General features: G+C 46.8%; 1 protein-coding gene across 1 annotated transcript; it reads right to left on the bottom strand.

Moving 5' to 3' along the window:
* Positions 1 to 22799: 22799 nt before the first annotated feature.
* MYLK4 (myosin light chain kinase family member 4) lies at positions 22800 to 53478 on the bottom strand. The gene is made up of 10 exons (XM_065886022.1): positions 53316 to 53478; positions 44473 to 44578; positions 40433 to 40526; positions 40249 to 40358; positions 39217 to 39358; positions 35866 to 35936; positions 34964 to 35092; positions 34165 to 34317; positions 31402 to 31480; positions 22800 to 23018 (listed from the first exon to the last, which is right to left on the bottom strand). The coding sequence occupies exons 1-10, from the start codon at positions 53476 to 53478 to the stop codon at positions 22800 to 22802; spliced, it is 1266 nt and encodes a 421-aa protein (XP_065742094.1).
* Positions 53479 to 72089: the final 18611 nt, after the last annotated feature.

Here is a 72089-nt window from a genome sequence, read left to right as displayed (position 1 = left end):
TGCTGCTTCCTTCTTTTTTTAATTGTGGTAAAATGCACCAAAGGATAATCTACCATCTTAACCACTTAAAGTGTACAGGTCAGTGGCGCTAAGGCCATCACCACCATCCACCACCGGAGCTCTTTTCTTCTTGCAAAACTGAGACTCCGCCCCCATTAAACGCTGACTCCCCTCCCCGTCCCGCCAGCTCCTGGAAAGCACCCTCCTACTTTCTGTCTCTGTGAACTCGAGTACTCCAGGGACCTCGTACAAGTGGGATCATCTAGTATCTGTCCTTTTGTGACTGGCTAATTTCACTGAGCATGTTTTCAAGGTAGAGCCTGTGTCAGAATTTCCTTCCTTTTTAAGGCCAAATACTATTCCATTGTGTGGATGGACCACGTTCCGTTTACCCATCATGCAGTAGCAGATGGGGACCACGTTCCGTTTACCCATCATGCAGTAGCAGATGGGGACCGCGTTCCGTTTACCCATCATGCAGTAGCAGATGGGGACCGCGTTCCGTTTACCCATCATGCAGTAGCAGATGGGGACCGCGTTCCCTTTACCCATCATGCAGTAGCAGATGGGGACCGCGTTCCGTTTACCCATCATGCAGTAGCAGATGGGGACCGCGTTCCGTTTACCCATCATGCAGTAGCAGATGGGGACCGCGTTCCGTTTACCCATCATGCAGTAGCAGATGGGGCGCTCCCACCTTTTGGCTACTGTGGATAATGCTGCCGTGAACACGGCACATTTTTGAGTCCTTGCTTTTTATCCTTTCGGGTGTATATTCAGAAGAACGAAATTGCTGGATCATATAGTAACTCTACGTTTAATTTTTTAGGAAATAACTGTACTGTTTTCCATTACAGCTACACATTTTAGATTCCCACCAACAGCGCACGAGGGCTCCAATACACCGGCTTTCTGTTTCTTAGATGGAGGCTCCAGATGGGTTTCAGGTGACAGGGCTGTCACCCTCTGATCAGTGAGACGCTCACAGCCCCTGCCTGGGAGTTTTACAGAAGGTGATTTCTTTTCACAGTGTCTCAGAAGAGAAAGTGGTTAGTGGGCTTCACTCACCACGGACTTGCGATGGCCCCTCTCGCCTCTGCCCCTCCACCCCCAACTTCTCCAGCCCTCCCCCCACAAAAGGACCTTGGGAGCTGGTGGAGGGAGGACCTCCAGGACTTGGGGACCCTGGAGCCCATGTGACCCAGTGCCTGGGGGGCACTTAGGGAGCAGCAGCCGCCAGGCTGGACCTCCCGCCGCCTCACAAGGCCCCGGCACCCTAAACGTACCAGCCTTGAGGTCCAGGGCCCGGTGGCCACCTGGTCGGGGGCCTGTGCTGATCTGGGTCCCAAGGGAACTTGGGAATGAGGAGAGACCCCAGATTATAAGGGAACAAGACCCTGATAGACAGAAATGACCCCTGGGAAGCTGCTGTGGCCCCAGCCAGGTCTGGGAGTGAGTGGGATGGAAAGTCACCCCGAAGAGCCTGTTTACGGCCAGCGCTGACCTCCTCAGGCACCATGTGTGTGAGACGGTGATTGCGGCCCAGCTGCTCTCAACTGGCCATTCTCATCACTGGCCTTTGATTTGCACTTGATTAATTTTATTGTACGGACAGAGAATTGTAACCCCAGACTACTGCTGTGGTTAGGAGATATGCACAGCTTCCCGTGAAAGCTGAATCTATCTGCCTGTTTTGGTGTTTGAATATTTAAAACAAGATAAAAATAATCGGAAGGGATCATCTCTTTTTTCACTTCTCAGCACTCATCTTTACTCCCTCAGTTTCCTACTGAAAAGTCTACGTTAACTCTGCAAAGTGTTGCAAATATAAACAAACCTCGGTTATGGACCCATTTCAAAGGGCGGCAAGTGGCGGCACTGGGGGAACCACGCATCCCACTGTCATGGGGACTGTTCTCTTAGGGACGGGATGGAATTCCATATGCGGTTAGAGCTTCCCCAAGTGAAGACCGTAAGAGTGGACTCAGTGAAACACACCTGAGAAATAAACGGAGTCACGTTACTCAGTAAAAACCCAAGTTGTCATCTTTCCTACAGTTAGACTCATTCCCCGGGTTTCACGGTCCTGCAGCTTCTGCTTTTACCCCCGTTCCTTCCGCAGTGAGTGGTCCCTGACCTTGATACACGTGAGGACCACCGGGGAGGTCTTGATGAGCTCAGGGCCCAGGCTGCCCAGAGGGAGGGATGGCAGTGGCCAGGGTAGGGCCGGGCAGCAGGTGTGAAGGGTCCCCAGCCCACTGGCAGATGCAGGCCGGGCTGCAGACCACCGCACGCAGAGGGAGTGCGCACGACACCTGAGAGCTGCGGGGGGAACTGCAGCAGCAGGACGCTTCCCAAGAGAGGACGTGTCGAAGATTCTTTGGTTCAGGTGGCCTCGGAGAGAAGCGTGGCTTTTTAGGCAATCTGAAAGTAAAGCAAAGCACAAAACAAACACATCAACACACGTGCGAAACCAAAGCTGAGAGTGGAGTCTTGTGAACCCCCTTTTCACCCAAAGACTTTCCTCCTCCAGCCTCACTAAAAATGCTCTCTAGGTGTGACTTTTCACTAATTCGCTACACAGAGTAAATGACCACAGAGAACCAGAGTGATGCCCTGGAGCTCTCGACCTTGATCCCTCCCCGCCGTGACCCCAGCACGCACATGCACACGCACCCATGCAATGCACACACGTGTATACATGTGTGCACACAGGTACCCAGACACACGCACACACTCTCACATACACACGCACTGATCACCAGAGTATGAATCTTCATGTTCCTTTCCAGCCTTAAGTTAGCTTTCTTTTTGCCTTTTAAAAACCTCCTCCTCTTTCCCTGAGAGTCGCTATTTCCCAGGGCCCTTCCACACTTCTAAAAAATAAATCTACAAGTTCTTTTGATTTTAGAGAATCTCGTTTTTAAAAAATACAGAGAAATAGATGAGGTCGTAGAAATAGCAAGCACAGGAGATAAAAATATAGAAAATTCTGGGACCATGGCTCCAACACTCCTAATTGCCTTTTCTAGGATGTTTGGAAACAGTCTCCAGGCTCTGGCTTCTGGCTGTGTTTCCCAGGAAGCTAGAGTGCCTCAGGGCTTTTTATTCCTGAGGGTGAAACCCACACTTTTCCCAAGGCCCCTGGCACTCACGTAAGTCCAGTGTCACGAGGCCCCTTTCTCAGCACCTCGCTGAGGGCTCTGAGCCTTAACTTCAAAGACCAACCCTACCAGGGCAGAAACGAACGGGGAGGGAGAATCGAGTGATGTGGGGTGTTTGCTGCCTGCTCCCCGCACACGGGGGACACAGGGAAGGCTTCCTTCCTGCAGACTCCAAGTGGGCTGAGCTGGTGGAGGGACAGACTTGAGCGCACAGGAACTTCCAGCCCTTGCCAGTTAAGCCAGTTATTAAGTCTGGTAGAGATGGTTAGAGGCTCATCAGCTTAAAAGAACAAAATATGGGGCCATGTTGAATAACCGACGAGTAATGTCAAAATGCGACAAAACACTAATGTCAAAATGTGCCACCAGCCTGTCAAAATTTCAGGTTGCTAACGTATCTTTCAGAGCAGGTGTTCCAAGCTCTTGGGAACACGTGGCCTGGGGGAGCACCCACTTTCTGGGAAGGCTCGCCCCAGCTCTGCCAGGAGTGGCTCGACTCGGTGATTTAGCGGCTAGGGCTTCAGATCTTCAGGGGTCAATTAGCGGTGGTAACATCTACCTAGGTCGATGCTTCCCCTAAGAATATTTTAGGACATTGCTCACCAGCAATCACATCTGGACAACCAACACCCGAAAAGGTGCTCAACATCGTTACTCGTCAGAGAGATGCAGACTTGAGCCACACTCAGATGGCACCAGTCTCCTCAAGGAATCAAGGCTGGCTCGACCCACAATCCTGAGGAAGGGGAGCAGCTGGGATTTGTCTCCTACGGGGGGGCACACAATGGTACAACCCCTTTGGAAAACCATGTGGTCGGACGGTACAATTGTGCGCACCTATGTCCCGGCATCCCACGCTTGGGTATTTACCCAAGGGAAAGAAACCATAAGTCCACGAGGAGACTCAACACCGACACTCAGAACTGGAAACACCTCGAACGCCCTTTGGCTGCTAAATGAGTGAACAGAGTCTGGAATACCCATGGGATGGGCCATCCTGCTCAGTGACGGGAAGGAACAAAAGATTAGCACAAGCAACGCAGAATGAAACACTGCTGGGAGAAGGAAACCGACTTCCTTCACAGAAAATGGCATCTTGCTTGATCCCATCCATATGGAAGTCCAGAAAAGGCGAGACTGCAATGACATAAAGGTAGTCAATAGTGGCCAGGGTTAGGGTCAGGAGAGGGGATGGCCTGCAGAGGTCAGGGACGCGTTTAGGGTGATCGTGGCAATGGCTGTGGAGAAAGCTAACAGAATTCATCACACCGCGCTCTGCAATGTGTGTGAGGTGCACCGTGTGTGCGTTTCAAATACCTGAATTTTATTATGTGTAAATAATGCCTCAGTAAGGCTAGAAAAAATTAAATCCCCCACCGACATCCTTTCCAGTACTGTCATGGCGACATTATCCTGGGGGCAGGCTAGGCGGGGTACCTGCTGGTTCCCACTCGCGGCCCACATCGCACACTCACGGGACAGGTGGCGAGTTTAGGACTCAGTCCCTGCTCTTTCTCGGGTGATAGCTGTTTTCCTTTGGGACAGAGGCTGGTGGCAGAGCGGCTCTCAGGTCCCCTTGCTGTCTCAGGGGGCCCTCCGTGGGGTGGCGGGGCCCTGCAGGGAGGGATGGTGCGGGCTGAGCAAAGGGGCCGGTCACAAATCCAGTGCGGGAACGTGCAGCGGGGAAACCATCGCAGGAAGGAGCCTTCGTGCTCCCGTTGCGTCAAAAATAAACACAAGGCCGTCTGTTCATTCAAGTGGCGGGTGGATGGTTGATTCAAGTCTATTGACCTTCTCTTGCACTTGATCGAGTGGTGGAAGTGACCTGGGCAGTGGTCGAAGTGACCTGGGCAGTGGTCGTTTTGCCTCGGGACGTGGGGAGGGTCTGTTTACTTTGAGTGATTTTGAAAGCAGGGCCTGAGGCGTGACTTTGGACGCAGTGGTTTACGGGGAAAGCCATCCCATGAAGGAGTGAGGGGAAGAGAGAGGAGGACCTAGAGGCAGCGGGGTCTATGGAGACCATGTTATTGGGAACGGGCTGTGCTCCCCTGGGGGCTCTGAGGATGGGGGAGGATGAAGCTCAGCCCCCGCCTCCCTGGCGGGCTTTGGGCATTTCTCTCTGATCCAGCTCCCATTGAGGGTCCCCTGGGGTTTTCGTCCAGGGCTGTGGACGAGGTCACTTTCTGTGGCTCAGGAAGAGGTCCTGCACCTGGAAAGCCAGGTGAGGGCTGGGACCCGCCCGTGCAGCTGCCCTGAGCCCAGGTGTGTGGCACCAGCTACAGGTCAGAGTTCAAAGAAGGGCACCGGCAGCAACAATCCTTCTGGCCAAAGAGAACCCAAGCCCCCCACCCTCTGCGACGCTACAGGGGCAGGGGGTTCATCCCGCGGGGCACTTTGGGTGCCCCTCCGTGCTGCGCCAAGTCGCCACTGGCCCTCTGGTCCTGTGTCCCTGTCACGGTGTGGGTCTCCCTGACTCTGGAAGAATCAGAGGTGTGAGACTGTTGTCGCGTGCCTCTCACCCTAAGACTTAGGCTAAACCATCGCACAGACAAACACGGGGAGAAGGTTTAACTGCTTCACTTTATTGGTGTCCAGTTCCTCCCAAGGAAGCCAGGGTCACACTTCCTGCCCTGGGCCCTGCACCTGCAGTGAAGGTCCCGCATCTAAAAGGTGCACTGGGGAGAACCTGACACCCCAGCCTCACTCCTGGGGCCGGTAGATGGAGTGTGCACGTCAGTAATAAGGGCTCCGGGCGGCCGGACGCTTTTGCCAAAGGCCTGACGGATCGTCTGGGCTTTTTGAACTTTTCTTTGGAGCCGGGGGATGACCAGCTGGTTTCTGCCATTTTTGAAGCATCAGCTGAATGCACCCGGCCTGCTCTGCAGAGGCCACTCCACCCTGGGGCTCTGAGGAAATGTGTCTGATTCTCCAAGAAGCTCACATCCTGGAACAAAACCCTTGTCCTCTTGAAGGAGGAGAGCCAAAGCCCCCGAGCAGCTCACAGAGGGGGAATCAGAGGCGAGAGGCGGAGTCCAGATAAGCTCTTAGTAACAAACACGTTTTGTTAACAATGGTGTTTCCCTGCATCACGACTTTCCAGGACCTGGCTGCACACTTTGGGTAACTGCGAGGCCAGCCTATCCCCAGAGCATACTTGACACGCAACAAAAACCACCTGCACTAGTGTAAAGCGTTCCAGAATGGCTGACGGATGCGAACAAAGCTGTACAGTGGGAGGAGGAGTGAGAACGTGACAGAGCATCTTCCTTTTGAATGACAGACAAATCCTAACACAGAGATGACAGGTAAGTGTGCCGCACAAGTCACAAGCTGAGAGGCACGTTTCCTGTGAACGATTACCTGGTAAACACTGGCCCGGCTGAGAAGGCTGGGGTATCAGGTGAGCCCCCAGGAACATCCACGTCTGCAACTTAGAGTTTTGGCCCTTCGGGGCAGGTGCTACAAGGCAGCACATACCCCACCTATGTGTGTGTGTGTGTGTGTGTATGTGTGTGTGTAACTTCACGCAGAATAGAAAACAATACCAGTGAACATGGGCATAAAGAGAGTTTCTTTATGGTGCCGTTGGTGCCATTGGGCCATCACGTGTGTCAAAGGAGCTTCTCCTCGGTAAACCCTCGGGAGAAGATGCATTTTTCACAATGGAGAGAATTTCAGAGTCTCTTGAATGGGCTCTTTGGCCTTGTTTCTTCCCTGCCCCATGATGTGGGGCCATCCTTACCAGACCAGCGCGCAGCCTGTAAACAGACAGTGGAGACAGGAGAGGGGGAGCGTGTCTCACTGTGGCTTTTCGGATGTAGAAGGGCCTTAGGGTAAACCCCGACCTGTCAACATTCAAAGCAAGTGACCTCACCGTTACCTCGCTGTAGAAGAATCAGCTCCCTGGTGTGGAGAGTGGCATTAGAGCCCAGACTCCTACAGAGAGGAAGCTAGAGAATGAGGGTAAGCCTCAGCACAGGATCACTCACAAATTATCTGCTTAGTTAATGGTGATAACTGTGGACGTGGTGTACCAGATGGCTTTGCACACACATAAGCACCAACATTTATGCCGACTGAAAAAAATGCACAACGTGAGAGCTGTGAGCTAAGTTTTATTTGGGGCAAAATGAGGACTATAGGCCAGGAGACAGCATCTCAGAGAGCTCTGGGGAGCTGCTCCCAAGAGGTAGGGGGGAAGGTCAGCATATATGTGACTTTGGTGAAGGGAGTACATGCAACCAAGCACACATTTTTGCACAAGTTTTCTGCTGGTCACGAGGAGCAGACGTCACCATGAAGGATTTTAGTGCTTTTCTAGATACGAGGAGACGCAAGAACGGGGCTCATAAAAGCTTCTCCGGAAAATATCTAACTACCTAAAGGCCTGCTCTGCCAGTTTTTCCCAGAGCACAGGGCGCCTCATTCCTGATCTCCACCCCGAACTCCTTTCAGGGTGTATTGAAGGTCAGTGGTCACAGCAGGTTGTGATTTAATCCTTATAGAGGCAGGTAGCAAGTGCCCACCTGTACTGGCACCTGGATGCCTCCTTGGGACCAGGCTGCTTCTTTGGGCAGCACATTAGAAAGTCATTTTTAAATGGTACATGAGAGCATAAAACTCAGTAACACTGATATTCCATGGGTTGTGTCCAAGGGTGTATAGCCATGAAGGGGTTAATCCAGTTTTGCCTGCCAAGACCCCCACTGAGTAGATCCCATATGCAGTGCCATTAGGAGACAGCTGGGTATTTTATTTCATGATGCAACCTTGATGGCCTCCCACTTGTATCACAGACTTCCTTGGGGTTACAAATAAAGCAGTACTTAGGGAAATTATTCACACTAAGTGCCTATAGTAGAAAAGAAGAAATAATTCAAATCAATGGGCTAAGCTTCCTCATCAAGAAATTCTTTTAAAAAAGAGAAAACTGAACCCAAACTAAAGGAAAAAAAAGAAATAATAAAGATAAGAACAGAAATCAATTAAATAGAAAAGAGAAAATTAATAGAGAAGACTGATGGGGGAAAAAAGCTGGTTCTTTGAGAAGATCAATAAAATTGATAAACTTCAAGTCAGATTGATCAGGAAAGAAGAGACAAGATACAAATCGGGAATGAAAGAGGTGGAATCATCACAGATTCTAAACATATTAAAAGGATTATATGGAAATATAACCAACATTATGCCAATAAACTTAGAAAATAGACAAGTTCTTTGAAAGGCACTAACTACCAACATTAACTCAAGAAGAAATAAATACTCTGACTATTTCTATATTTTTGAATGAAATGTGAAGTTATAAACCTTCCCATAAAGAAACTCCAGGTAAGATAGCTTCACTGGTGAATTCTACCAAACATTTAAGGAAGAAATAACATCAATCCCTCATAAATTCTTGCAGAAAATTGGGAGAAGGAAATACTACCCAGTTTATTCTATAAGACCAGCATTCCCATGAAACCAAAAGACGTTACAATAAAACTACAGAATATCTCTTATGAACATAGATGCAAGCATTCTCAATAAGGTTTTACCAAACTGATTCCAGGAATATACAAAAGTATAATAAATTATGACCAAGTTGGGTTTATCCGAGGAATGCATGGTTGGTTTAATATTTGCAAATAAATCACTGTAATTCACACATTAATAATCTAAAAAATTAGTTAATAATATAGAAAAGAAAAGCCATATGATCATATAAATACATTTTTTAAGTATTTTTAAAATAAATTTACTTATTTTGTTTAAATTTATTTATTTTGTTTATTTACTTTTGGCTGCATTGGATCCTCGTTTCTGCGCATGGGCTTTCTCTAGTTGCGGCAAGCGGGGGCTACTCTTCATTGCGGTGCATGGGCTCCTCATTGCAGTGGCTTCTCTTGTTGCAGAGCACAGGCCCTAGGCACACGGGCTTCAGTAGTTGTGGTACACAGGCTCAGTAGTTGTGGCGCATGGGCTTAGTTGCTCCGTGGCACATGGGATCTTCCCAGACCAGGGCTCGAACCTGTGTCCCCTGCATTGGCAGGTGGATTCTTAACCACTGTGCTACCAGGGAAGCCCTTTTAAAGTATTTTTAAAAGAAAACCCAATGTCCATTTCTGATGAAAACTCTCAGAAAACTAGGAATAGGAGGAAAGTCCCTCAACCTGATAAAAGCCATCTATGAAGACTGGAGAGCTAACATTATACTTAGTGTTGAAGGGTTGAATGCTTTGTTCCCTAAGATCAGGAGCAAGACAAGGTTGTCTGCTCTCACCATGCCTTTCAATATTGTACTTATTGCCAGTGAAATAAGATAAGAAAAGAAATAAAAGCCATCCAGATTGGAAAGGAAAAAAGTAAAATTGTCTTTATTTGCAGATGACATAAACATATATTCAGAAAATTCTGTGGAATACACAAAAATCTATGAATATTATTGAGCTCAGTAAAGTCAAAGGATATAAGATCAATCTGAAAAACTCAACTTTATTTTTATAATAGCCAATAAACAATCAGAAACTAAAACTTTAAAAATACATTTACCATAGTATCAAGGAACATGAAATACTTAGTGATAAAATCTGACAGAAAGAGTGAGAGACCGGAATACTGAAAACAATAAAACACTGATGAGAGTAATTAAAGAAGGTCTAATTAAATATATGAATATACTGTGTTTATGTGTCAGAAGACTCAGTATTTTTAAGACGTCAGTTCTCCTCACATTAATTTATAGGTTCAATGAAATCCCAGTCAAACTTCAAGCAGACTTTCTTTGAAGAAATTAACAAACTCATTCAAAAATTCATATGGAAATGTAAAAAATATAGAATAGCCAAAACAATTTGAATAATAAAAATGTTAGAGGACAAATAATACATAATTTTTAGACATTATAAAACTCTAGTAATCCAGACAGTGTGGTCTTAGCATCAAGATAGACAAATAGATCAATGAAACTAAATAGAGTCCACACTACACAAATATGTTCAGCTGATTTTAGAAAAAGTCAGTGCAATGCAAAAAGAATTTTTTTTAAGAAATAGCACCCAAACAATTGGATATCCATAAGCAAGCAAATAAACAAACATTTATCCACACCTTGTAGCACATGCAAAATTAACCCAAAAAGTATTATGAATCTAAATGAAAACTTTAAAATAATAAAAGTTCCAGAGGAAAACAGAAGAGAAAATTTTTGTGACTTTTGGTTAAACAAAGGTATCTTAGATATGGCATCAAAAGCATGATACATAAAAAAATAAGTTGATGAATTGAACTTCAAAATTTAAAACTTCTGCCATTTGAGGATTAAAGACCTAAATGTAAGGCCAGACACTATGAAACTCTTAGAGGAAAACACAGGCAGAACACTCTATGACATAAATCACAGCAAGATCCTTTTTGACCCACCTCCTAGAGAAATGGAAATAAAACCAAAAATAAACAAATGGGACCTAAGGAAACTTAAAAGCTTTTGCAGAGCAAAGGAAACCATAAACAAGACGAAAAGACAACCCTCAGAATGAGAGAAATTATTTGCAAATGAAGCAACTGACAAAGGATTAATCTCCAAAATATACAAGCAGCTCATGCAGCTCAATATCAAAAAAACAAACAACCCAATCCAAAAATGGGCAGAAGACCTAAACACACATTTCTCCAAAGAAGATATACAGATTGACAACAAACCCATGAAAGGATGCTCAACATCACTAATCATTAGAGAAATGTAAATGAAAACTACAATGAGATATCACCTTGTACCGTTCAGAAAGCCATCATCAAAAACTCTACAAACAATAAATGCTGGAGAGGGTATGGAGAAAAGGGAACCCTCTCGCACTGTTGGTGGGAATGTAAATTGATACAACCACTATGGAGAACACTATGGAGGATCCTTAAAAAACTGAAAATAGAACTACCATACGAGCCAGCAATCCCACTACTGGGCATATACCCTGAGAAAACCATAATTCAAAAAGATTCATTTACCACAATGTTCATTGCAGCTCTATTTACGATAGTCAGGACATGGAAGCAACCTAAGTGTCCATCACCAGATGAATGGATAAAGAAGATGTGGCACATATATACAATGGAATATTACTCAGCCATATAAAGAAACGAAATTGAGTTATTTGTAGTGAGGTGGATGGACCTAGAGTCTGTCATACAGAGTGAAGTAAGTCAGAAAGAGAAAAACAAATACCGTATGCTAACATATATATGGAATCTTAAAAAAAAAAAAAAAAAATGGTTCTGAAGAACCTAGGGCCAGGACAGGAATAAAGATGCAGATGTAGAGAATGGACTTGAGGACACGGGGAGGGGGAAGGGTAAGCTGGGACAAAGTGAGAGAGTGGCATGGACATATATACACTATCAAATGTAAAATATATAGCTAGTGGGAAGCAGCCGCATAGCACAGGGAGATCAGCTCGGTGCTTCGTGACCACCTAGAGGGGTGGGAAAGGGAGGGTGGGAGGGAGATGCAAGAGGGAGGAGATATGGGAACATATGTATATGTATAACTGATTCACTTTGTTATAAAGCAGAAATTAACACACCATTGTAAAGCAATTATACTCCTATAAAGGTGTTAAAAAAACAAGACAAAACAAACGTCTGCCATTTGAAAGACATTCGTCAAGAGAATAAAAAGATAAGCCAGGATGGACAGGGATAAAATATTTGCAAATTGTGTATCTAATAAAAGACCTGCCTCCAAAATATATTGATAACTCTCAAAACTCAATAATAAGAAAACAAACAACGAGTAAAAGGGGGGAAAATCTGATCAGTTACTTCACCAAAGAAGATATACAGATGGAACTTAAATTCACAAAAAGATACTCCATTAAATGGCCATTAGGAAATTGAAACTAAAAGCACAATGAGATACTGCTACCCATTTCTTAGAATGGCTAAAATGAAAAGTGCTGACTACACCAAGTGCTGACAAAGATGTGGAAGAACAGGTGAGGACGTCAAATGGCACAGTTAACGTGGAAAACAGCTTGGCACTTCCTTAAGAAGTTAAAATGTTCATCTACCGTATGATTCAGCCATTCCACTCTCAGGTATTTAAAGAAAACAAACAAACAAAAACACATATGTCCATACAAAGACTTGTATGTGAGTGTTCATAGCAGCTTTACTTGTGATGGCCCAAATTTGGACAAAACCCAAATGACCACCAACAGATGGATGCATAAAATGGGTTAATACTCAGTAATATAAGTAAAGGAACTATTGATATAACATGGATGGATCTACTGATATAACATGGGTGGATCTCAAAATAAGTGGGTTGCATGAGAAGAGCCAGACAAAAAATAAGTACACACTATATGAGTCTGTTTATACGAAATTCTAGAAAATGCAAACTGATATGTATCTGATCAGTTAGAAAACAGACCAATGTTTGTATCGGAAGGTAGGAGTGAGCTTCAAGGGACAGGAAGGAAGAAGTCTCACGAAGAAGCACAAAGAAATTTTGGAGGGCGATGGCTATGTTCATTACCTGGATCGTGAAGATAGTCTCACAGGTACATACACATGTCAAAACCTAAAGTGTACACTTTATAAAACAGAAGAGTGAGCAGTTCTTGGATAGGAATTCTAAACATGTGTGAAGCAAAGAAAACATGACTGGAATAAATGAACAGCTACAGAGGATGACTATTTTGAGTACAACAGTCATTCAAATGTATACGTCTTAGGTATATTTCTAAAGTCAGTACCCTCAGTATCTCATTAATTACTTTATGTATTCCGTTGTTTCCAGGTGATTATCGTTATATCTGCCTCTGTCACAATAAAGGAAAACTGGAAATGGTGAGTAGAATTGGCCTAGGAGTTTGATCTTTTAGGTCAAGTATATATTGATTAAATGAGTTTTTATTTACTCTTAATTTCTTTCCATTGTCTTAACAATAGGTAGTCTGTTCATGAGTCTAGGGATGTGTGTGTACGTGCATACATGAACATTCAGAAAAGACTATTTTTAAGGTCAGAAAGTCCATTGCCTCATACACCCATCTAAGCCTAACCTTTTTGTCCCCAGCTGCCTCTGTAATGTTACCACATAGTAATTATCAATAACTAATAAAAGTGGCTATTAAGTTACTATGCAAAAAAACTCCTGTTTAAAGGCTAAACAGTAAACACTGTTTACTGTGACAAAATGGAGCCCTTACTTTGCTGATACGGACAAAGCCTCTCTTACCCTCTACTTTAAAGAGCATTATTTTGAAGTTACAAGTCCCAGTAGATTGTCACAACAGGGACCATCATTATCCAGTTTGTTCCTTTTTGTGTTATTAGTAATGTCCACATGTGGCAAAGTACCCTAACCAAACAGTTTATGTTTTAAGAAACAGCTGGATGTTAGCCGAATTTGTAAGCTAGCACACCCGGGACCAAAAGAACTCCTGAGTGAGACAGAGGCAAAGTGCAAGTTGTTGCAGGAAAACGGACTAAAACTGTGGCATCTGACTCCCTAGGAGTGAGCAGAAGATGGGTTTGAGAGAGTAGTGAAAACCACGGATCACCTTGGAGAGCTGTGAGCTACTGCACACAAGAAAAGCTGCTAAGTGAATTATGGAATGATAAGATTTGGGACAAATAGGTAGATTTTCAAGGAAAGAGGTTTGTAAAAACGATTTTAAAAGCATTTATAAAAGCAGACCATACATTGTCTTTTGAAACCTTAGGAAAACTTCACAATGTTTTGAAATATAAAGTTCAATTTTATAAACATGTGGGTAAAGTTTGAAATTACTCAGAATATTAAAATTAATTTGAAAACAATTAAAATTCAGAAAAACCTCAGGTATGGGTCCAAGTTCTGGACAACATTAATATGGTATGAAAATTGCTAAGGAAATTTACAGTGAACAGGTGTGTGAAGTAATTGAGGGGAAAAGAAGTTCAGACATTAATTAGCAAGAATTATGAATATCCTTGTTAGGTTGTTTTCTCTCAAGTTGACATATTTTTTTTTTTTTTGGTGGTACGCCTCTCACTGCCGTGGGCTCTCCCGCTGCGGAGCACAGGCTCCGGACGCACAGGCTCAGCGGCCATGGCTCACGGGCCCAGCCGCTCCACGGCACGCGGGATCCCCCCAGATCGGGGCACGAACCCGCGCCCCCTGCATCGGCAGATGGACTCTCAACCACTGCGCCACCAGGGAAGCCCAAGTTGACATATTTTTAAGCATATGTAGAGAGGAAACATTTTTAAAATTATGAGTACACATGGAAAATAAAATCTTACTTATTCATAATATTCTGTACTTTTGCCATCAATCACTTAATGAGCCGTAGAAGGAAAAAAAAAGGGTCTAAACCAAAAGGAAACTATGATTCTAAATACTTTTGAAAATTTATTCAATAAGTGTGGCTAATAGTGTTGAAATGTTCTCATTCCAAATACAGCAAAATAAGGATTCATGTACTCAAAAATTAGCTCTCTTGAAACTTGGAGAGAAAAGTATAATTATGCCCCAAATCAGACCCCACGTCCTAGACTCAAGGAACTTACAGGAGGAGGGAAACCAGACCCCAAAAGCAGAAGCTAGAAAGTAATGTGACAACTGCTATGAGAAACATATAGAGGGTGTGACAAGGACATAAGGGCTTTGCCCTGGATTGGGAGACACAGTGGGATTTGGGCGCTTATCAGGTAGACAGACTAGTGGAAAACACTTCAGACAGAGAGATGAGGATGTACAAAGCTTCCGAATCATAAGCAGGTGTATTGTACTGGTGCTGTTAGCATGTAGAGCATCACCATAACGAAAACCCAAAAGATGGGAGAGGCTTTGGAAACAGGCCGTGTGAAGAACCTGGAGAGACTCTGGGGAGAGTGACCTTGGAAGCGTGAAGAGCCTTGAAGAGTGTTTCATGAAGTCCTGATGCCCTTGGAAGAGGCTGAGAGTGAGGGCTTGAACGAAAGCAAAGAAAATGTTATTTGAAACTGGAAGAAAATGATCTTTGCTATAGAGAGACAGAGAGTTTAGCAACACTGTTACCTGCAGTAATGGGGGAGGCGGAGGGGACTTCCCTGGCGGTCCAGAGGTTGAGACTTCGTCTTCCAATGCAGGGGGTGTGGGTCTGATCCCTGGTCAGGGAGCTAGGATCCCACGTGCCTTATGGCCTTAAAAACAAAAACAAAAACATAAAAATAAAGCAGAAGCAATACTGTAACAAATTCAATAAAGACTTAAAAGAAAATTTTTTTCAAGTGGGGGAGGTGGAAAACTTACCAAATGAGCTGTGTGGTCTAGCTAAGGAGACTTCCAGGGGCTGTTGAAAGTACTTCTTGGTTTCTTCTTGTAATTGCTGCTTGTAATAAAATGTGAGAAGAGACAGCTACACTACAGGAAGGACTTTTAAATAAAAAGAAATTTTAAAACTCAGCCTCTCCAGACAACAAACAATACTACGGTTAAGAAATGGCTTCCAAGTAAAGATCAAATCCAGGGCACTCTGAAGAAAACATGGTCTGACCACGAAGCCAAGAATTTAAAACCTTTGCTAAGACCTCAGATATATCCAAGAAATATCCAATATCCATCAGAGAAGCATTCAGCCAAACGATAGGGCTTCTGGGAAGTTTGAGGGTGCTGCCCTGTATGAGGCAGAGGTCTGTGGGTGTGGCCTTTTTCTAATGGAGTCAAACCCCAATAAAATACACAGGTGACCTATAAAGTTTTTAAGAGATTTCTATTGCCAGGTGCACTGCCCGCTTAGACTGAAATGGGCAGAGAGAACACAACGAGGAAAGAGACCTTTGTATCCTCCAACTTCTTGGCAGGAAGAAGGCCGAGAAACCTACCCAGCTGCGCACAGACTAGCTTTCGCGGGCGAGGAAGGAGGACTCAGAGGGTGAAGCTGAGATCCCAGAGGGCGGAGCCAAGAGTAAACGGCGAGTCATTCCTGGGAGGGGTGAGGCTGAGTCCTGAACAAGGAGCTCCCAACATTCGCCCGCGGAGTTTCACAACTGCTACGGACCAGTCACTCTCGTACGTTGCCCCTTTGCCCTCATTTTGAATAGGAATTATAGTGGCTGTCCTATGCCTGTCCACCATTGCGGGTTAGGTGTGTATGTGGTGGGGGAGGGGTGGCTCTTCTCTTTCGTTCACATGACTTTGGATCAAGCAGCTTCACTAAGGAGCTCCACTAAGGAAGACTCATCCACAGCCCGACTCGATGTACATGGTGAGATGCCTGACTCTGAGCCGCTGTCGTCACGGGATGAGACCTTGAGGGGCCTTTGGAGTGGGTGAGGTGTTTTGCATATGTGGGAGGGATGTGAGTCACTGAGGGGCCATAGGGCAGACAATGGTCACTGGCCTTCAGAATGACCCCTCAAGATTCTCACCTTGTGTCATCCCTCCCCATGTGGAATAGGGCACTGTGGACACGAGGGCGTAGGTCATAAAGGAGATCGAGATTTCCATCTTTCTCTCTCCTTGATTCCTTGCTCTGAGAAGCCAGCATCACAGGAGCCACGCCGTGGAGAGGCTCACCTGGCCAGCAGCTGTGGTCTCTGCCGAAAACCAGCATCAATTTGCCAGCTCTGCAATCCAGCCGTCTGGGAAACAGATCCTCCTCCAGTCGCAGTTTTTTCTAGCACGAGCTGTCTGTGATAGAGAAATAGCGCACAGATAGTGTGAACCCTTTATTGGTGCCTGAAGGGTCTAAAGGCGTTACTTTCAAAATTTTAGCAACCGTGGTGTCCCAAAGGACACACATCCAAGGTCCTAACCTGGTCAGAGACAACGCATTATGACCCTGCTGGACGCCTAGGAAATAATTCCTGAGTCTTTCGGGTGGGAGTGGGGGGATGCAGTAAATGATGCTGAAAAGTAAGGCCGATCCCCTAGCATGTGAGGGTCTCCAAGCTGACATTAAGGAGTTTAATTTTTTTTTTTTGAGACTAAAGTTCTAAACTTTAAAGTGATATAAATAATTAGATTTGTGTTTTTGAAATAAAATTAACAACATGGAGGATTGGAGGAGAAAGAGACTTGAGTCCAGGAGACTAACTGTGAAATCCGGGAGGGCTATGAAGTACAGGGTGTGTATTGGCGGGTGCCCCCAGGTGAGGGATGGAGAGGGAAGAAGCAGGAGGTGACCTGAGAGGGGCAGGTGCTCATCACAAGCCCAAGTCTCCACAGAAAATTGCAGGATCTTAGTTTTAAGAGGAATGTGGGCTCAGAGGGGCCATCCCTCTGTTGTGATGAGTGTGGCCCTCAAGTCTCCTAGAGCAGCAGGATTCATCCTTGGGCTTCACATCTCCGTTAGGGACATGCATCGTTAGACCGTTAAGAGGGACAGAAAGCGCTTGTGGTTGGTGGTCCTGTAATCATCCCTAAGCATTAGCTGATCCTGTATGGCAGAGATGTCACTAAAGGTAACACACAGGGATCCAGGGGGCTTTATGAGATGTGCATTTTGGAGCAGGACAGATCTTCATGAGAAAGAAGGGAGAGGAAGGGGGCTGTACGTTCCTCAACCAGCTCAGTGATGGGCCAAACACAGAGGCTGGAGGGCTTTTTTAAGGAAGAATCGTGTGAAATGCTATAGCCAACCTGTATGATTTTGTCTGTGATTTATTGGAAAAGGTTGTGACAGAGAAGTTAGTTAACATTTGAAGGATGTTACCCTAGTCAAGAATTTACACTCCAGGACTTAGTAGGTAGCATTTAAAGTCAACGTAAGAAGGCTGATTTGTACAATCTCTTCTTCTATCCTCATATCCATTCAACACCAGAGGAGTTTGAGATTGACATAATGGATACTAGAAAATGATTTTTTTCTGATTGGTGAAATAAGTAGTCTTTAGAGTATGGATTGGCTAGAAATGTTGTACAGACACTTCCACTCTTAAATGAAGAATAAGAATAGAATAGAATATTAGAGTAATAATAACAGTGTCATAATCCTTTTATGACAAGAATCCAGCAAGCTCAGGAGCCTATACGCGTGGGAGAGGCCCCAGGCGTCAGAGCTGTTGAGGCTGACGTCGGACCTTTACCAAGGATGCTGTCATCTGATGTCGCTAAACAGCAACTTGGATCTTGAGATTAGAATTTTTTCACATCTGTCTTTTTTTTTTTTTTTTTTTGTGGTACGCAGGCCTCTCACTGCTGCGGCCTCTCCCGTTGCGGAGCACAGGCTCCGGACGCGCAGGCTCAGCGGCCATGGCTCACGGGCCCAGCCGCTCCGCGGCATGTGGGATCTTCCCGGACCGGGGCACGAACCCGCGTCCCCCGCATCGGCAGGCGGACTCTCAACCACTGCGTCACCTGGGAATCCCTCACATCTGTCTTGAGTGACCCTTCCATACAAGACACTGTCACGACACCTACAAGGCCCGCGAGCTGGAGCTTCACTGGGCTCACACAGCAGTTTATATAACTTTGGCTGTTCTGCAGCCATCATTTGTAGGAAAGGCAGAATTCGGCCTGAACCTTGCTGTCACTGGACCAAATACCACCCAGCAGCCAGGTTCTGGGGGAGGCTCCCTCAGCTCTACCTGCTGGTTGCTGGTAGCAGCTACCGAGAGCCTAACAGGTGTGGTGGCCTGGTGTGCTCAGGTCTAGCACAGAGACCGAGGCGGACAGGCGGTGAGCATTCTCTGGCTTCCCCCTGGCTGCCTGGCTCTGCACACAACCTTAGAGTGATGGGGGCTCCGGGAAATACCACGTCACGTACCTGGAGGGCTGCCAGGAAGCAGCGCCCTCGGCAGGGCAGCAGGTGTCGGGTGGACCAGAGCTGCGGGTGGACGCGTCTCCCTGGCACGCTGGCTCCTAAGCTCGTGTACGGGTATTTTAGAATTCTCTAGTAACAGCTGCGTGAGCTGTGAGGGGACTGAGCTCTGCAGGGGAGGCCACGAGCCACCTAAGCACAGGTGAGTATCTTTCCCAAAAACCTATTTGTACCCACGGCGATGTCCGGGGACACAGATCACAAGCTCTCGGGAAACCCTGTGTTAGGGGCAGCAGAAGTAAGTTACTGAAGGGGGGGCTTCAGAAGCCCCTCGTTCCCCTGATGGGCCCGGATCCCACAGTGGGTGGTGGTCGCCTTTCAGAGCAGGGAGGGGTCGGCGAAGTGATGATGTGGGTTTAGTGTCTCCCTTGGGGAGAAGGTGAGGGACACCACCCCGTCCCCTTACCCCGGGAGAAGGCGAGGACAGGGCCCGGGAAGGCAGTGACCAGTTTTTGTCCCCGAGCCCCAGGCCCCAGCCGTGAGACTATTCTTGGCAAAGGTGGAGCTGGACTCCGGGACCTGCCTTGTGCCGATACCAGAGGCTGAAGGAAAAGTGCTTCTCTGCTCAGAGCATTTCTGACAGCAAACGTGCAGGTTTTTCCTCACAGGAACAGTCCTGACACTTCGTTGCTTGGAGTGAGTGCAGACCCCCGGCTCCCAGGCCCACAGCCTCCCCCCAACCCAGACACACTTCTGTGCAACTTGACCACACATCAAGGCTTCCCAAGACTCCCTCCTAAGCTTCAATAATTTGAATTTATAACTGGTTAACAGAACCCAGGGGATAACTTCCTTGCTATTCGCAGTCTATTAGGAAGGATGTAGTAAAGGACACAGATGAACAGGCTGGTGTAGAGGTGCACAGGGCAAGGTCTAGGGGGCTCCAAAGCGCAGGAGCTTCTATCCCCATGGAGCTGGGGTGCGTCACCCTCCAGACCCCTTCATTTAGGGTTTTTAATAGAGGTTTCAATACACAGGCATGATGGATCGACTCACGGACCATTGGTGACTAGCTCAATCCCTGGCTTCTTTCCCCTCTCCGGAGGTGGGGGCAGCAGGGGTGGGGTTGAAGGTTCCAACCCTCTGATCACGTGGTTGGGTCACTGACCACCGGCCTCATCCTCTGAGAGTCACCTGAGGGGCAATAGCTCAGGTGTGGCTGCTCAGGAAATTCTGAGGGTTTGAGGGGCCCTGTGCCAGGCACCGGGGACCAAGGGCAAATGCACAGCTGTGTTTACGTCACAACGTCATCAAAGACGGCCTGTGAGGTTTTCTCCTCTGGGGAGGAGGTCAGAAGGCCTCGCCTGGACGCTGGGTACGAAAGACTGAGGCTCGAACGGGAGGGAAGGGAGGCTTTGCGTGAACAGGGCCCACTTGTGCTTCCAACGGAGACACCAGAAAACTCAGCAGGTCCATCTCAGCCAGGTGCGGGTGGAGGACCCCGTCCCTGCTGGGATAAAGTGGGGACACCGGCGAGGCCCCAGGTCCTCCTCAGACACACGGCTCAGAGCTGACCAGCCACAGCAGTGCTCCAGCCGGGATGCTGGCCCAGAAGGCGACCTGGTGGTCCCCCGCTGGGGGGCCGTTTCGTCCTGAGTCTTTCAGTGGTAGGTCTTCTGAGGCAGACGTCTTTCTGGGTCTGAAGAACCTGCCCGAAGTCACTGTAAAGAGTGAGCTGCTGCTAATTGCCGTTATAATTGGTCACACACTGGTCTGGCACTAGACACTGCGTATAGATACCTCAGTCAATATTTTTGTGTTAAAATTAAGGGGAAAGCCCTGAGCCTTGTGTTGGTTCGTCGTATACACTATGTTTTCAAAAGGGGGGTGGTTTCCCCCAGGGTTCCTGTGGATGGTCCTGGGGCCCCTGCACGTGTAGCTTGGGTTCTTGATATCGCGGGACGTAATACGTCAGCCTCGTCCGAAGGAGAGCGTTCGGATGGCATTTGCGATGTCCACGTCATTGCATAAGTTAGCTCATTTACCAAAGGATAGACAGGCCCAAGTTTATTCTTCGATGTAATACATATATATGACTGTTACACATCTTTATAAGGCAAAGGAGTACAGCTGAATGAAACTACGTTCAGAAATAGAAAATACACACAATATATGCAACCACCACATTCTGGCTCCGTTTTTATTTCTTATCGCCACTGAAAAACCTCATCCAAAGGGCTCGCTGGCATCTATCCACCAGAGCAACTACAGGACGCAACACAGGCACAGGGGCGGGTAGGACGTCTTCCGCTCCTTCGAGTGGGCAGCAGCGGGTGGGTTAGAAGCCTTCACGGAAGGTGAAACTGCCCATACAAAGACCGCTTAGGGAAAGCACCCCGGACTGCGTCAGAAGCTGGGAGAAATACACAGACCTTCTAAGGCGGGAAGCTGTAGGTTTCACGCAACGCACGGAAGTCACCCTAATCCAGGAAGCCACATCCTGTAAGCGCCGCATCACGTTTCCTTTAGGACAGAAAAAGCAACTTGACTTTTGGAAACATACTTTTCATCTCAAAGAGGCTCTAGAGGAGCACGGTGATGGCTAAGAAGATGGACTCTGATTCTAACTTAAGAAAAAGAGACAGAAGTAAAAAAATGAAATGATGGAGCAAAAGCAAAGCGGGTGGCATCCTGGCTGCTGAGAAGGGCACAGCCATGGAGGAGCGCCCTGAACCCACTATGGAATCGCCAGGGGACGGAGCTGAGCTGAGATCCCGACCTCGGCCGCTGAGGTCCCCGCCCTGCCCTCATTACCAGTTCTCACAAATCAGTTTCCAGATGCGGTCCCCTCGACTGGCCTACATTTCATACTGAAGAAGCTCATGTCTGAGATTGCCCCCCTACCCCAGCCCAGAGCGGGGGGTGGGGGGGCGTCAGGGTTGTGGGAGCAGAAGAACAAAAAAGGAATTAAATGAGAGCCTCGCTCATCTCCCTAATACAAAATCCATACTTTGATTCTAAAACAAGAAAAGAATTTTGCTGTGCTAATTTCCATAAAAACGGTGAAAACCTTGGTGTTCACACGTCTTCAGACCACATCACATCAGCGTCTGCCTCGGCGTGACACTGCACCAGGCCAATTTACGTTTTTGAGGAAAGAAAGCGACTACAAGCAAACCTACGGTACTCAACAGACGTGAGTTACCCAACTTCAACCCAGAAATAGTTTCCCCAAGTTAATTCAGGTGAGAATCCACTCCAGAGGGTTTTACGTCACAAACTGGGCATGAGCTCTTTTCTCCCTGATTTTTAAACAGCAACAGATTCTGGGTAACTGTTGGTATCTTACGCATCACGAACGTGCCGTGCTTTTCCTTAATAGCTCGTGAAGTTTACTTCTCTCCAGGCAGCAGGAAGTGCCCCACTGGTGCTTAATTTCCTGCATTTACTGGAGGAACGGCGGCGGCCTAAAGGGAGGGAGCAAGGTTGTCACGTCTATTAAGAGGGTGGAGAAGCAATACAGCCTCCAGTCCTCGTGACTTCTTGGAAAAGTTGATCACGATAACCCCAGTCCAGCCAGACTCCACCCCTCTGGTCCACGCTCGCATCTGGTTTGATTCTTCCGATGTGCAAAGCCCATTTCCCATCAGAGCGGCCATGTACTGCAAGGCGTGGAGGGAGGGGACCGGCCGGGCAGGAGACCGAGACCCTCCCCTTTCACCGTAACTGGAGACTGTAATAGTCAGCTCTGCAGTGCAGACTCTCCCCCGCTCCCATATAAACGCCCCCCGCTGGCATGGGGCCACCTCCCCATCCAAATTCTAAGGAGAGCCATTTTCACAGTAGAGTCTCCTTTCTAAACCCCTAAAAAACAAATCACACCCACTGACCGTGGGGTCATCAGTGGGTGAATCTGGCAAAGAAATCACTGCTTCATTTGGCCGAAGCCGTCCCCCTCATGTGCATGCAGCAGGGCCGGGGTGGATGCGATCTGCACGCCCTGCGAAGGCCCCCTGCTCGGGCTGGAGGGGAACACACCAGACCCCGTGTCCTGTTCAGCATTTGAGTGGATGCCAGCTCTCTGCGGGCTGAGTATTAAGCCTGCACCGGCTTGTATTTTTCCAGACTCGATGAGTACCAGCAGCTAAAGATAGCGCGGTAAGATAACACTTCAGTCACAGGGCTGCGTGCGTGTGTGTGTGCGTGTGTGCGTGTGTGTGTGCGGTGCGGTGTGTGCGTGTGTGTGTGTGTGTATTTTAAGGAAACTAAATTAAACATTTGAAACATAGTCACAGAACAGGAACAGGAGAAGCCAACCTTGGATAAATGCATAGGCCCAAGGAAGAAAGATGCATCGTAATGCAAGAGCAGAGGCCGCAAAGGAGGACCTTCCACAGCCGGCACGACCAGTAAATTGGCTCGTGGCCTGCACTAACGGCACCTCGTCTTCTGCCTCTGCTTCCCCCGTACCTGAACCACAAGTTAAAGGACGTTGCACGCGTCGCTATCTGTGGGCAGGCCATGAGGATTCACCGGTGGGATGCTGGGAAAAGCCAACGCACGTCAGGTCCACCCTGGCCCAGGCAGCCCCGAGCTGCCCTTATTTTGTTTTGTCGCTGTTGAGACAACTGCAGGCTAGAACGATTTAAGCTAAAAATAAAGACACTATTATAGCTGATCTCAACACAACAGGTACTTGGAAGTGGAAAATGTGAGGGAGGCTTAAGATGCTAGCGGTGGGCGTGGTGCTGGGCGTGTAATCCCTCTGCATCGCTTCTGCTTTGTAAAGAAACAACGCCCAATCCCGCAGCAGGGCTCACGTCCCCTGGTAAATGTCTGTGACAAAATGGCACACGAGCTCGGGAACAAGAAGACGCTTCCAACTGGAAATCAGTGTCACATCCCCAAAGTGAGTGGAGGTGCCCCTGGCCTTCAGTGTGCAAGGCTCCCTGCACGGGGCTGAGCCACAGAGACGCCATGTGGGTGAGGTCACTGGTCCTCACACGGGCTGGCATTTACCTGGGTCACTTTGACAGGAAACACAGCACCGTCCCCCTCAGGACCCACCAGACCCAACTCTCCTTGTTTCAGCCACGTTGAGGGAAGCTCTCGGGACTGTTAACATTATTCCAAAGGTCCTGATTGTAAAGACTAACCATCTCCCAAAGCCAGTGTGCTCCATGTGGATGAAGATTCCCTCGGAAGAGAGCGGAGTGCGTGGCGACAACACACGTGCCTCGTTTGGAAGTAGACCTGCTGCTTAGAAGACGCTGCTGCTCTTGGAGGGGATTTCAGAATAAATGAAGGTAGAAGGTCTGATGCTTCTTGCCTCAGAATTCAAAGAAAGCTTATGTTCCAGAAAACAAATTACTTATCAATTGGATTCACCTGATTTCAGACCAAATCCAAGTAACAGAGTCTGAGAAACTAAGCTGTCAAGGGTGCACCAGACTTAGAATTTTTTCTGGTGTCGTACTCACCGCTTTGAAAGGCAATTCTCCCTCTAAGTGTATCCAACATAGTTTGTTTTTTTTTTTTCTACACAGATATATACATTCTTTTTCTTATTCTTTTCTGTTATGGTTTATCACAGGTTATCGACTACAGTTCCCTGTGCTCCACAGAAGGACCTTGTTGTTTATTCATTCTGTATATGAAAGTTAACCTCTGCATCCAACATGTTTTAAAATCTCAACTAGTCATACAGAGTGAAGAAGTCAGAAAGAAAAAGACAAATACCGTATGCTAACACATATATGGAATTTAAGAAGAAAAAAAATGTCATGAAGAACCTAGGGGTAAGACAGGAATAAAGACACAGACCTACTGGAGAACGGACTTGAGGATATGGGGAGGGGGAAGGGTGAGCTGTGACAGGGCAAGAGAGTCATGGACATATATACACTAACAAACGTAAGGTAGATAGCTAGTGGGAAGCAGCCGCATAGCACAGGGAGATCAGCTCGGTGCTTTGTGACCGCCTGGAGGGGTGGGATAGGGAGGGTGGGAGGGAGGGAGACGCAAGAGGGAAGAGATATGGGGACATATGTATATGTATAACTGATTCACTTTGTTATAAAGCAGAAACTAACACACCATTGTAAAGCAATTATACCCCAATAAAGATGTTAAAAAAAAAAATCTCAACTAAATCTCCAGTATGATTTTGCTCCAGGGATCTGAGAAATTGCAGAAATAATGCACCCCGTGCCCCAGTGACTGAGATCGAAAGTTCTAAAGCTCAGGGTGGCAGGGAAATGTCTTCTGGGGTGTGCACTGCTGCAGGGAGCGGGCTTGCCTGCCCCCTGGGCCGCAGCTCTGGGTGTCCCCGGCCCCGCGAGCCTGGCAGAGGTACTCAGAGTTCTGTGTGGCGGCTTCCCCTCCCCCAGAGCCACCAGTCTCCTTAGGGGTCAAGGCATCAGAACTGCTGATTTTTCCAAAAATCTTCTCAAAGCAGCAGCAACCGCAGCAGTTTTCCTGCAAAGCAAACAAAATATGACTCTTGTTAATTCAGCAGGGCTTTAAAAAGTGTAATTAGTTGGTTGTGCCCCTTAGGAAAACCACAGATGAATTTTTATAATGTATGTGTGTCTGTGAGGAGGATCCCACTGCTTACCAGGGCTGCGTGGTTTTTTTCTGTTGTTGTTGACTTAGTTTATGCAAGCTATTTTAATACTATTTGCCATGGCGAAGGACAAGACCTCTTTGTTTCACCTGAAGCACAGCCAGCGCCAAAGCTACTGCCAGCTTGATTCGCTTCAAAGTCAGGCTGGGCTGCGTGTGGGAATCTTCCCATGTGCTTTACGACCACATGTGACCCAGGGCCGCATCTATCGATACATCATTCCTATAGATCTGAGGGCGTGTCCCCAGTGCGTGTCTCACGGCCTGGCAAAGAGCCACGGAAACGAGAAATGAAAACGCCACCTGGTTGATTTTTAGAGCGTTTCCTCAACCCATCCAAAAACCTCGAACCAACTGCAGGAGATTCCTAGGCCTCAATTTCCATTGTGGATTAGGCCTTATCGCAAGGCCTGGGAGCCTTCTTTTTCCGCAGGAATCACCTTCAGCCACCAGATTTTTCAAATCAATATTATCTCAAAATTGGTTTTCCTCATAGCGTATGTTGCCAAAAGCCCTATCTTAGCCTGGCGGGAAAGATGATGAAGAATGATCTACTTTTCTAACACGACACTCTTCTCAAAGGAGTCTGCTCCCAGAGCAAATATCGGAAGCTTACATTTTCATTTGAAAAAGAAAAAACAGTGGGAAAGTAAACCAGGAAGCACCCACATCGCAGGGACATGCAGTGGTAACGGGTGGGTTTGTGTGGCCCCTGGAGGGATGGGGGGACCCGGGAAAGGAAGGCAGTCAGCCCGAGCGGCTGGCGCGAGGCGGACCCGGCCAAGTCTGGCGAGGTCTCCCCGAGCATCTCCCACAAGGATGCCGTCTCTCTGTGCCAGGGGGACCAGATCAACGCTTCTGTCCTTGTCTTCCACATGCCTAGCACTGCCCGGCTGCTGCCACCCTCCATCGCCCTGGGCTTAAGAGCCAACCTCCTTGGCAGGACTCAGCCATCTCTCGCCGCCTTTTCCCCTCATCCTTCCCCCCCAGACCCTGGCACCAGGCCTGCCTCTCTGTCCCCCACTGAATTCCTTCCCTCCAGGCCTCCAGAGTCACCCCAGTGCTTATGGTGGGAAGCTGGTTTGTGGTCAACCCTTGGGGTTTGTGGTCGCTGGGGACAAAGCTGCCTCTGGGAGGGACGGCGGGGGAGAGAGAAGGACCGACCAGGCTCAGCTGTGTGCAGACGCCAGGGCTCCCGGCTCACAGCGAGGCCGGGCTGTAGCGCATCCCAGGCCCCGGGGCGCGGGGCGCCCTTGTCCACACTGTCACCAGACACAAAACAACTTCCTCCTGTGCCCAAACCCTGAGGCCTTGCTATTTTGGACAGAGAAGAATGGTCTCTGTACGCAGAAAGCAAAAGCACCCCTGCTGGCTGCTCATCAGTCTCTAAATAAGCGACAGAATTCTCAGTAAGTGGCCCCCACACCAAAGGCTGAATGCTTGCCTAATGCCGGCTCGTGACTTTATGATGATGTACTGAATTATTTCTGCTCTACCCGATCTTATTCTACAACAGATTCGAGGCAGCTTACAATAATATATACAGTCAAACAGACAAAAAAAGCCTCAGGACCAGCGTAAACATGAATCAGAATAAGAGATTAAGGTGAGTGGGCAGCAAGAATGCAGCCTCACAGGCACGAGTCCAGCGGAGTTGCTGAAGCCAAGCTGCATAGCCGGCCGTGGACCTGCTGCCCGGGGCGAGGGAGCTGGCTGGCTGGGGGTGAATGTCTCCCACACCGGATGCAAACGCTGGGATTTCTAAAAGTCCTCTGTAATAAGCACACTTCCCTAGGCCTCTCCTTTAGGCCATAAATCAGGCCATTTATTGATGTAACAGAAGATATTCACATGTAAAACTCTCTCTCTGAATAATTCTGACAAAATTCTAAGCAGGGCAGAGGCTTTGTATGAAGAGGTGGGTCCTTGGGGTCCCAGAGTGGGTCCAGACCCGGAGGCAGCTCAGGGGGGAAAAGAAGCGTGAGCTTTAGGGTAGGATCTCGCTCTACCATTGACTAGGGGCGTGGTCTTGGGGGGTTAATCCTAGGTTTCCCCATCTCTACAAAGAAGGTATTATTTCCCCTGATCTCACACGGTTGTTGCAAAGACTCCCAAGGACCGTTTCTGTGCAGGTGTTACTTCCTGAGCACCTACTGTGTGCCAGGCCCTGGTCTCCGGGCTTTTCTTGGATGATCTCATTGGAGCCACTCAACAAGCATAGGAAGTGAGACTATTTCTGGACCACAAATCTGGAACCGGAGGTTTCTGCACTAGAAAATGGCAGACGGGGTGCAAACACAGCAGCCCGGTTTCAGGGTCTCCCCAGAGGAAACGCTGCCCCACTTCCCACACAGTCAGATGGCCCTTCTCTCCCCTCCCCTCCCTAGGCTCAAACGCCTCTTCAGGAAAAGGCCCGAGACCAACCTTTCAAGAGGGCGCCCTCCGGGGACTATTTGGCCACCAGGTCCTGGGCGTCAGAGCAGCAATTCTTCCTCTTCTAGGGAAACCAAGAAGTGAGTTTCGAGAAGGATTAGAACCTTTCATCAGCTCCTGACTTGAGATCTGACAACACTTGAAGAGGCAGTGACTTGTCACCGGGTATGTCCTGCCCTTGCAGAGACGTCCCTGGAGGCTGAACGGCTGACGGCCTCTTACAGACGCACCAACCGGCCCCAGAGTCCAGCTCGAGGGCGTCCCCACTCTCCCCTAAAGCTCTGTCATAACCACCCTTCCTCTCAGAGTCACAGACAAAGAGCTTTGTACCTCATGACACTTGACTTTTACACGTGTGTGTTTGGTCAAAACTCATGTCGACAAATGCTCACTTCGACAAAGCACAAAAGTCAAGAGAGACTGACCAAAGGATGAGTCAGACACAGACACTGCTTTTTCCAGATGTTCTCAAATCCAGCTGACAAGATTTAAGTGCCAGGGCAGAGTCTCGAGAGGACGGAGAGAGCATCCCCAGTTTGGGGCTTGAGAAGGCCGTCCTGGAGGAGGTGGCAGTGAAAGTGGGCCTCAGACACTGGCTGGGATTCGGGCTGATCCGGAAGGAGCCGTGGGGGTAGGGCTGGGAGCCCGACCTCGGGATTCACTGGGGCCCGAACCGCTGGGTGTGTGTGTTCATGGTGCACGAGGGGAAAGACTGGAAGAGTTTCTGATCAGGGAATCGTATAATCAGAGCTGTGATTAATGAAATGATGATTTGGTGAATTAGAGAAGAGAGTGGGCGGAGGTTGAATATCAGCTCCAACGTTATCTTATTAGCTCACTGAATGGGAAGAAGGGCGAGAGCTGAGGCAGGCGTACGGGGGCGCGGAAGGGAAAGGTGGAAGGTCATTAGCTCTGGGAGGAAAGAATCACGTCGCCTTTGTTCAGTTTTCCTTCCTCTGGCCACAAAGCATGGAATACAGGAGGTGCTTGCTAAGTTCTCACAGATTTGCAGTGAGGCTCTGCTCCGTCCCAGGTGAGAGCTGTTTCTGATGGAAGATGGGTTACGTGTGGATGGTGACACAGAGCAAAGGTGGGAACCTCAGCCTTGTAAGCGTAACAGAGAAGGCAGAGAACTCCAGGGCCTCAGCGTCTAAGAAGGAAAATCCTTCCTAAATTCACTGACCCCAGTCACTTGCAGCAGTTCAGAAACAGGAAGTGCTTTTACGCACGAAATACTTAAAAGGGATAAAAGTTTATTAAGAAAATTTTAAAAATAGAATTTAGATTTAAAGAGTTTGGGTAAGCGTTAAATTTTCAACATAGAGTTGAATTCTGATTCTATAGAACATAGAACCAAGATTATTCCAGAAATGAGTCTTCTGGGAAAAATTAGTCTCAATATTTCACTGAAAAATAAACTATATTGAGCTTGAGTGTTGGCCTTCAGGAACAGCAACGATGTCCTACAAGGATGGTTCCGGAATCGTCACAGCAGGATGGCAGAGTGGGGACCCTCGTCCGACTCCCGAGCCTGCTGCCTGCATGGGGTGCTGGATGAGCCCCTAACCCTGTCCTCAGCGGCCCCGTCCACATAACGGGGACGATAACAGCGCCCGTTTCGGAGGCTTGGCCTGGGGACCAAATGAGCTAATTTTCATAAAGCAGTTAGAACAGTGCCTGGCACAGTTCTGTATAATTATAACTTTCATGGAAACTAACTGGATTTATACAATGGAATTTTTCAAAAATCCTCACTGCTCTTGAAATGTCTGTTCACCTTAGGTACCGGCAGTTGGATAGAGTAACAGAAAGGGGATTTTTCTTGTTGTTGTCATTATATGGTTTAAAAAATATTTTTAAACACTTTTGAACTGTATAATGTCATTAATTATCTGCTGTGGTTTCCATATTGTCGACCACGTCAAAGTGTATTTGGACACCCATAAGCTTGGATAAAAATACATCGGTGGAAAATTGGCCCAGAATAGGTTGGTAACCCTAATAAGCAGGTCATGCGGTCTGGGTGAGGCACCTGCTAGGGAATAAGCCTATTTTTACTTGACGTCAGTACCAATTATCAAGGAAAGGTGTATTCAGACACAAATAAAACTTACTGCTGATGCTGAATTTAGAAGTGAAGTTAATTTCAATAAAAACTGGATGTGGAAAAAATGAGTACTTGGAGCACAGTCATCCGGGGTTTTGGTCGGTTGAAAAGCTCCATTCCAAAGCCCCAGGAGGTGCAGGAGCAAAGGTGGAGGAAAGGAGAGTGTATCAGGCACATCCGGCACCAGGACACGACAGCAGCCGTCCCAGCTGCTACTCACGCCAGGCCCGCATCCCCAGAGAGGCCTGACGGCCTGTGTTCTTGCCCCGTTGACCACCCTGAGCATTCAGCAAAGTTACGTAAACGTTACACATCTGCTTCTGTGTTATTGGTGTATTCCACAGAATTTGGATGGAGATGGTCTGAAGGGGGCTGTGACAGAAATTCAGGTGACAGGCGTCCCGGGCAAGATAATCACTCAGACGGAGAGGATTGTATGGATTCCAGAAAGAATTGGGGGAAATCACGTATACAAACTTGGAGATAAGCTACAGATGAGATGAGGGGATTGAGGGAGAGGAAGGAAGCAAAGAGATGCTCTGGGGTCCAGCTGAGGCCATTCGGGGGAGGTGCCGCTCTGGGAGGATGGTTGAGAATGAGGTGAGGGCGGGGCGGGGCGGGGCGGGGCGGGGTGAGTTCCGTTTAGAGCTGAGAACATCCGCGTGGAAATGCCCAGCGCACAGGTGGCTGTTCGGATCTGAAGCTTAGGAAAGGAATCTGTGCTGAAGGGCAGACGAGGAAGTTGGGGTGTAAACAGTAATTAAGGCAAAGAGAGCCAACGGGGACTCCATTCAAGAAGTGCCCACAGGGCACCGCTCAGTTACTCTGAACGTACATCCCAGGCACCTTCGTTTAGTCTTTGGTAAGAGTCTCCTTCACACGTACTTGTATTAATCTCTTGACCGAGCTGAATATTGCAGGTTTTTGCCACCCAAAGCAGACTAAACCAGGTAAGCACAGAAGTTGGAATTCTGAGTTGTGTTTGAAGGAGAATATTTACCTTGAATGTACATTAACACGTGTTCTCCAAAGCGTTACGTGTCTATAGACCCTAGGCTATATGTGTGCATGGGCAGTTACAGTGACACAATTCACTGTGTAATGGATACAGTAATTAAATAATAAATGTAACAAATAGTTCTGCTGAAAATAATGCTGTACTAAACAATGTAATTAGCATTCATTAAAAACATAAATGGCTCAATAAACACAGCTTAAGCAAATAAACACTTTAGCACAAGATTTGAAGCCCAAGAGAAATTAATTAGAAAGAACTTTACTCAAGGCTAAGGCACCTCTAGCACCTGCTCATCAGAAGATTGAAGCCGACTAGAAAAGAGGGAAAGCCAGGAGCCACGGTTACCTGTGCGCTGAGCCTGGAGTGGAGCTTGTGATCCGACAGCCAAGGGTGCTTGAGAGCTTCACTTGCGCTTATTCTCCAACTAAAGGGAAACGCAGGGGGTTATTGTATCCCCTGCGTTTGGATCCTCCCCTTCCACCCAAGGCTCTGAACGAGATAGAAATGTATCTCTCTCTCACATGATCGTCTAGGGCTGGCCTGGTTCCAGGCTCCAAACACGGCAAAAGAGACCTCGGCTCTGACCACTGCCTTTGGGAGACCAGATGGCCGAATGTCCAGGACAAAGCAAGGCAGATAATTCAGAATTCTTGTTAATAACTGAACATTTATCTTCAGATAGAAGTAACCATTCCTGATGGAATGTCTAAGCTTCATAAATTGAACTTCTATCAGTCAGTTAAAGAATCAACATATATTCATTAATATAAGACAAAATTCTACTATGATTCTGGATGATTGCAAAAGCAATTTATGTGTCAAAACTTTTGAATAATATGTATTGCTAATGTTTGAATTAAGTTTTGAGAGTCAAATAAATGGAGAAGTAGATGGAACATCAATGTAAGTATTGAGAGAGAGTATATTAGAAAGTCTTGAGCCAACAAAGGTTTATACAATTAAAAAATATATGAGGAAGAATCATAAAGATTATATATCATAATTTTAAGCTTTGTAAACCTGTCTTGTGTGCTGATGTTTATCACATTAAACAAAATAACCTTTCAAACTTAAAAATTATGAGTGAGTGCAATAATCTGGAGTCTGCTTCTGAAACAGTATCAAGAAAGTAGTTTCAAGCCATCATGAAGTTCAGTCTATAGAATTGCTTCAGTAAAATTGCTTCATTAGACACCAGATATTTAAGTGTAAGAAGAGGATGTAATGGAAAAGAATCTGAAAAGGAATATATATGTATAACTGAATCACTTTGCTGTATACTTGAAACTAACACAGCATTATAAATTAACTCCACTTCACTTAAAAAGAAGAAGAGGAGAGAAGCCTTTACTTTAGTCAATGAAGGATAACTTGGTGACAACATCACCAGTAGGACCCTAAATGAATAGATATAATTAAAAAAAACAACTCTGGACCTCCATCAACTTCAGTTGGAAGAGTTAGTCTGTTGACTACCATAAGTTTTCCATGTTGGACCTCAGAAGCATTCCAACAGCTGCCAGTGCTAAAAAATTATCCCTGCACTCCAGTGTCAAACTTTCAAGAGCTGACTACTAAAAAGTTAACTATAACATTGTACTAATAATTAAATATTTAATACAATTTCAAGTTTACTTCTGTGGCCCAGAAGTTTATTCTGTGACAGTAATGGTTGCCAGTGGCCTTGGTTTCATTCATGCACTGACTGGAATGCTTAGCCAGTTGTTTTTCTGCCCAAACGTGCACTTGTTGCTCTTTAGGTAAAGAACGAAGCCCTCAGACTGAGGGTGGGCAGAGCAAGGGTGCTGGAGCCCCTGAGCCAGCTGGGCGGCTGCTTCCCTGCTCTGAGCCTCAGCTCCCTCATCTGTAAAGTAACTGTGACAGCATCCACATGCCACAGGATCAGGTGGAGGATTAAACCAGCTGACACATAAGAGCACGTGTGTAACATAGGTTCTCAGTAAGTGTGGATTTCTCAGCCTCCAAAGATTTGACGGAGATGACATTTTGCATCTGTTCTCTGCTGGCATTCAGCAATGTACAGACGGCGATGCTGGTTACATCATCGGCGATGCTGGTACAATATACAGACAGTGATGCTGTCTTTCCTTATCTTTCTTGGCTCTAAAGAGCTCTCCGATTGACACTCCAGCTGGGCTAAGCCCTCCTCACCTTTCAGGCTCAGTTCTGGCCCGTGTCAATATACTCCATCTTTAATAAATGTTAACCACATTTCACTGCCTCTTTTAAAATATACCCGTGTCTTCTATTAGCTCGTGACTTAATTAAAGGCAGGGACTGGGCTTTATACATCTGTTCTCAAAGCCCCAGACATATTTCCTGGCAGCTTGGAGACAGTCAGTGAAGTGCCGCATGGAGGAGTATGTCAGGCTCTGCACCAGACCCGTTACCCCTGCCGTTCCCTGACCCCCATCACCCCCATGGTTCTAAAATGCAAGCCCCTAGATTTCAGTATCACTACTCTTCATCCACTGAAGCTTGAATTATGTGATTTTAGCAGGGCAGAAAAATAAAAGTCCATGTAATACATAACAGTTAAGTGCATGGCCTTGTGTTGATCATCGGTTCTGCCACTTAACTAGCCGTATGATCTTGGAGTCTCATGCATAGAATATTATCGATAATTTCCACCCATGGGGCTGTGTGGGGTTAAAGAGATAATGTCTGTAAAGCAGTTGGCACAGTCTGGTCCATAGCAGGCTCTCAAATGAAATGATCGTCAAGTGTTCACCTACATGGAGCCACATATGCCTCGTAGATGTGAGAGGGATCATGGGAATAACTTGTCCCGAACCCTTCATTTGGAGGGTGAGTGCACAGAGGCCCAGCAAGAGACCCTAACTGCCTTGTTGGAAAAGGCAGAAGGATGGGTTTTTGCAGCCCCGTTCAAGCCTCGTGACCACGGCAGTCCCAGATCTCAGGAAACTGGGTCAAGGGCATCAAACTCATTCTAACTACGACTCTGCAGGTGCAACACAGGTGTCACCGAGGGGGTGGTAGTTCTCTGACATGAGTTCTCACAACCCTGGTGGAGCATGCCTCTCTGTTACCCCCACTTCTTCCTGAGCACAGACTGGATGTGATCACCTCTTCTCCTTGATCAGAAGCTTGGAGATGAACCCCCGGGCCTCCTCTGAGATGTCCTGAAATTCTTCATCCTCCAGATCCCACCTGCAGGCCAGGATGTTGTTCAGGGTCTCGGCGTCGTTATCTCCCAGGAAGGGGGACAAACCGCTGAGTCTGTAAGACACGGAGTCGGGTTGAGTAGTCTTTAAACACCTTCAAACCCTGTACAGACAAGTGGCCTTCTTGTTTCTGTCCTTTAAAACTGAAAGAAGGCAAATCACCAAGAATTAAGCATAATTTTATAATATGTTTTTGCAATCGAGAAAATGCTATGTCTCCCACCCAACTCCTAACTTAAACAAGGTCACAATGAAGGCGGCAGCTACCCTCAGATATGAATCTCAGAGAAGAGTAAAACTGCCTTTTTAAAGCACTTTACAGCTAGCAAAGTGCTGTCACATCCGCAGACGGCAACCGCCAGGAACGTCACTTCTGAAGAGTAAAGCTACTCAGTCATTTCAGGGATCAGGACACAAGTTTGGGGGCGGTTGTGTTCTTCTAGTTTCTTTGGAGGCACTAGGTGTTGTCCTAGGGTTAGGGTGATTAATGAAGAAGACATCATTTTACTTTTTCAGGGGATGTACAGGGAAAGAGTTTATTCCTTTCACCCACGGGAGTCAACAGAACCTAGGAAGTATCTGACTATGGAACAGAGTTATTTATTTTCGAAAGACCTAAATTAGGATTTTTATTCAAAATAGCAAATAGAATATGTGGGGCGATTGAGAACAAGCGTCAGAGGGGCTGCGGGTCCACTTACAGCATGTAAGTGATGACTCCCACGCTCCACATGTCCGTGGAAAAGGAAACAAAATCATAGTTCACAACTTCAGGGGCGAGGAATTCTGGCGTTCCGAAGTTCACCTTCAGCTTCTCTCTGGGTTTGTATCTGAAATTTAGGAGACAGTGCAGAGGAATGGAGAGGATCAATCAAAAGTCAAAAAGCACGGAAGTGGAAAGGATGCAGCCTACGAGCAGAAGAACTGCAGCCACACAGCAAATTTAAAATAAAGAGACGATAAAGGACATCACATACTGAAGAGACAGTGTCCACAACTTGTAAAGAAGCTTCCCACTAGAAAGCCTTAATAATCTGAAATAATTGTGAGAAAAGCCACTTGGAGTAATTTCGAGCACAAATTATGGAACACGACAAAAGGAGCAGTGATACAGACTGTGACGTGTTGATGGCCTGAACGAGCCTGTTTCAATGAATAAAGAAGATGCGGTAATTTATGACCATTTAATCTTTTCACTAATGCGCTGAGGTCCATGCAGAGTCTTTGCTCCCTTAAGAGGCTTATCTGAGCCAGAACCCTTTGCAATCTTGGTCACACTATTAATTTTTTTAAGTAAATATTCTCTTTACACATGGAACAAATATAAAAGACTAAGGCAAACTCTTACAAATCCTGAATTAATGTCTTCAAGCTTCATAACCACACTGTATTAGGTTTTAATATCCCATATTTTTCCTGCGTGCGCTGTGGAGACCCCTAAACGTTCAAATTCCGAAGCCAGCAAGGTAAAGCTGAAACATAACTTTGGTTAATTCTAAATGGGGATATGAAACCAAGGGGTACATCAGATTTTTCTTTGCAAAGAACAAGCACCACCGTGCTCCCTAACTCAGTTCATACACCTATGTCCAAACTGACATACCTTCTGGCCAATCCAAAGTCAATAATTTTTATTTGTTTAGTATCCCGATTCACACACAGGATGTTCTCAGGCTGCCAGGAGAAAGAGACACATTAGCAATGAAAACAACCATCCTTCACTCAAATTGTCCCTGAACCACAACTAAAAATACAACGATGCTCGGGAAAAACATATCAGGCCTTTCCCTCTGGGGCTGGCTTGTCTGCGTGGGTATTTTCTCCTTTAATTATGTGGTGGACAAGGCTGTAGGTCCCCTGCCTAGCTCGCCTGGCCCTGCCCATCCCTCCCCCAGCTCTGCCGCCAACGATCACGCCTGAGTTCAGGCCGAGGCCTCCTGCCTCAGGACTTTCCAAACGGACTGGCGGGGGCTGTCTCAGCCTTGACATCTGCCCCCTAAAATTATTAAGTATGAATTTCCCCTTCTTGGAGGAATATTTTTCCTGAGGATTTATGAGTTCCAGGAGAAATGGCCTGATTCATCCCACCAGCCACACTGAACACGCGCTGTAACGAGAACGGCTCTAACCTCCGGACTTTCCCTTCGCGCTCAGTCTGTGGGAAAGTCATATGTGAAAGGAGGGGCTCCCTCACCCCCGTTCACTCTCCATTCTCAGCAATTCCAGAGTTTTGCTGAGTTTGGCCTCAGTGCCTAAAACCCTTGACTAAGTGTTCCCTTGGAGTTTGAGTCTGGAAAGACTTTGCCCCGCCAACCGGACAGTCTCAGGGTGACGAGGAGAAAGGTAGGTAGCACTACAGCTCGGTGTTTACAGAATGTCTTACAAGTGTACCTACCTTTGTTAAGATAGAAAAACCGAGGTCTGGGAAAAATAAGGGATTTGTTTTAAAGTCAAGGTCATCCATAAAAGAGAAATAAAAATTTCAAAGAATTGCCTGAAACTTTCAAGCTCTAATTAACCCCAACTCTTCCCTAAGTGCTGGGGGGAAGGGGGAGGTTAGCCAAGTTGCCAAATCCCCAGGATTCATGTCCCATCCTTTAGGTGGGATCATGGCTGCCCCTCCCCTGCCCGTCTAGGTAGAGGAGAGGTTAGAATGAGATCAGAAACTCAGAAGCACTTCATGAAATGACCTAGTGTCACCTTGCCAATAATCAATAGTCCATTTGGTCGGGCATAATGTCTTTGGAAGCCTTTTTTCTAAAATATCTCTAAAACAGAAGTCTATAAGAAAAGGCGACTTATGGAAAAGTGGGTGCCATACAAGGAGATTTGGCCTCATGCTTAAATAACTGATCGATCATGTATAAAGCCGTCCAATTTCCAAAGAGCACCGTGACATAAAATATTTGCTCGCAGAATGTAAAGAAACAGCTCTGAGGGCACTTTCAAAAGTTACATTTTTTTTCTAATTATGAAATTAAAGCATATTCATTGAATAAGTTTTGCAAAACACAAAAAATATATAAAGGAGACCATTCTTAAGTCACCTATAATCTCCCCTACATAGTGACAAGCATTCAATATTTCGGGCCCCTTTCCTTCCAAGGAGCTTTCTGAAAGGGATGCCTGACCCTTAATGACTCATCCAGCTGTCGCTTTTATTATGATCTTTACATACAAGCCACGGCTAAAATTGCCCGTTGCAAGTCCTCAATCAACATTATGAAGCCACATATGGAGTTGTTTGACTTATGACAGGTCAGGTCCTCATTTCAGTTGCCAGTCAAAGCCCTTTAGGGATATGTGTAGAATACCCACACTCGAAAATGCTCCGTGAAAACATGCATTATCAAACCAGCTCATAGCCACGGGCTTTGCTAATGATTTTTAACCTCTGGCTGTATCATTTTATATATCACTTCCTTCTGGCCTGTGAATGGGAGAGGCAAAAGACATAAATCAAGAGAGTAAGGGAAGCCAAGTTAGAGGAGCAGCGGCCCATGGAAACCTATTTAAGGAAGTTACATTTATTTAGCTCTGCAATCCCTGATGACTTGCAGTAGATGGTATGTTATACAGAATATATATTTTATCTCACTGTCACGCTGTGCAAACAGGGAAATGAGAAAATGACTGAGCCACACAAGAAGAGGCACTTTACGAAATTAGAGCTGGTCGGAGTTATTGGTCCTTCCCCGGTTGTAACTATGCACCGTCCAATTCTAGGGACTTCATAATGGGAGAGAGAGCGAAAGGAAAGGCTCATTAAATAAGAGGAGAAAGAAGGCTTGGCTCCCCGCTGTTGGCACAGGTTTTCCACTGCTCCCAGGGTGCTGCCCAGCCCCACCCACCCCCTTCTGCCCCTCGCCCTTTTAGCACCTCCCTCTGGCTGCCCTGTATCCCATTCTGCCATAGGTTTCTCCTCCGTGCTCTAGTATGCCTGTAGACAAACAATCCCTAAAGTCCTCACTTTCCTAAAAGGTTTTAGGAGAGTGCTGGGGATTCTTGGAGAGCTGGAAAGTTTGGCTACAACCAGGAAATTCTGAGTTAGCTAAAATTCTCCCACCTACTCATCCTAATAATGAGAGGATGCAACACGGATGCTGTGATGGTGGTGATGATGGTGATGGTCATGATGGTGGTGGTGGTGGTGATGGTGGTGATGATGGTGATGGTGGTAGTGGTGGTGAGGATGGTGATGGTGGTGGTGATGGTGGTCATGATGGTGGTGGTGGTGGTGATGATGGTGGTGGTGGTGATGGTGGTCATGATGGTGGTGGTGGTGGTGATGATGGTGGTGGTGGTGATGGTGGTCATGATGGTGGTGGTGGTGGTGATGATGATGGTGATGGTGGTGATGGTGGTGTTGGTGGTTATGGTGGTGATAGTGGTGGTGATGGTGGTGATGATGGTGATGGTGGTGGTGATGGTGGTGATGATGGTGATGGTGGTGGTGATGGTCATGATGATGGTGATGGTACTGATGGTGGTGGTGATGATCGTGGTGGTGCTGGTGGTCATGATGGTGCTGGTGGTGGTGATGGTGGTGATGTTGGTGATGGTGGTGGTAGTGGTGGTGTTGGTGGTGATGGTGGTGGTAGTGGTGGTGTTGGTGGTGATGATGGTGATGGTGGTGATGGTGGTGGTGATGATGGGGGTGGTGGTGGTGGAAACCATCTCCCAGTGAATTCCTTTAACAAAGGCAAGTTACAAGAATCTGAATAGCCGTTCCCTACAGATGGAAACATGCACGTATTAGGAGGTGAGAGAAGTTGAGAATGGGGAGATGAGGCTAAAAATCCAGATTTTCAAATTCCTGAATATGTACCTAGTGACAGGATCAATCTCCCAAGCTGGTGTACAGTACCCAACAGGGCCCCCTGATCCAAGTCCACTCACTGAGGGGAGGGTTTGGGAAGGGTTTACATTTCAGATGATGCAAAACACACCCTACCTTCAGGTCTAAGTGGAGGATGTACATCTGATGCATGTGCCTTACCCCCTCACATATCTGCCTGATGAACAGGATGGTATCAAGCTCGGTCAGATTGTAGTTGTCATCAACGATGCGGTCGAAGAGCTCCCCTCCATCCACACTGCAGGGAAAGAGGGGGGCGCCCTGAGTCATGACCTCTTGATGAGCACGTGTTTCTCGTGTCTGAGCCTCTCTGACTCTTCCAACAGGTGTGTGGGCAGCTATGTCTCTACCTTCTCAGTGAGATGCCTCTTACGTTGAAGGCCCTTATTTGAGCCACCATCACTTTCACAGATGGAAAGTCTCAAAGCCCTCTCATCCAGTGGCTACAGCTCTGGGATGGGTCCATCTCTGCCGTTTCCTAACGCATATGGAGGATGAAGAGGAGGCTAAGAAGGCAGGGAGAGGGATTCCAAATACCACGGGAAGGTTAGACTAATTTCAGTGATAAAATGCTTCCGTGTGGCGGATGCTGGATATTTTATTATCCAAAATCCCCATTGCACAGTGATAAACAAAAGCCAAAATGGGGGCTGGGCTGGGGAAAGGATGTGAATCACAAACACTAATTCAGTGTCAGAATGACTCACTTTCTAACTAAACACTTCCTACGTTTTTATAAAAGTAATTTGAAACAGAAGCTTCTTAGCCCTACTTGTAAGAGTTTGACATGAACTTTGTATTAGCAATTAGGTCAAAGGTGAGATGCAGTTCAAGAATCACTTTCCTCCAGGTTACCCAGAACAAGAGTTAAGCTGGGGCTTTGACAGCACAGCTTGGAAATAAAGCTAAACCTCTGTTGTCCTCCTGCTACTTATCAACAAAATCTCACACGGAGGCGTCAATTCCCGAGTAATTTCCTTCCCGAAGTGGATGAGATTCTGACACATGCAAGTCAGAATCAGGGCGCCCCAGCATGGTCCAGCAGCTCCGAGGCAGGACAGAGCCGCAGCCGCATATAAAGGGGCCCTGGCTGTGTGGGTAGGTTTGGGGCAGCGGCGGGGAACATACTACTCCATGACCAGGACGATGTCGTTCTTAGACTCGAAGGCGTCGTAGAGCTGAATAAGGTTCACGTGGTCCAGCTGGTTCATGACGTTGATCTCGTTCTTCACTTCATCCTGGGAGAGGGAAGGGCTGGTTTAGCGCCGTGAGGACAACGGCCAGGTGGGGTCCACACCACACAGCCCCTCACCTTGTCCTTCATGCCTCTGGTCTTGATGATCTTGGCCGCCAGCTTCAGACCTGTGGCTTTCTCCTCACACTTGTGAACCTGGCCAAAGCGCCCCCTGCCAGAGAAGAGGACGAGGCCCAGCATGAGGGTCTGTCCCCACCAGGGCCCTGCTCCAGTCACTGCCCAGTGAACAATACAGCTGCCCGGCACCCCTCTTTTTGACTTTGAATGAGCAAGTCTGTTATGCACGTGCTGTAGCCAATATCTCCTAGAACAGGGGCTTCCCTGGTGGCGCAGTGGTTGAGAGTCCGCCTGCCGATGCAGGGGACGCGGGTTCGTGCCCCGGTCCGGGAAGATCCCACACGCCGCGGAGCGGCTGGGCCCGTGAGCCATGGCTGCTGAGCCTGCGTGTCCGGAGCCTGTGCTCCGCAACGGGAGAGGCCACAGCAGTGAGAGGCCCGCGTACCGCAAAAAAAAAAAAAAAAAAAAAATCCACTTGTTAATGCAACGGAGACGGGTTCGAGCTCTGGTCCGGGAGGATCCCACATGCCGTGGAGCAATAAGCCCGTGCGCCACAACTACTGAAGCCCACGCACCTAGAGCTCATGCTCCGCAACAAGTGAAGCCACCGCAATGAGGAGCCCCGCTCACTGCAACTAGAGAAAGCCTGAGCACAGCAACGAAGACCCAACACAGAGAAAAATTAATTAATTAATTAATTTAAAAAAATATCTCCTAGAACACGTCAAGTTCTGATACAGACCACTGGCATCAGAATTCCCTGGGGGGCGATGTCCCAGCCCTACCCCAGCCCTACTGATACAGGAAGGCCGGGGGAGGCCCCAGAAGCTGCAGTTTCATGACGTCCCTTGGGTGGTTCATTTGCACCCTAAAATTTGAGAACTTCCGTCACAGAAAAAATAGAATCTTTCTGAATACATATGAATGTAACAAGCTAGGCTTCGTAAGCATATGAGTGATACAGGCTGTAGGTCAGGCATATCAGATTACCTTTGGAAACTGCATATAAATAAGTAAGAAGTAATAACAAAATTGCATACAGACACATTTAATCAAAATACATATTACATAATCACCTGTGAGATTTTTTGACAGTTTAGCTTGGATATCAATTTAAATATACTTCTTTTTTTTAATAAATGTATTTATTTTTATTTTATTTAATTTTGGATCTATTGGGTCCTTGTTGCTGCGTGCGGGCTTTCTCTAGTTGTGGCGAGCAGGCTCCTCACTGCGGTGGCTTCTCTCATTGCAGAGCACGGGCTCTAGGCGCGTGGGCTTCAGTAGCTGTGGCTCGTGGGCTCTAGAGCGCAGGCTCAGTAGTTGTGGCGCACGGGCTTCGTTGCTCCGCAGCATGTGGGACCCTCCCGGACCAGGGCTCGAACCCGTGTCCCCTGCATTGGCAGGTGGATTCTTAACCACGGCATCAGCAGGGAAGTCCTAAATATACTTCTTAAGACAGCTTCTTTCAAATATCCTCACATACCAAAAGGCACACTCAAGAACAATCTTCAAATTTGACTCGCTTGCTGTGATGCTTGATTTAGTGAAATAACTGGAACCCACGTGCCTGCCTGTGTCGCTGGCCGCATGCAGGAGTGGAAGGAGAGCTCCCCAACGTCGTGGCCAGAAGCCCACAGCAGAGGAGAGGGCTGCTGCAACAGTAAAGGGGTGGGAGTGGAGGCGAGGGCACCGCATCCCCCCGACTCAGCCACGCTCCCTGAGCAGAAGCAGGTGGGTCCGTAAGCACAGCCGAGCACGACTTCAATCCCGCCCACCGGCCCAGGCGTGGTCTCTTTCCTGGAGCTCGTGAACCTACAGCCCCAGGCGCTTCAGATGTGGCTGTTCATTATGAAAAGGCTTGTTTCTTAATTAGCAACGGCCCCCAGAACGTCTTGGCCCAGCAGTGGTGCCTCGTCGCTGTTTTGCTTTAGGGCCACCCCGTCTGTCTCTCTGGCCTGGTTTATTCTGCAAAGCTTTGAGTGATGAGGTGACCTCACAGGGTCCCTGCTGGTCCACCAGGCTGATAACGTTATGCTAACTGAATGGGGTGAGCAGGGACTCTAAGGCCATGGGGGAGATGAACCCCAGGAAAATTCAGGGGCCTGACACCGCATGCAGGGTCCAGGGATCCTTGCCATGGTGCAATAGCTCTGCCCGAAGTGCAGGATAATTTGCTGCATGTTGGCTCTCCTACTACTGAGAAGGAGGTCCACCTGCTGATGACCTCTTTGGTTTTGAGGCAAACATACACATCTGACTGTGTTCCTCTAACTTACTTACTGAGCCCAGAACAGGGGGTGATGGGCAGCTGGTCCTGCCTGCAGGATGACGAAGAAGAGTCAACGCTGCCCAAAGGGGCAGGAAGGAAACTCTAAGAGTCACTGACAAACCTCGGTCAGAAGCACGCGCAAACCCTGGTGGCTGTTTCAAAGCCGCTTCTGCAAATAACTTCTCTCCTTTAGAGAAACAGTCGCTGGCTTGCCACCCAAGTATCCCTTTCCCCCCCAGCCCATCCTCACAGGCTTGAGGGGCCTTCGCCACAATGGGTCAGCTGGCCAGCGGAGGAGGAGGAAGTTCATGTGTGTCCACGTGACAAAGGGCAAAAGGTAAATGGGATTGGAAGAGGGGGGAGGGGCTTTGCACAATCAGCCTCACCCCCAGGACCATAGGCAGGAACGCGCTCTGTAGTAGCCACGCGTGTTTTCCCTGTGTTGGTAAGTAAATTTCTATGTATTTGTATAAATGTTCCGCTTTCCTCTTCCTATTTTACATAGATATGCTGATGGGAGTCAACTGAATAATTTAAGCCTTAAGTTCCAAGATCTCGCAGGGGGATTACTGTGACTGAGGTAGGAGGAGGAACTTCCCCCAGTGACCAACCCACCCCCGATAGACTTGACTCTTCCTACTTCAGGGAGATGTGGATGTCCTGCCAATAAGTCCTTCTGGGAGGCAAGTAACCGACTGAAATACAGCAATAATCGTAATTCATACGGTAACAGCATGAACGGAAACCAACAATGACGGACACGTGCCATGAGAAGTACAGTGTTCGCTCATTTCTACATTCTGCTCCTCGGTGTTCAAGCTTCCAAACCTTCTGAGGACTCACTCCAGACACGACAGCACAGGAAGTGAGGCAGATGTTAAATGTGGAGGGTAGTCACCACATCAACCTCTCCGGCATCAGTGATGCTTTTCAGAAATGGTTAACGTCTCTCATCTCTTAAAATGTTCGCTTATGATGTTTCCGGTTCTCTGGTTGAGACTGGCAAACACTTATGAAATTCTCAAGATCCATCTCTTTGTTCATAGCAGCACTATTTACAATAGCCAAGACATGGAAGCAACCTAAATGTCCAAGAGATGAATGAGGAAGATGTGGTACGTATATACAATAGAATACTACTCAGCCATAAAAAAGAATGAAATAATGTCATTTGCGGCAATGTGGGTGGACCTGGGGATTGTCGTACTAAGTGCAGTAAGTCAGACAAAGCCAAATTATCATATGATATCATTTATATGTGGAATCTAAAACAATGATACAAACGAACTTATTTACAAAACAGAAACAGACCCACAGACATAGAAAACAAACTTATGGTTACCAAAGGGGAAAGGCGGGGCGGGGGGCAGGATAAATTAGGAGTTTGGGATTAACATGTACACATTACTATATATAAAATAGATAAACAACAAGGACCCACTGTATAGCACAGGGAACTCTACTCAATATTCTCTAATAACCTATAATGGAAAAGAATCTGAAAAAGAATAGATACATGTATATGTACAACTGAATCACTATGCTGTACGCCTGAAACTACACAACGTTATCAATTAACTATACTCCAATATAAAATAAAAATTTTAAAACGTGAAGAAGCAGTACAAAAGCTAAAATAATAAAATTAAAAATAATAAAAATAAAAACACTTATAAGAATTAAAACAACAGAAAGGGACCTGTCTCTTTGAAAGCGCTCTTCTTTCCTCTTTTGTCACGAGAGTGTTGAAGCTGTGAGCATTACTCACCCTCCTAGGATTTCAGTTCTGCTCACGGTGTAGAAGCTGTTGACCGCGGCCTGCTTGGCTGTCACGATGCGGTGATCAAACGGCGCAGGTGGTGCCCAGGCCTCGTCTGGAGGTGAGAGAAGGGACGCGTGAGAAGCGGCCCGAGGGCCAAGCCTGGGCCTGAGTGCAAATGTGCTCATTTAATAAGAAAACACAGTGGGCCACCTGTTTGATTTCTAATGATCCAGGGAATGTAAGTTTTCATTTCGTGTTAGGATACATGGCTCATGAAGGTGACGCGCCACACCTTTGAGAAAGGGTGTCGGGGCCTCTGCACCGTGGCACCTAGCTCCCTCAGGGCAGCTTTCAGAAACGTCAAACAACTGCAAATCTCCAAGCCCCGTACAGTCCAAACAGGTAATACTTTCAAACTGGAGATATCTGAACACAAACCCCAGAAACTGACCCATTTTTTTAAAAGCACCACTGATAAAGTCCATTATTTTCTTTAAGGCAGAGAGAAAAAGATGAAAAATTTCTTCATGTCATTGAAAGGTTTGATATTACTATATATGACTTTCCAAAATATTTTAGCCAGTATTCAAGACACATTTAAGGTGCCAAGGTGCAGTTTTCCTGGTAAACACCCAGTAAAACTGGCGAAGTATATATTGTACAGCTCTCAAATTTCTCCCGCCTTCTACCTTCCAGCCTAAGCATCTAACCTCCAGTCCACCTCAGCTCTAAAATACATGTTACTCACTAATATTCTTCCAGTATCCTTTTTACTTTTCCACGGTTACTTGCCGTGAACCTATTCATTTCCCCATTTATTCATTACTTAAACATCTACTGCGTGCAGCTTCTTACGTGCATACAAAGGGTACGAAGGGAAGTGAGTAGATAATAACTTTGCTTTCAAAAATTTACATTTGTTCAAAATGTAATTCTTGAGCACTTATCTTGAGCTAGGTACTTTGCCAAGTGTTCATATTTTTTAAGATTCAGATAATATAAATCTCTGGGCAATTGATTTGATGGGGACGTTCTCCCTTCACACCATAAATATGCTGAAAAGTGAAGAAGGTATGAAAGAATTCTCTTGGTGGCATTCGTCTCTTCAGACCAAAAAAAAACCCCAAAAGTGATTGAGTTATGAACACAAATGGCATCAATGTGGCATGATGTCTCCTCCAGGCTGTTAGGCTAAGTGAAATGTAGTCGGAAATGTTTGCTGGAAAGGTTAAGGAGCTTTAAAGGGCTGGAAGAAAAGCCGTTTCCTACCCAGGGGGGGTCACCAGATCTTGCTGCCTGGGGGTCTTTGCTCCAGGGGACCCCAGGACTTTGTCTTGTTGGTCCCCCCGGCGCCTCCGGCGTCCTGTGTCCTCCATGTGCATCTGTCACCTGCACCTGCCACATCTATTCCGCTCTTCTTGTTCTCCTCCTGGACCAAGCTCCCCTCTGCCCCTCTCCACTTACTGCCGCCCGAGGGCTCTGTTGGATGAGGGTTCTGCAAAACAGGTCCTGTCGCTGACTTGCCTGTGGTTCGTGATGTGAAAATGGCTTTTCTGCTGCCATTATTTTACCTGGAATATAAAATCCAGCCACAGCTCTCAAAGCTTCCGGGAGAAAACTTTCAGATGGCCAAGTTTCTGAGCACTAAAGCGTCCTCAAGATGCTGCTTTGTTGAAGGGAGGTAAGCTTCGTGATGGAGAGTTGGCGATGTCAGTGTTCGGGGTGAGATGAAGCAGGATGCATCCCCTCACCCCAAGCAGCACGGTCACAGGCGGAGATGACCAGCACCCCGGGGACTCTCCCTAACAACCTCACGACCCCAAGTTAGTCCACTGACCCTTTACAAAGGCAGTCATTTTGTGACTGCCTAGCTAGTCTGATCTCCATTTTTCACTTCCTTTCCTTAAAGAAGATAGAAGTGACCATGTTAAAGCAAAGTGAAAGGAGCAGTGGTCTCTGAGTGGTAACAGCAGAGAGTCAGCCTTTACTGGTGAAAGAACTGACCTAACTTAAGTTTCCCAACAGCTCCAGACCTTACTAAAAACATCTCTGCAGTGATGGACTTTCTTAGTAAACATTAGCGTTACATTTAATTCTTGGGAAATTAGACTTCTCTACAATTGGTTTCCAAAATACATTAGTCAAGAATGAAATAAGGGGAATTCCCTGGCGCTCCAGTTGTTAGGACTCCGAGCTCTCACTGCTGAGGGCCTGGGTTCAATCACTGGTCAGGGAACTAAAATTCCACAAGCTGCGCGGGGTGGCCAAAAAAAGAAAAAAAAAGAAATAAGAATCATGTCTTAAATCCCTAAAAAATACCACAGATGTTTGAACTGGGATGGTCTTTGTTCCAAACAGATTCTGTGGCTCATCGTAACGTAGATTAATTCATTTGAGTTGGCTATATAACTGCCTGGATTTATATGTGAAACTTCTCGGTTGAGGAAGAATCATTCAGTGACCTACTGTGTACTCAATCCTCACAATATTTGGGAAGCAGCCAATTCATACATCTGATCAATCTGATCATTGCTCAGTTATCAATCTTAGGAAGGATGTGCTCTATACTGCTAAAAATAGGAAACTTTTACTTGATATTTTAAAAGTACTGGATGTGATTTCTACTAATCATTATATCCATCTATCATTCGGTAGAAGACTTAGAAAACACTAAAACGCCTGAAAATGTCACAGGCAAGAAGAAAAAATAACGGCAAGAAAACGTGGCCAAGAAAACTCCACACAGCTGGGCAAGTGGCTTCTAACCCACTGCTTTAAAGCAGAGTCACTTCAGTTATCCTTCGATATGGACTTAAATCGCAACGGCGCATAGATCTGCAGAAAACGTCAGCTGTGGAAGCAAATGCTTTAAACCCTACCTTTCATAGGATTGACCACTGTTAGTTCTATAAACACACTGCTCTTTATTTGAACTCTCGTCCAGCCCTGTTTCATCTGGAATTTCGGATTCTCCTTTTTCCTTAGCTTCTCGGTCACCAGGCTTTTCCTTAGAACGAAGCCCATTTTTCTCTTCTTTGAACACTGGCCATTCATTTTTATCGGCAGAGCCTTGCTTATCATCCCCAGAGCTATTATTTTCTTGTCAGCTCAGTCTCTCTGGGCATGAAATGACTCTCCCGTCTTCACTTTCCCTTGGCTCTGTGGAATTTCTTACAGCAAAATCTTCTAAGCCTGTTTCGTGTTGAGCTTTATTAAACGTTTCTTTCTCAGATTGTTCTTCCGGGAAGATCTCTCTAAAAGCCACCATAGGACACAGTGTTTTAATGGAGGACGCATGTGATCGGTGTCATTTTGGCTTCACAGAATGGCATCTCTATACAGGCTTCTCTTTATTGGCAGATAAAAGCTTTGGGGAAGCAAAGTAGGAGAAAACCTGACCAGTGGACCGACAGCTGGGCCTCCAAAGAATTTCTAGTTTGTAACTAGTAGGACCCAAAGCCAATCAAACAAAGGTATTCAAACAGCACTTCACCCGACACAGGGCATCACGAACATGTAACTTCCTCTGAACAAGAACAACCTCGTGACTTGTATAACAGAGCTTGACCCACAAATATCTAGTCTTATAGAAAGGTTACCTGTGGCAGGTGCCGTCCTTTTGACTTTATCTGGTGCTGCTTCCTTCAGGCCAGGGTGTGAGCACACCTGCTCCTTAGCCTGTGGGCACACGATTGAGTAATGAGTAATGTGAGTTACACATCACACCAGGCTCTCTCGACCTCAGCACTTCTGACACTTGGGGCTGGAGAATTCTTTGTTATGGGGAATGTCACAAGGATTATAGGATGTTTAGCAACATCTCTGGCCTCTGCCCACCCGAAGCCCACAGTACTCTCCCCCACCCAGGTGTAATAGCCAAAAAAATGCCTCCAGAAATTGCTAAATGTCTCCGGTGGGCAAACTCACCCCATATTGAGAACCATTATATTACACAATTCAAACACAGAAAAAAAAAACAAAATAAATAGTAATTTAGAGGGTAGAACAGTCGGAATTAATGAAGCCCTGTACAGACTAGAGTGTTTGAAAGCAAATGACCTCACTATTTTCGAAGAAATTTTGTAAAACTCTGGCATTGTTTGTAGAAGAAGGCCCATCTTCATGGATAGATAAAGGATATTGTAACGTGATTGTCACCCTTGACCTCTGTTTGCATTGTCTTGATATAGTTCACATATAAATCAAATAAAAACGAGAGGCTATATGTCAGTGGGTTTTGTAAACCAGAAAGTAGGAGAGTAAAGTAAGCTTTTATAAAAGGGGCTTCTACAGTGCTTAGAACAGATGGCCCCTTTCTAAGGAGATAAACATTCTTTTCACAGTCCTGGTTTCTCTGAATTAGCTAAGCAAACCCTTTTTAAATACCACATAAACCCACCCAAATTATCATAAGTTCTGAAGTTATACGTTATAAGTTAATGAAATTGTATGGATGTCCAAAGAATCAGTCTTTTTTTCTTTGGAAAGAGAGTAAAATTTGCCTGAGGGTGACTTACAAGCATGAAACACCATGTCAGTGCAGGTCATAGATATCAAGACAAATTATAAATGTGCTTTTAAACAATCCAAAGGGCAGTCCCATAGGTTCAGAGCCTTTCCAGTTTTCAGATAAGGACCTTCAAACACAGAGGCATGTTTAGTAACTCTGCAGAAAACCAAAATTAGAGATTAGAGCCCAGGAGTTCGGAACTTTCTCTTTTAAGTGAAAGGTCAGGAAAATGTCTTTTAGTTTCCCTGCTCTATACTTGCACAGCAATCAGCACATACTCCCACCCCAGTATAGCTTGCAACATTTTCTTAAACATTTTTTTTCTTTCTTTCTTTCTTTTTTTTTTTCTTTTGCGGTACACAGGCCTCTCACTGTTGTGGCCCCTCCCGTTGCGGAGCACAGGCTCCGGACGCGCAGGTTCAGCGGCCATGGCTCACGGGCCCAGCCGCTCCGCGGCATGTGGGATCTTCCCGGACCGGGGCACGAGCCCGCGTCCCCTGCATCGGCAGGCGGACTCTCAACCACTGCGCCACCAGGGAAGCCCTTCTTAAACATTTAAAACACCCACTTTTCCCAATTTTTTGCGTACCGCCAAAAAAAACACCAAAAAAACCAACAAAGAAACTGGTGTGTCAGTTAATTTCAATCTATCAAAATATGTAAAATTGAGAATTTGGCTGTAAGCGTCCAGGCGTTTGCCTCCAGGGACGTCTCAGTGTCAGTGGTGGGTGCCCACAGGATGTGCTGACGCTCTCTGGGTGCAGTGTTCTGATTTGACCAACAGGAGAGCTATCAGTTCTGAGGAAGGTAAGAAACAGGCTTCCAAACCAGACCATTTTCTCCTTTAATTATATATCAGATATGATTCACCATTTAGATAACGTAAGAAGGTCTTTATTCATTGCCACAGGCTATTATATTTTCATTTCCCTAGGTCATACTGACATCTAGAGGAACTTTGAACTGAAGAGTTCCCGAAAAACAGAAGACGTATTTCTCCTCTTCTGTTTCTGGGCAGCGACTTCAGTATGAAGTTCGTTCTTAGTGTTTCCAAGTTATATGTAGAAGTTGCTAAAATAGGAAGTACAGGTGTGTAGGCACATCTTGTTTGTTTTCCAAAAACAAACGTATTCTGTACTGGTTAAAGAGGACTGGTCGGTGCTGGAAGGATTATGATCACCGTCTGCTAAGGAATAAAAATATCAGGCCGGACACTGTGTCCTTTGCTGAATTCACGCTGACGGACCGGACGAGCACGAGGGCCCCATTTCACTCACAGTCACTCATTAATTTGTTCACTTAATCATTACTCATATATTTGCATATGGATTCCTTTTTTTTTTTTTTGCGGTACGCGGGCCTCTCACTGCTGTGGCCTCTCCCATTGCGGAGCACAGGCTCCGGACGCGCAGGCTCAGCGGCCATGGCTCACGGGCCCAGCCGCTCCGCGGCATGTGGGATCTTCCCGGACCGGGGCACGAACCCGCGTCCCCTGCATCGGCAGGCGGACTCCCAACCACTGTGCCACCAGGGAAGCCCCATGGATTCCTTTTGTAACCATTTCCCCATTCCTTTTATAATATTAGTGGATGTAGAATGACTCGGGAAAGAAAGGTGATTTGGCCCGAATACCCAAGTATTCAAAACACAGTTTTGCTCTCTCTACTCTGTCCCATTTCCTGGGCTGGTGTCCTGAGTGGACCTGTGTTCCCAAGCTTGTCCAGCTAGTCTTTGAGGGGCATGGAGGAAATGTTAGAACTAATTTCTATTCTTTCTCCATTCTTTCCAAATGTATATTTTACTTACTTTTAAAAATATGTCTTAGTAATATTGAGCACATATGATTTGTCTGTAATATATGAAATGTTTATAAAAATATGTATACATGTATTGCTTATCCATTTATATCATTTATAAATAGAGTAAAATATTGCCATATGCTTTAAGATATTTTGCCGATAGCAGTGAACAGTCAGACTACTTCGGAGACCACTCCTCTAGGTGACACTATTTCCCACATTCTGCTTTTCTGAAATATGTGCTTTAGAGAAGAACCATTCTGATTAGCGGGTTCAAGGGCAAGTACCTAATTACAGCTGTCCGCTCAATTCTTGCAAACTCTTCTCCACCTTCTACAAAGTACTGCTTTTAAGAGGTCAGGATTCGTTCTTCAAACGACCTTTGTGACAGAGTAAACCAACTGCATGCACTTCACACTCCTGTCTCTGTTGTAGTTTCGCTTATTGCCGCGGAATCGAGACCCTTAGAGGAAGCAACACGGGTGCACAGGTGTGTGCCGTGTACCACCAGCCTCACCAGCCCAACACTAAAACCCTACTTTTCCTGAGTGGTGGGATAACCAAAAGCGAAATTAATTCAATTGAACAACTTTGCCCGATCCCTCTTTCATTCCCATTCAATAAAAATCTATTTTAAAAAGCAGGCCTGAAATGGCTTTAACTTTGAACTAACAGAAAGACTGAGATGGTTGCTGCCTTCTCTGGACGATCCTTTCCTGGGTTATGGTACTGTCCCCGCCCCGGGGGTATGGACCTTTCCCTACACCTCTTCTTCCCCAGCACCACACGAAGGGTCAGGGTTCTAGAAGTGCCTGGTGAGCCCGTGTACACGAAGGAAGAAGTGCTTTCCGGAATGGTGGTCTCATGGCGAGAACATCCGTGTGTCAGGCTGCATCACTGAAAAGCCGGACCACCCAGGCACAACCTGACGTGCACCCTGCCACTAACTCTCACATCCTTTGCATCACTTAGCTGATGTTAAGTGACACCCACAGCCCTGCATTTGGGGACTACAGTTGCTTCAGAAAACTGTTTTCTTAACATCACAATGGGCCACGACTAAACTAACGGCATAAATCCTGAGCTGAGGGTATATTACTGCTTATGGAGGTGCCAAGATGGACATGTTTGGTAATTTTAACATTATGCCTTAGAAATACAAAAGCAAAATTACAACAACTGTAATGACCTTGTTAAACTCTGATTAGAATCCTCGTGGGGGAGAGAGAAAAACAGAGGCTAAAAGCAGACAAAGAGGAATTTTCAGAAGAAATATTAAAACCGTGTTTCCTCGTCTGAGCACAGAAGATGATTGTAGAGATCACCTGTGAGAGCAATCTACTTCTCTTCATCCTCAGGGCACACTCAGATTCCCTGGGCATTAAGGCGAAGGCCCCTAAAGTCCCTGGCTGATACAACCCCCTTTGTGATGTGCAGCGTCTGGTAGGACAGGACCTGACGTTGGCAGGAAGGCAAGTGCTGACCCTGACCTCAGAGCACAGCGAGTGGACCCTCCCCAGGCTGCGGAAAACATCGGAGATAATCGGACAGAAGACTAAAGCCTCTTGGTGTGTCCACAATTCCAGGGACAGGCTTCATCCAGAAACCAAGGAAATAGGACTCCTCACAGGTGTATGTCAAGAAAGAGCCCGGAATCAAAGGCATTGGTTCAGGAAAGTCTAATCGGAGGCTCTGTCAAGGGAAGAGACGTGGGCAATCCTGCTTTCATTTGATTATAAGATGCATGGACAGTTCCACGAAAAGGCGGCACACTGCACAGGGAACAGCCCCTCCAGCCAGAGAAGACGGATGGGGGCCCGCACTGCTCAGAGGTGCTGTCAGGCTACTCCTCACTGACCACAGGTTTTACTTAATCTAAACACACTTTTGAGTTTTCTTATCTCCACAACCCCTGCTGCGGCCAAGGCCCCGTGGCCACACGTGGGTGCTGAGCAGGGCTGTGCAGACCCAGGGTTACGCGAGAGGCCGGCCCTTGGTCTGCCCTGCCGCCTGGGGGGCCAGGCTGTGGACCAGAGCCGCAGACTACTGACTATATAGGCCTCCTCCACCCTCCTCTCCAGCCTGGCTTTGTCGATTCAAAAGAACTGGTTAGAATTAACCTGGAACAAATTAAAAGTCTTCTCCTAAAGATCCAGTCACATTGGGTACTTGGGTCGTAAGGATCTGACTTTCCCTCGTCTCACTGCTGATGGACGAGCTCATCTGAGACGTCTCATACCAGATCCATATCTTCTGATTTCCTAGCCACCGCCGTCTCCCCGTCTGCCCCGAACAGGGACTGCTCAGCCCTCCGAGGCGTACCTGCTCTTCTCACACAAGCTGCCGACGAGACTCTGCCTGCGGCCCCGCGCCACCCCACTTCCCACGTGCCCAGACTCTCCCGCGCTCTGACCTGGTGCTTCTCGGCCACCCGGGGTGGCGGACCGTCCGGCAGCCATCAGCGCCCGGGGCCCACCAGGGAATCTCACGACCCTGCCCGTGTGGAGCCCGGACGCGGAGGATCTGAGGCCCGCACGGACCGTCAGGCTCTGCCGGGTTTGGGGGCCGCGGCTCGCCGGCGCCGGCCCCGCCCCTCTGGCTTTGGAGGCGCTTTGGTCCCTCCCCGCCCGGGCGGCCCCACCAGAGTGTGGAGGCCAGCAACACCCCGGGCAGACCATGTTGCTCATGTTTCCCTTTACCCATGCCGCCTCCCACCCACCTTCAAGGGTCTGACCCTCCCCAGGGTGCACGATTACCCAGCAGACCACTGCCTCCCAGGGGCACGTGTGGAAATGGGTCTGGGGCACAGCCCCCAAGACCACAGCTCCCCCAAGCTGACCTCGGGGGGATCGGGGTGGGGGGAGCCAAGAAAAAGCCCGTGCTGCCAAGCGCCCCTCGGGACCCTCTGCCCGGGACCCTCCAACCAGGACTCTCCGCCCGGGGTCCTCTGCCTGGATCCTCCGCCCGCATCTTCCACCTGGGACCCTCCGCCTGGGACCTTCCGTCCGGGACCCTCCGCCCGGGACCCTCCGCCCGGATCCTCCACCCGGCCTGCTGGTCCAAATGTAGTCATGGCCAGTGATTTAATTCCTCCACCAAAATGGAGGTGAGCAGAAGAGGGGAGACTCGGGCTGAAGTGGAAGAACACTACCTTCCAGGGCGCAGAACTATTGACACACTCCACGCAGAAGCGTGTCTGAACACCCCGAATCAGTGCAGGCTTCTGCCTTCTTGGGATTCTGTTCCCAGAACAGAACCTGGCACTTCAGACCGGGCGGCAAAGTCACTGAGGAACGGCGTGTGTGTGTGTGTGTGTGTGTGTGTGTGTGTGTAACCAGTTTCAAACGCAGGTATAAATGGGATTAGAGCTCCTTGATGTTCATTTGATTTAAATGAGCCTTACTTAGTAAAATTCCTCTCTTATACCACACAAGACCCGACCTTGGAATGTTTTCACATGAAGTTTACTACGTTTTATCATCACCTAATAAAACTCCCTGATTTCTCCGCGCTGCAGACAGTTTTGTAAGGATTCATTTCACATGGTATTCTCAGGCTGCTTGTTAACTTTTATTTTAGGTTCGCTTTTATCACTCCCTCCCCTGTCTCCTGCTCCGAGTAAGCGGTGGGCAGTTCAGCCCATGCCCCCCACGGGCCTTCGTGGAGGCGGGCACCTCCCGGGGGGCCCAGTGTTCCCCAAGGGAGGGGCTGTGTGGTCCCTTGGTGGTAAGGGAAGTTCGGAGGTCTGAACTTAGATTCACTGAACGAAGTATTTAACCTCGCGCTTCGCCTTTCCACAGCTTCCCCAGGGCAGCAAATTTTGAAAGCACACGACAAAGCGAAGTGGCTTTCAAAGGCTGTCTCTGAAAAACAGTGAGAAGCCGCGAAGCTCTCAAAAAGTCTCTGAATGTGGAATGTAATACAAACTCTGTAGGTATAAACCCATCTGTTACGACTATCCCCAAACATTTAGTTGCCTCGTCCCTTCTACTCAAAGTAGGTCCGTGGCCAGCACCACCACCTGGGAGCTTGTTAGAAATGCACACCGTCAGCCCCACCACACCCACCGGATCAGAATCTGTGCTTTCACCGATCCCGCAAGGCTCCCGTGGACGCTAACATTCGAGAAGCGCTGGCCTAGGTAACACACGTAAGGACTTGGTGTAAAGACGCGTTTCACACAATGTTCATCACGGCCTCTTGTATTGATTTGAATCTTGCCTACATCCACGATGAGCGAATGTCACGCTTGGGGAAGCTCAGAGCGGGGCGGGAGGGAAAGGGGGCGGAGCCAGGACACAGCTCAGCTGGTCTGGAAGCCAGTGGCCTTGAGGGGCGTAGGCGGGGGAATCCATCACCGTGCTGAACACTAGTGACTTCCGCAGGGTGTCCAGAATCCTGACACCGACCCAGGGGTCCTCACAGGGACTCAGAAGAGAATGCCAGCCTTGATACCACGTGACGAGAACTGGCCACTCACCTCTGGGGTCTCCACTGATGGCGGGAGCTCTGGCCACAGACAAAAGCAGCATTGAGGTGTAAAGGTCCTGCTACGGACTGAACCTTTGCGTCCCTACAAAATTCATATACCGAAGCCCTAACTCCCAGGATGAATGTATTAGGAGGCGGGGCCTTTGGGAAGTGATCAGGTTTAGATGAGGTCCTGAGGGCCGGGTCGGACAATGAGATTAGTGTTTTTATAAGAGGAGGAAGGTATCAGGGTCTTCCTCTGCCCCTCTGCCACGTGGGGACACGGAGAAGGTGGCTGTCTGCAGCCCGAGAGAGGGCCCTCATCGAAGCCCGACCGTGCTGGCCCCCAACCTCAGGCCTTCAGCTTCCAGAGCTGTGACAGACAAACGTCTGTTGTTCAGGCCGTCCAGGCCACGGCATTTTGTTACAGCCACCCCAGCTAAGACAGGGACAATGAAAACTGTCGCAGTGGAAACTCTAGAGAATTAGGGATATGTTCTGCTCGGCTCCAACCTGCACGGAACAGTTAGGGTTATTAACACAAGTGCTCTAACTTGGTTATAGCAAGCTGTCAACTTTAAAAGGAACAAAAGTAATTTTAGTTAGCCCAGTTCTTATGAAACACAGATTTAGAAGCCCACAGACAGTACATGGCCTCTGATACGGTCTAGTTGTCTGTGCTTTTACTCCTAAGGTAGCCTTAAACCCTCAATTTACGGAGAACATAAATACCTTATCGAACTCTTGGTGTTTTTACCTGTCTTTTGTCTTATTGTGGATGTACGGGAAACTATTCAGCGAGCACTTATACCAGTCATTAAAATAGGGAAATGCTTCCATACCGGTTGGTAAATAGTGGGTGTCTTGCGACCTCCAGGGGTCCCCCCCAGCTCCTGACCCAGCCGCCCCGCCAGCCTCTGGACCTTCCTAAGACCCAACAACTCGGGAGTCCGTACCTGGCGGGGCGGGGACCTCTGTGTCCCTGCTCGGATGGGCGAGTGACTGAGCTCCCAGTTATTCAAGCCCCGCACAGGGAACAGGGATAACATATGAGTGCCCCTGGGCACAAGGGCAGACTCCTGGCTACACAATTTTCAATATTTGGATAAAGGATTGCAATTTTATTTTTGCTACCCCTACGAGTTATCATTAGTGGGAAATTGGAAAGTGTGCCTTGACAGTCAAGGGGAGAGCCGTGTGTGACGAGTGAAGAGGACGTGGGTGTTTCTACCAGCACCTCCCTTGCTGCCTTAGGCCTTGGGGCAGTGGTTCTGCAGTTTGCTAAGCTCCTGCCCCAGACAGCCTTCACTAGTAGCTCCGGGTTGGAGCCCGAGAACACTCTTCACGAACTCTGTAAGTGATTCTGATGTAAATGGTCCAGGGGCCATACTTTGAGGAACCACACGGAATTCCTACTCATTATTCAACACCGTACCCAAGAAGGTTTCCCGTTGTGAATTCTGCCTTGAAACACTCCTTCCCTTAGCCTTTTACTGAAAGAGGAATCAGTCTTTCTTCCACGTGTGTTGGCTGTGCATCTATCATGCATTTATCATAGCGACCCTGCCTAGACACCTCGGTGTCCTTAGCGTCTAACTCTGTACTTGATCAATTGATTAACTGATCGATCGATCGATGAGTAAGTGGGGGGAGCTGATGCCAGACGGTATCTGCTGAGCGCCTCAGTCACCTGTATAAAACGTATCGTGAGGGCTGAGCTATTTATTATATCCTTTAGTACATCCTCCTCGGTATGAGGCTAGACGTCCAGCTCCCAGGCTCCTGGGCCACCTAGAAGTCCCCACGCTCACGCAGTGGGCTTTGCGGGCCTGCACCTCTGACAGGAAGCCCGTGCTCTGCTCAGACCGCTGTGTCACCAGTTATGTATCATTTTACCACTTTCCCAACAAATGTCTCATACCTAATAAAAATCATTTGCTTAACGTATATATTTCAGAGCTATTATTCATACCTCTGTATTGGCCATAACTTCCTTAATGTGCTTCAGAGACACTTAATGAACACTTCCAACGACGAGAAGAGGAAACGAGAAGAGGTTAGGGTGTCAGCACTGCTACATTTTACTTCCGTAGGATTATGAAGCAATTTTGCCTAGAGAGCAGCAGCTATCTCCTTTGAAATGTCTGATTAAATCTCTTTGTACATCACGTAGCCCAACACTAAAATAGGTGCTAAATCAATGCCTTTGCCTTTGCCACTGCAGTCCTTCACTGTGTCTGTCCTGGGATTAAGGAGCCAGCCTGTACGTTATTCTAATGCTGCCTCAGCTCTCAAAGTCTACGATGCCACAGGATCTAGACTGCAACTGGGTAGAGCTGGAGAGCACACTCCGAACCTTTGTCTGTTGGCACGAAGCCGCTTCTTGGGGGCTTTGTCAAGTACCTTCACCCTTGGAATCTATCTCCTGTTGCGATGATGGTTTAGTAGTAACCAGATGCCTGCGCGGAAATGTCTTTAGGGCAGACCGTAGAAAGCAGTGTGCTTGTCTGTTTGGCTGCGTGATATTAATTTTCCACTTCTCAGCTGGCGGGGCGTTGCTTCAATGGCGTTGGCTTCTCCCCACTGCATTAGGCCCTGTCAACACGAGGAGGGGGCGGTCTCTTGGGAACTTTACCAACAGAGGCCCGTTTCCCCCTCTCCAAGGGGAAGGGAGTGTGGTGGGTTAGTCCTGTTTCTTCCCCAGCATCGCTGAGAGGCAGTGATGCGGGGATGGGCTTGTAAGACGCGCACATCGTCAGCTCCTTTGCAAATCTGCAGTCTCGGGCAGCCTTGGCAATGAGCCTGTCCTCCTTGTTTAAACAGGGAGCTTCGTTCACTGATTCAAATAAGAATAACATTCTCTTGTTTGCCAAGGTGAGAGATTGCTGCGTCGATGAACAAAACCAATACAAGCGAAAAGGTAGCATTTTTCATTATGGAAATCAGCTCTTTACTTTCCACAGTGGCTGAAGGCAGAACCAGGAGAAATAGGAAAAATCAGCTTAGACAAAACGTCACAGGTTTAACTTAGATTTTAAAAAGAAATTAAGATAATGGAAGTAGTTTGCGGGTTAGATACATAACTGTTCTGTATTCCCAACCACACAATTTACCACAAAAGAACCCAGTATTTTAATAGTTCAAAATAAGACAAAGAAATAGAAAACTTACTAAATCATAAAATCTATTTAGCATTTGAAGAGACTCTGAAGGGCATGTAGCCCAATCAGCTCAACTGAAAATGAGAAAAACGAGATTCTTCCCAATTCCACCCAATTATAGGAGATTTTAATAATATTTGAAACGTTTCTGCTAAAACGGGTGGCTCTGGATGATACTGGTGCTTCTTCCTACAACACCTTCATCCTTACAAGTGTTAACAGGGCTCCATGGAGTACGGACTCTGTCCTCGTTTTCTCTCACTAAACATCCACCCACCACAGTACATATTCCAAATGTACACACAGTTCTCAATATCCCATTTGTTATTACAAAGCAGTTTTCTGTGACTTTTAGAAGAATAGGCAACTATAGATGAGTTTATGTTAGGAATTGGTATAAGCATAGGCATTAACCTGTGCTATGGTACCGGTTTGCCAGAGTGAGAAGGACAGAGTTAGGTCAAGTAAACTTTAAAGTGCCGATTTTTGTTTGGAGGAAAAACTTCTTCTCAAATAAGACACGATAATGGACAGGATTAAGGAAACTCGATTAGCACCTGCAGGAGGTATCTAAAGAGAGTCTCTAGGCTTGCAGTGTACAGGACCTGAGGACTAGAAGGGGCTGGTCTGCTTTCCTTGGCTTGTTGGGGCCCCGCATGGAATTCTCTGTGGGTTTCAGGAGAGCAAAATCCTGTGTCGTGTACTGCCGTAGGAAGCAAAAACAGCGCACACTTGCTCGCCCACCTTCCTGGAGACCGTTTGCTAGACTACGCCCAGAATAGCAGTAAATAACTGAGTGCCTCCGATGAGGTGACAGCCGGCCTCGGCCGCAGCACTGCACGATCACAGCTGCAAAGTGCAGTCATGGGTATTCCAAGAGTAGGATTGCAGTCTGCTTTCAGTTAGGAACCTCGTATAAAACCGTACTCCACCTACATTCCCTCCATTCAGCTGGGCCCGCCTCAACGTGCTTAATGAACTCTTTCTACTGTGTGAACCTGACTGACACACAAAGGTAACCCCCTTAGGTAAAAGTCATGAGCAAAATGCTCATATAAAACCACAGGGGCCGATACTCGTTTGCTCTTTTCCTCTGTTCACTGAGAGGCACGGTATGCTCACGTTCACAGGCTAGGCTATCTCATCAAATTCCAGAAAATACATCTGAACTGTGAAGTGAGAAGCTGCTAAAAGAAAAGAAAAAAAAATAGAAGTAACTTTTTCCATCTATTCTGGTCACATCTCATTATTTTCATGTATTAAAATCTAGGCAATGGTCGAAACATACTTGAATGTCACATTTAACGAGACCAGTTCAATTTGGCATTTAACAATCACTGTAAAATTTTTCATTTTGATTTAATTCAGTTATAAGCAATATATTTTCCAAACTGACCTCATTATTGGTGGAGTACATTTACACAAATACATAACTTACTACAGCAACAGCGGTCAAATCTGAACATGAAAATTTCTTTACATGCTATTACTTTGCTGTTGTTCATTTTCTATTCACTCCCACAAAATTACTCGTATTGGCACCAAATTTTCCTATTCAATAGAGAAGTAGCATTATTTAAAAATAAATAAGTTGTTTCCAGGTAGATGTTATAAAAAATATTAAGTACTTTTTATGACTTCTAGTCTTAGTATCACCTCAAATTTTTTTCTCTACTAAAAGCTATGACAATTAATGTCAAAGTCAAATGCAGTGGTTTTTTCTTTTTAATTTTAAAGAAAATTAACCAGATGAGGATTACAACTCCTATAAAAATCCACATTCTATAAAACGAGGACTCCAGCTGCAAAAAATTCCTCAACTCAAAATCCTAAAATCTAGGGGTTTTTTCAAGTGATTAAATAACTAAGACTAGTTTATTTTATAATACAGATATATAATTTTTAATGAAATAGCATACCATTTATATGCATTTCATAATCATCCATATTTTTATTAAATCTCGGTCCCATCAACACTGATTTAACCAAATTCACATCTTCAAAGTGTACATAACCTTTTCCCCCAGATGATCTAATATCTTTATTAAAATTTAAAAATAAGAATTTTGATAGAATTATCCTAACCCTATATGTAAATATACTTCCTCTAAACAATGTTTTATTTTAATAATTAATAATGTTAAAATAAGTTTCCTTACTAAATTCAAGTACTAATCAAAGAACACCAGCTCCAAACTAAAAAAAAAACTTGGGAAAGTTGACTGAATCTATAAACATGCTTGTGCTTGGAAATGATAGAAATGTGTTCTTACGGGTGATATTCTTTGATGAAAACTCTGTTTTTTAACTTTGTCTTCAAGCATTACATTTTGTTACCTTCTCTTTCAATAGTTTTTCAAACCACTTTTTCAGAGGTTACCAAAGAGTTGATCTTTTCTTAATCAAAGTTTAACGTCACTGAGTTGCCATACAATGTAGCCTTTGTCACCATGACTTTTGGCTGTGAAAAAAGGAAAACAAATCACGTCTCACCTTCCCATTCCCTCCAGTGACAGCACAGAAGGAGCTGTCCACTCTCAGATGTGCTGTGACCTAAGCCATCAGTCTCATTAGCCTCAGGTAGCCCAGGAGTTAATTAGGTACTAAGATGCTCAGGGATTCTACCAGCTCTCAGCTTCTCACAGGGCTGTGTCTTGTTTATATTCAGGACTATATGTTCCTTCCACTTAATATTTTGGCTTCTTACTTTGTACTCCAACTCCAGTGAAAAGTTCTGGTCTCCTCCCCACCCGGCTCCCTCAGTGCAGAAGTCTTTATTAAGACTGGGTTTGCCTTCTGACTGCGACACCTCAGTATTTTCCCTACACAGCTCACATCCTTGAAAACATTATCTGGTTTCTTTCTAAATGAGCACCTCTGGTAGGGCACTTGTAAAAATATCTAAAAGTTAAAATCTAAACCCTCCCTGTGTAAGCCGTGTGCCTCTCAGTGTTCAGATGACACCCTTTCTCTTAGACGATATGTTTTCACCTCATCCCTTTAGTGGTCCTCGTGACTCACGCGTGACCAGGAACTGAGAGCTGTTTGGCATTTCTTCCTGCTTTGGCCTTCATCTACCAGGCTTCTCCGTCCACTGGTGTATTTGACATCTATGAGCACTGAGCCCTGGTTTATTCTCCTTAGAGAACTCACCAACACTTTCAGCTAAACTCTGTACAAATGATCTCAGAATTCTGTCTTTAATCCCATAATCCCAATGATTGCTAGATCTCAACATTTTGCCATGCTATAAGGCTTTCAAACGGTACAAATCTAAAATAAAACCCAACATCTTACACCTGCATTGGCTTGCCTTCAGTGATACCAGGCTCTGTCAACAGCGTTGTGACAGTCTTAAGTGTAGATCTGCCAGGGAGCCACAGGGTCCGGCTGAAAACAAGCCAGGGCCAGGCCTGAGCCTTGCACTAAAGTCCCCCATCCTCCCACCGGGTACAGCCCTCAGAGGAGGCTCACCAACCTTAGACTCAAGGCCATGGCAAGCTCCACCGTTCAGGCATGCGACTAGTACCAGGACTCCAACAAGTGAGCACAGAAAACCAAATGGGAATTCCAAATGGGAAAACAAATCCTGAAAGGTCTGCTCATGGTGAATAGGGCCCCGATGCTAAGCTTGGGTCCCAGGGTGCAGCAATAGTCTCTAGGGGGGAGCCCAACAAGGTCAAGATCTAGACTTGGCTCTGACACACACAACGAAACTTGAAATGGGGACCAGCAAAGCCTGGTCCTAATATCTGGGATCTCCTTGGGAGATGGGGTGCTCTAGTCTGGGGACTCAGGTGTAGGAGGCTCACATGAGAACTCAGGGTGCCCACGGGGGGAGCTACACATCTGAGAACCACGTAGAGGTCCGGAGCAGCTTCACGCAATGGCCTGATGTACAGAAAGGAGCCCAGTGGCTGGGCAGAGACACTGCATTTCCCAAGAATTCTAATAGGGAGAATTTCCTAAAATAAAGCTCCTCTGTCTAAGGAAGGGCAGAGAGGTCAAGGCTGCCTAGCATTTCCTGCTTCACCCCAAGCCTGTGGGTCCACTGATCCCTGAGGTCAGCCTGTGGGACGCTAAGGGCCCAGGATACCTTGGAAAGGAGGCGGACGCTTAACAACTGAAGGCCCTGAGAACAGGTTCAAGGTCGAAATGCACATTACAGGGCAGTGACCTGCAACCCCAGCTGCACCATAGAATCACCTGGAGAGCCTCTGAAAAATACCAGCCCTGGTGTCCCATTCCAGGCCAACTGCATCCAAGTCTCTAGAGTGGGACCCTCACTTCAACATTTTCTAAAGGCTTAGACTTGTCAGACCTAGCAAATGAAAACATAGGATGCCCAGTTAAATTCAAATTCAGATGAACAACAAATAATTTTTTAATATAAGTATGTCCCTTACTAAAAAAATCATTCATTGTTTATCTGAAATTCCATTTTAAGTGGCGCCCTGTCTATTTTCTGGGACAACTCATGTTGAGTAATGTATAGTCAAGGCTTGGGAACAGTTGCCCTGGGGTTGGTTGCCCTCTAATTTGCAAAGTTTGTCTTAAGTGGAAAGTGAGTTCTGTCACAGACGAGACTCCCCTGTGAGGTTTATGAACTAGGGTTTAATTCACCAGACTTCAGTGGTGTGTGCAGGAGACAGCCAGGGTCGATAGCAGGGAAGTAAGCAAGACAGTATTGCTGTCCTCCAGGGACTAGCCGTCCAGAGGTGAAATAAAATAACACATTATTTCTTATTAAAATAAGAAATAATTTCTTTAAAATATTTACCCAATTAGTGACTGATCATCTTGACATCTCTGTTTATGAGAGAAGTCTATTTGGAGCAAGAATTACAGAAATAAAACCTTTTTGGAACCTTTTAGATGGAGCATCAAAACTTCATTCTTAAAAATTAACCACTTTGGGGCTTCCCTGGTGGCGCAGTGGTTGAGAGTCCGTCTGCCGACACAGGGGACATGGGTTCGTGCCCCGGTCCGGGAAGATCCCACATGCCGCGGAGCGGCTGGGCCCGTGAGCCATGGCCGCTGAGCCTGCGCGTCCGGAGCCTGTGCTCCACAATAGGCTGCAACAGTGAGAGGCCCGCGTACCGCAAAAAAAAAAAAAAAAAAAATTAACCACTTTGAAATACTGATTTAAAGCTTTTGCTCTCTATAGGTTTTCTGGCACCGAAAGCTACCTCCAGGTTCGAAGGATGCCTCACTCCTGCAGGCTGCGCTCAGCTGTGGAGGTAGAAGCTCCCAAGCCATGGGGTTCCTTAGGAGATTCGAAGCACACCTCTCAGTGTTCTTTAAAGATGGAGTTTAAAACGTTGAACAGGATGACGCAAGGGACAAGGGGCCAAGTCATAGCACAGACTGTCTTACAATAGCTCATAGTAGCACAAATACTTTGTTACTAACAACGTCCCAGGTACTGAAATCTGCCAGCCTTTCATTTTCCAGATCACAGTGGTAAGTTTATTCTCAGAATAATGTCTCTTGCACTAACCAGTTTCCAGGTGTGTTTTCTTGAGTGGGAGGGACAGGGTGGACCTGTGGCCAGTCTGCTGGACTGTACGTACCCCGCACACAACCATGGACACAAGTCCAGGAGGGGCACAGCCGTCCTCCACGTGTGCCACAACAGAAAGCAACTGAGGACCGTGGCTCCAGGTTCATATCAATGCATGTACTGAGTTAACATGTATTGAGGATGGTTCTCTAATTAACCACTTCACCCGGCTCTTCTGTTATCCAGTTTACATGCCTCTGAATTTCCCACAAGACATGGTAAGAAACTTAATTGCAGAAATTAATCTAAATCATGGCATTCTCACATCAGCCAGTTTAGTAACCCAGGAGAAAAAGGAATAAGATGAATTTAGCACGACATTTCCTTGATGAATGCAAGTTACAAAATTTTTGGTGATAGCAGCCCCTGTCTTTACCCCGAGATGGTCCATATCCTACATACTCTTAACCACCAGTTACTTCTAAATTTTCTCATTAAATTCTCTTACCTGTGGCTCAGTAGAGATGGAATGAAATGAGGGAAAGACTTTTTATTTTCAAACTTTGTTTGAGTATGACACGGGAAGGAAATTTCTGGCTATCCTGCATGAGCTTTTCTGTGTGGTGTCAGCCCCATGGTTCATGAACAGGCTTTAACAGGGTGGTATCATCTGAGAAGCTGTAAAGTGCAAAGATGCTTTGGAAGGGCATCTCATACGTAACATTATCCACTAGTTAAAAACTATTTTTAAGTAATGCTAACGTTGGGTATCTTTGGTTTAAAAGAAATAGGCAACTTTTAAGGTCTATAATTTTAAAGTAGGCTCTGAGGATTTCGTTCCAAAGAGCAACATGAGACTGATCATTGTTTTTCATGATAACAAAAGCTCTTTCCTCCAGTCATGGTATCCTTGACAAAAGGTGCTTCTGTAAAGACATAAATAATAAATCGAAGTTATACATTTTCCGGTAAATATACAATAGAATACATATCAGAGTTGGCACGTGAGATAGCTTTTTCTCATCTTTTGTTTTCAAGCAGAAAAGGGCCTGCTGTTCCCTGGTTTATTTAAGGAAACCGTCACCATGTTCCCACTAATACTCACCGTAACCTAAAACCCTCAGGCACTGATTCTGCCGTCCCTGTAGCAACAGCTTCATCACGCTCTGGGGCTCATATTCGGCACAGGCCACCTGAGCTGAGGAATGACCTCCGTGGAGAGAAGCCATAAGAGTCAGCTGGTTGCCTTTGTCTATCAGTGGCATCCACATGCCGTGTCCATAAGCCCCTGTGCTCTTGGCCACTCAGGTCTCCAGCTAGTAAATTCCAGAAGACGGACCATTTATGCGTGGGCTTGCACATTTGCAAATAGCCTGGTGAGGGCTGCCCAGACCTGTGTGTCTACTTCAGGCCACTTAAACTCCAGAAGGAAAACACCAGTCACTCAGAGACCACTGCCAGTGGCACAGAACTTCACATGATCTCTCACCTGAGCTAAGCAGGGCAACAACAAGAGGCCCGGGAAGTTCTTTAGTCTATGACGTTCATGTTTTGAGAAGCTGATTTTAATGATCTTGAGAGTCATCGGCAGTGGTTTCTAACCTGAAGCTAAGCACAGTTAACCAGACTGAGTCTCGAAGTCTTGTCAGGAGCCCTGGGTGGTACCCGCTGAGGTTAGGGAGGCCCGGGGGCAGGGGCGGTGCGCCCATCTTCACGGAGCTGGGCTTTACCACCAGGATCTATGGAGAAAGGGCCAGACGCAAAGCTGCGCCTCTGCCGCTGCTCCACGCAATACTTTGCTTCGAGCCGTAAAAAGTCCTGAAGAAAGCAGGCTATTCAGATGCACGAAATCTTAACTCTCAGCGGGGATCATCTCTGTCAAATGGATCACTGGTCCACAGCCAGGATGCTGGGTTCTAGTGACGTTTCTGTTAACCAACTGCGTCCCCTGCAGAAGGCACTTCACATCTCAAAGACTATGGTTCTCTCTGTCAAATGGGCTTATCTCCGCTAGTTCCAAAGATTATTGAGAGGCTAAGATACGGTGACAAATGTGGACGTGTTTTTGGAAAAAGAAAAGCAACAAAGACACTAAGTTGGCGTGGTCTCCTGGAACAAGCCTGTTCAGCTGTCTGCACAAACGGTGTCTGCTCAGATTCCTCCACTGCTTCGGTCAAGTCCACCTCCAACGCTGAAATAGGAGGAGTGTCCGTGCCTGACCCTGACACTTGGAAGAGCACTCCCCCATTTACATAAGGGCCAGCCCAAAGCTGTCAGCAGTGTTACGTTAGAGAGGGCCGTTCCCACCCCAGAGTCAGGGCACGATTTAATGGTCAGGAATCCCTGGGGACGTCTCTGGGGCTCACCACGGCCGGGCGATGCAGGGTTTCCCAGCCAGCTCCTTCTAAAGGTCGGAGCCCGTCTTTGGGCCCAGGTATAGGTTGATGAATGTGCCCTGAGCTACCATTCGGTGGAGAACTTTGCTTTTATGGTTCCTCCTCAAAACACTGCCACCAAACCCAGAATGAAACATGCTTTTTCTTGAGTGAAAAGTAACATACGCCAAAACCACAGCGAGGTACCACCCCACACCCCTCACACCACGGAGCCCATCAAAGAAACAAAAGTAAGTGTTGCTGAGGACGTGGAGAAATTGGAACCTGTGCTCTGCCGGCAGAAACGTAAAATGGCGCAGCCACTGGGGAAGACAGTGTGGCACTTTCCCCCCAAATTTTTTTTTTTTTTTCTTTGCGGTACGCGGGCCTCTCGCTGTCGTGGCCTCTCCCGTTGCGGAGCACAGGCTCCGGACGCGCAGGCTCAGCGGCCATGGCTCACGGGCCCAGCCGCTCCGCGGCATGTGGGATCTTCCCGGACCGGGGCACGAACCCGTGTCCCCTGCACCGGCAGGTGGACTCTCAACCACTGCGCCACCAGGGAAGCCCTCCCCAAAAATTTAACGTGGAGCTGCCACGTGACCCAGCAATCCCTCTTCTGGGTATACACCCAAAAGAGTTAAAAGCAAGGATTCAAAGAGGTATTTGCACACCCATGTTCACAGCAGCACTATGCACAACGGCCAAGATGTGGAAGCAGCCCAAGTGTCTGTTGATGTGGTCCATCCGTACAATGAAGTATTGTTCAGCCTTAGAAAGGAAGGAAATTCTGATACAGGCTGCAACCTGGAGCCTTTTTTTTAATGTTATGTATATTTTTATGTTTTATGTTATGTATATTTTACTGCGATTTTAAAAAAAGTAATATAAGCTAATTTCATATGTTTCACTGTTTGAGAACTTTCTTAGGAGAAAGTAGGCTGATCCAGACAATCGTGGGCTGAGAAAAGCACCGGGTGACGGTTTTCCTGCAGCGTCCAAGGTCTGAGCACAGGAGCTTGTAGTGACCAAGGGGAAAGAGCACACCCTCAAGGGCATCTGAATCAAGGCTTTCTGCTGACTTCTAAGAGTAAACTAGGCCTGCGTCCAGTGTCCAGCCTGTAGGATCGAAATCACAAACAAACGTGTTCTGCTCAGGTTCAACTCTGCTTCGGAGAGAGGTACATCTTTGTACCATATGGAAAATAAAGGCATTTTCCCTGCCAGAGGAGGAGATGAAATGTCCACACAGTAGAAGAACTCAGCGCACTGAAGTCCCTTGGAAAGTCCAAGATTTATGGACCCTCTTCTGTGCTAGCCCGGGGTGCATGGGTTGTTATACCCACCTCCCAGGCTCCCAAGACCGAGGCCGCCATGGGCTTTAGAGCCTTTGTGCTCTGCTCGAAGCCCCCCATGCCCCCCCATCAGCACCCCTCCTCTGCTCCTTTAGAAAAACACTCCAGTGAATGCTTCTTTGTAAATGTAGAAGAATAACAGAAATGAAAGGATTCTGAGTGAGCACTGCTGAGAGCACACTGGCTAAGAGACATAATTATCTCATTTCTTCCTCTGTTCCCCAAAGCAGTTGAGGTTGCTACCATGTGGTTAGAACATTTTAAAAACTGGATTTGGGGCTATGATCAATACTTTTAAATGATCAACAATTTTTACGGACACAAAATCGACGGAATTTTCAAGGTATCACGGTTAATCAAAATATCATAATCACTTTTCATTTTTGATAAGTTGAAAATAGCCCTGTATATACTAAGCAATGAGCAGAATGTTTAAGAGTGATCCTGTTTGGGTAAATTCTTTAAATCACATACATATATGCTGGTATTTCTAAAAGAAATCACAGGAAATGATTAACAGTGCTCACTGTGAAAAGAAACTTGAATTGGGGCCATACAGTAATTTCTCATCATTTTAGAGTTTCCTGTACAGTTCAAATTTGTTACCCCATGGTGTGTGTACACATATTCATTCATTCATTCAAGATAGAATGCTGGGTATGCTCAGAGGAATAAGACAGAGCCCCTGACAGAAAATTCTTATAATCTAGTGAGAAAAACTGATAAGTACATTATTAAAATAATTATCATGTATGTGTTATAGTTGCTTAAGAAACTGGATTCCCATCCTGACTTGGCCGTTTCCTAGCTGTACGATCTTGGGCAAGCCGCTTAATCTTTCCATGCCTCAATTTTCTTCTGTAAAGTGAGGATAATAACAGTTCTTACCCTACAGAGTTTTCATGAGCATTAAGTGAACATATATAAAGCACTTAGACCAGTGCCTGGCACACAGTAAGCTCTCAACAAACGCCCGATGCTATTACAGTGAGGATACAGACAGGAATTACACCAGCACAGGGGAAAGAGGGATTCCTCCCGCCTGGGTCCTGGGTTATCAAGGATTTGAAGAAGAGTTGCTGCTTGAGCCGGGCCTGAAAAGATAAATAGGTTTTTGCCAGGTGAATAGGAGGGAAAGGCCATCTCAGGGAAAGAGAACAGTCTGAGGAAACGCAGGGCGATGTGGGCGTCTGGACAGCCGCCCCAAACAGGCAAAGTGAACTCCTGAACTTTCCTTCCAGGAGCTTCTCAAGGAAATAAAAAAGAAAGAGAAACTTTGTTCATTTTTAAAGTCCAGTACGTAATTTGTGTAAAGTCCCACCCTTGGTATGGCATTTCAGACTCACTTGTTAAACTGCTTTTTTATAGTCTTCTTGGAAGACGTTCACACCTGATCAAACATCTGTAAATGAGCCAGTATAAAAAATGAAAATCCTGAAATACAAAGCAGACATGCACGCAGACCTCCAGAGCGGACGGGCAGCGGGGAGGGAACTTGCACTTTTTGAAATCCAATTTGCACCTGCTTCTGGGGTCGAGCAGTTTACAAGATGCCGTTTGGCACTGGAAATGACCTTGTGGCCGTTCACCCCAGCATGCACCACGTGGGACTCCAGGTGAAGGTCCAGCACCTCACACCTGCCTGCTTGTCCCTAAGTCCGAGGTTGGCCTGTGACCCTGGGCTCCTCAGTTGAAAGCCACATTAAGCATCTCTGCGTGGGAGACTCCACGCCGAGAAGCTTTCACAGACCTCATCTCCATCCCCCTCCCAGAAGCAGATGTTACTATTTCCTCCTTGTACAGGGAAAGTTGCACTTCTGAGAAGTAAAGCCATTTGTCCAAGTTCCTGACCCATAGCTCAGGACTGTATCCACCTCTTCTGCCTCCACATTCGGTGCTCTTTTGACTGCTACGAGTTGCCTCCTCTGAGAAATGCTTAAACCCAGCACACCGAGATGCCAGCCCGTGGAATAGAGTGTTAGGGACGTCTGACCTGTGGTCTCCAGCCCACACACCGAGAACCCCCTCGCTGCCCATGGTTCCAGACACACTCTCAGCCTCGTGTCTGGACTGACCATGTCATAGGTTGCTAGCAGCCTATCCAATGTCCTTCTCTCATCTTCCCTTCTAAGAGACCCCTGGATAATGTGCTTGGCTGAAAAACTGCATTCTTCAGCCTCCATTGCAGAGGGGGTGACCACTGAGACATAAGCATGAAAGAGCAAAAGGCTTTCAAAGGAAAACTTTTTGCCCTTCATTCCTCAAGCTGCAGCAAAAGCAGATGTTGTGTGTGGCAGGAGCTCCAGCAACCTCCTTGGGACCATGAAGAAAAGGCCAGAGGATGTCAGAGACCTTGGCTGTAAACCAACACCCCTGGACCTCTTGACTGTCAGGGTCTAAACCTTCAGGTATTTAATTCACCAGAGTTAGAATTCTGTTTCTAGAAGTCACCTACAATTCCTAAGTGATACACTGACTAAACATGGGCACGTACTAATTCTTACCATTGTTCAAATGTTTGTTTACACTGGTGTGGTTAGTAAAAGTCAGACCAATTTGAAAGAATCAGTGAATAAAGATAGCTTTTAGTCATGTATTTTCTCAAGAGAAAATAGCAGAGGTATAGCTGCTATTATTAGGGAGTCTGTGAATTTTCAGATTTTACATTCATAAGGCTGAATGTCACTAGTCTCATTGGAGCCTTAAAGTGACTTTTGAAGGCCAGTTCTCTGCATTCTCTTTTACTCCACTGACATCACTTAGGACTGCTGTTGTAGACAGGCCAGCAAGGCGCAAGCAGAGTCCCAGGGCTTCTAAGGGAAAGCCGGTACTCTACACACACACACACACACACACACTCACACACACACACTCTTCAAAGGGCAGGATGTACAGCCAAATCTGGGCTTACATCCTTGAGTCACATCCACCCACACATGGGAGAAAGCACTCCAGTCAGCTTCAGGCATAAAGACCAGCACACTGGATGTTTATCAGTGAGGAAGGAAGGAAGGAAGGATGGAAAGAAAGAAGGAAAGAGGGAGGGAGGGTGGGAGGGAGGACAGAGCAATTGGTCATAATAAAAAGAGACAAACCAATGGCATTTCCGGGGGCTGGAAGGCTGAGGCACCATTTCCCCCTGAGAGCTCGAAAAGAGGGCCAGTCTCACAGGTGAATTTGTGAGTTTGAAAGCAATTAAATATAGTAACTTCCCATCTAGCTACAGAATTGAATGCGCCAAATAATTTTGTATTCATTGACTGTGAAAATGCATGGCATTTTATAGCCCTTGAATTCCTTGCCTGTGTTTAGTGGTTTTTTAATTGTAAATGACGTTACAGTTCACAGTTTGTCTTTCTGTTATTTTCATTAGAGTAAACCCTCCACAATTCCAAGTTCAGGTAGACGAAAAGTCTGTAAAAAGAAAGATTTATGAAATTTGCTTAAAGAGAAGCAAGGATTTTATTTCAGTTCTGTTACTTCAGTAATACAGATTAATAGCTAACAAAGTACAGCTCAGGGCATAGCAAATCAGACTCACATCAGTAGAGCATTTGTAATCAGAGGAACTTTCTGTCTTTCTGCATAAGTTCTAATAATATCCTTGAATCTTTTTTCTCTTAACCAGTTTACCAATCTGCAGTGTCATTTACACTAATTTTTTTAATTTAAAAAAATGGAGAAAGGCAAACTTCATCCAAGTCCATTATCACTAATTATAAATTAGTGAAGTTTGACTACGTGAGGTTTTAACTATATAGCTGACTGTGGTGCCAGTGCTCTCATATTTAAAGAAAACTTGGGTTGATTTTGAGCTCGTAGCCCCTTCTGAATAAATGAAGTGAAGCTAAAATTTCTGCTGATGGGGCTTCCCTGGCGGTGCAGTGGTTGAGAGTCCGCCTGCCGATGCAGGGGACACGGGTTCGTGCCCCGGTCAGGGAGGATCCCACATGCCGCGGAGCGGCTGGGCCCGTGAGCCATGGCCGCTGAGCCTGCGCGTCCGGAGCCTGTGCTCCGCAGCGGGAGGGGCCACAACAGTGAGAGGCCCGCGTACCGCAAAAAAAAAAAAAAAAAAAATTTCTGCTGATATATTTGTACATATGTCAATATACACTAGAACTGAAATAGAAGGCCGCTTCCAGTTTAAAACTGACCTCCTCAAAGTGTCCTTTCCTCCCTGTCTTACTCTATGCTCTGCTCCTTCTTCAGACCCTATTAAAATAGCAGTAAAGGGATCTGTGAAACGGCAAACACACACACACACACACACACACGCACAAGGTCAAAAAATAAGAGAAGACATGGCAGTAATAGAATTTTGGAAACTGGAGGCAGATGGATAAGTGGTCATCAACTGGGCACAGCCAGGAAAGCTGGATCTTAAGACAACAGAGGAGGAACATTGAATTGTCCCACAAAACACTGGAAACTTCAAAAAATACGAATCCCTTCA

Source organism: Phocoena phocoena, chromosome 10 (genome assembly GCF_963924675.1).
Source record: "Phocoena phocoena chromosome 10, mPhoPho1.1, whole genome shotgun sequence".
NCBI classification, from domain to species: Eukaryota; Metazoa; Chordata; class Mammalia; order Artiodactyla; family Phocoenidae; genus Phocoena; species Phocoena phocoena.
This window is presented reverse-complemented; position numbering and strand designations above follow the sequence as displayed.

What these genes read in the sequence shown, in the direction of transcription:
- MYLK4 (XM_065886022.1), bottom strand. Translation starts at nt 53,478, where the DNA reads ATGGGTAAAGGGAAACATGAGCAACATGGTCTGCCCGGGGTGTTGCTG. An exon ending in CCAGAGGCATGAAGGACAAG is followed by an intron (nt 40,359 to 40,432) that starts GTGAGGGGCTGT and finishes TCCCTCTCCCAG; the next exon opens with GATGAAGTGAAGAACGAGAT. An exon ending in ACTCCAGGCTCAGCGCACAG is followed by an intron (nt 23,019 to 31,401) that starts GTAACCGTGGCT and finishes CGCTATCTTTAG; the next exon opens with CTGCTGGTACTCATCGAGTC.